Source organism: Aegilops tauschii, chromosome 6 (genome assembly GCF_002575655.3).
Source record: "Aegilops tauschii subsp. strangulata cultivar AL8/78 chromosome 6, Aet v6.0, whole genome shotgun sequence".
Lineage (NCBI taxonomy): Eukaryota > Viridiplantae > Streptophyta > Magnoliopsida > Poales > Poaceae > Aegilops > Aegilops tauschii.
The window spans coordinates 411,808,124-411,880,212 of NC_053040.3; the positions used below are offsets into that span (position 1 = coordinate 411,808,124).

General features: G+C 45.4%; 3 protein-coding genes across 3 annotated transcripts; 2 read left to right on the forward strand and 1 right to left on the reverse strand.

The window, feature by feature from the left end:
• The first annotated feature begins 12,795 nt into the window (after nt 1–12,795).
• Nucleotides 12,796–13,703, forward strand: LOC109755605 (uncharacterized). Its single transcript, XM_020314502.4, has one exon. The coding sequence runs from the start codon at nt 12,989–12,991 to the stop codon at nt 13,385–13,387; it is 399 nt and encodes a 132-aa protein (XP_020170091.1). The 5' UTR covers nt 12,796–12,988; the 3' UTR covers nt 13,388–13,703.
• Nucleotides 13,704–31,417: 17,714 nt separating this feature from the next.
• LOC109755614 (mitochondrial metalloendopeptidase OMA1-like) lies at nt 31,418–34,097 on the forward strand. Its single transcript, XM_020314511.1, has 3 exons — nt 31,418–32,149; nt 32,348–32,496; nt 33,797–34,097. Exons 1-3 carry the CDS (start codon nt 31,418–31,420, stop codon nt 34,095–34,097), a joined length of 1,182 nt encoding a protein of 393 aa, XP_020170100.1.
• A 5,264-nt stretch (nt 34,098–39,361) lies between these two features.
• On the reverse strand, nt 39,362–40,373 carry LOC109755628 (blue copper protein). The gene is made up of 2 exons (XM_020314525.4): nt 40,077–40,373; nt 39,362–39,943 (listed from the first exon to the last, which is right to left on the reverse strand). The coding sequence occupies exons 1-2, from the start codon at nt 40,237–40,239 to the stop codon at nt 39,615–39,617; spliced, it is 492 nt and encodes a 163-aa protein (XP_020170114.1). The 5' UTR covers nt 40,240–40,373; the 3' UTR covers nt 39,362–39,614.
• Nucleotides 40,374–72,089: the final 31,716 nt, after the last annotated feature.

Below are 72,089 nucleotides of genomic sequence, written 5' to 3' on the forward strand. Positions count from 1 at the left end.
TCTACGAGGGTACGTGGACAACACTCTCCCCTCTCGTTGCTATGCATCACCATGATCTTGCGTGTGCGTAGGAATTTTTTTGAAATTACTACGTTCCCCAACAGTGGCATCCGAGCCTGGTTTTATGCGTAGATGTCATATGCACGAGTAGAACACAAGTGAGTTGTGGGCGATATAAGTCATACTGCTTACCAGCATGTCATACTTTGGTTCAGCGGTATTGTTGGATGAAGCGGCCCGGACCAACATTACGCGTACGCTTACGCGAGACTGGTTCTTCCGACGTGCTTTGCACAGAGGTGGCTAGCGGGTGTCAGTTTCTCCAACTTTAGTTGAACCGAGTGTGGCTACGCCCGGTCCTTGCGAAGGTTAAAACAGCACCAACTTGACAAACTATCGTTGTGGTTTTGATGCGTAGGTAAGAACGGTTCTTGCTAAGCCCGTAGCAGCCACGTAAAACTTGCAACAACAAAGTAGAGGACGTCTAACTTGTTTTTGCAGGGCATGTTGTGATGTGATATGGTCAAGACATGATGCTAAATTTTATTGTATGAGATGATCATGTTTTGTAACCGAGTTATCGGCAACTGGCAGGAGCCATATGGTTGTCGCTTTATTGTATGCAATGCAATCGCCCTGTAATGCTTTACTTTATCACTAAGCGGTAGCGATAGTCGTAGAAGCATAAGATTGGCGAGACGACAATGATGCTACGATGGAGATCAAGGTGTCGCGCCGGTGGCGATGGGGATCATGACGGTGCTTCGGAGATGGAGATCACAAGCACAAGATGATGATGGCCATATCATATCACTTATATTGATTGCATGTGATGTTTATCTTTTATGCATCTTATCTTGCTTTGATTGACGGTAGCATTATAAGATGATCCCTCACTAAATTATCAAAGTATAAGTGTTCTCCCTGAGTATGCACTGTTGCGAAAGTTCTTCGTGCTGAGACACCACGTGATGATCGGGTGTGATAGGCTCTATGTTCAAATACAACGGGTGCAAAACAGTTGCACACGTGGAATACTCAGGTTAAACTTGACGAGCCTAGCATATAACAGATATGGCCTTGAAACACGGAGACCGAAAGGTCGAGCGTGAATCATATAGTAGATATGATCAACATAGTGACGTTCACCGTTGAAACTACTCCATCTCACGTGATGATCGGACATGGTTTAGTTGATATGGATCACGTGATCACTTAGAGGATTAGAGGGATGTCTATCTAAGTGGGAGTTCTTAAGTAATATGATTAATTGAACTTGAATTTATCATGAACTTAGTACCTGATAGTATCTTGCTTGTCTATGTTAATTGTAGATAGATGGCCCGTGCTGTTGTTCCTTTGAATTTTAATGCATTCCTTGAGAAAACAAAGTTGAAAGATGATGGTAGCAATTACACGGACTGGGTCCGTAACTTGAGGATTATCCTCATTGCTGCACAGAAGAATTACGTCCTGGAAGCACCGCTGGGTGCCAGGCCTGCTGTAGGAGCAACACCAGATGTTATGAACGTCTGGCAGAGCAAAGCTGATGACTACTCGATAGTTCAGTGCGCCATGCTTTACGGCTTAGAACCGGGTCTTCAACGACGTTTTGAACGTCATGGATCATATGAGATGTTCCAGGAGTTGAAGTTAATATTTCAAGCAAATGCCCGGATTGAGAGATATGAAGTCTCCAATAAGTTCTACAGCTGCAAGATGGAAGAGAATAGTTCTGTCAGTGAGCATATACTCGAAATGTCTGGGTATAACAATCACTTGATTCAACTGGGAGTTAATTTTCCGGATGATAGCGTCATTGACAGAATTCTTCAATCACTGCCACCAAGCTACAAGAGCTTCGTGATGAACTATAACATGCAAGGGATGGATAAGACGATTCCCGAGCTCTTCGCAATGCTAAAGGCTGCGGAGGTAGAAATCAAAAAGGAGCATAAAGTGTTGATGGTTAATAAGACCACTAGTTTCAAGAAAAAGGGCAAAGGAAAGAAGAAGGGGAACTTCAAGAAGAACAGCAAGCAAGTTGTTGTTCAGGAGAAGAAACCCAAGTCTGGACCTAAGCCTGAAACTGAGTGCTTCTACTACAAGCAGACTGGTCACTGGAAGCGGAACTGCCCCAAGTATTTGGCGGATAAGAAGGATGGCAAGGTGAACAAAGGTATATGTGATATACATGTTATTGATGTGTACCTTACTAATGCTCGCAGTAGCACCTGGGTATTTGATACTGGTTCTGTTGCTAATATTTGCAACTCGAAACAGGGGCTACGGATTAAGCGAAGATTGGCTAAGGACGAGGTGACCATGCGCGTGGGAAATGGTTCCAAAGTCGATGTGATCGCGGTCGGCACGCTACCTCTACATCTACCTTCGGGATTAGTTTTAGACCTAAATAATTGTTATTTGGTGCCAGCGTTAAGCATGAACATTATATCTGGATCTTGTTTGATGCGAGACGGTTATTCATTTAAATCAGAGAATAATGGTTGTTCTATTTATATGAGTAATATCTTTTATGGTCATGCACCTTTGAAGAGTGGTCTATTTTTGTTGAATCTCGATAGTAGTGATACACATATTCATAATATTGAAGCCAAAAGATGCAGAGTTGATAATGATAGTGCAACTTATTTGTGGCACTGCTGTTTAGGTCATATCGGTGTAAAGCGCATGAAGAAACTCCATACAGATGGACTTTTGGAACCACTTGATTATGAATCACTTGGTACTTGCGAACCGTGCCTCATGGGCAAGATGACTAAAACACCGTTCTCCGAAACTATGGAGAGAGCAACAGATTTGTTGGAAATCATACATACAGATGTATGTGGTCCGATGAATATTGAGGCTCGTGGCGGATATCGTTATTTTCTCACCTTCACAGATGATTTGAGCAGATATGGGTATATCTACTTAATGAAACATAAGTCTGAAACATTTGAAAAGTTCAAAGAATTTCAGAGTGAAGTTGAAAATCATCGTAACAAGAAAATAAAATTTCTACGATCTGATCGTGGAGGAGAATATTTGAGTTATGAGTTTGGTCTTCATTTGAAACAATGCGGAATAGTTTCGCAACTCACGCCACCCGGAACACCACAGCGTAATGGTGTGTCCGAACGTCGTAATCGTACTTTACTAGATATGGTGCGATCTATGATGTCTCTTACTGATTTACCGTTATCGTTTTGGGGTTATGCTTTAGAGACGGCTGCATTCACGTTAAATAGGGCACCATCAAAATCCGTTGAGACGACGCCTTATGAACTGTGGTTTGGCAAGAAACCAAAGTTGTCGTTTCTTAAAGTTTGGGGCTGCGATGCTTATGTGAAGAAACTTCAACCTGATAAGCTTGAACCCAAATCGGAGAAATGTGTCTTCATAGGATACCCAAAGGAGACTGTTGGGTACACTTTCTATCACAGATCCGAAGGCAAAACTTTTGTTGCTAAATTCGGAAATTTTCTAGAGAAGGAGTTTCTCTCGAAAGAAGTGAGTGGGAGGAAAGTAGAACTTGATGAGGTAACTGTACCTGCTCCCTTATTGGAAACTAGTTCATCACAGAAACCAGTTTCTGCGACACCTACACCAATTAGTGAGGAAGTTAATGATGATGATCATGAAACTTCAGATCAAGTTATTACTGAACCTCGTAGGTCAACCAGAGTAAGATCCGCACCAGAGTGGTACGGTAATCCTGTTCTGGAGGTTATGTTACTAGACCATGACGAACCTACGAACTATGAAGAAGCGATGGTGAGCCGAGATTCCGCAAAATGGCTTGAGGCCATGAAATCCGACATGGGATCCATGTATGAGAACAAAGTATGGACTTTGGTTGACTTGCCCGATGATCGGCAAGCCATTGAAAATAAATGGATCTTCAAGAAGAAGACTGACGCTGACGGTAATGTTACTGTCTATAAAGCTCGACTTGTTGCGAAAGGTTTTCGACAAGTTCAAGGGATTGACTACGATGAGACCATCTCACCCGTAGCGGTGCTTAAGTCTGTCCGAATCATGTTAGCAATTGCCGCATTTTATGATTATGAAATTTGGCAAATGGATGTCAAAACTGCATTCCTGGATGGATTTCTGGAAGAAGAATTGTATATGATGCAACCGGAAGGTTTTGTCGATCCAAAGGGAGCTAACAAAGTGTGCAAGCTCCAGCGATCCATTTATGGACTGGTGCAAGCCTCTCGGAGTTGGAATAAACGATTTGATAGTGTGATCAAAGCATTTGGTTTTGTATAGACTTTTGGAGAAGCCTGTATTTACAAGAAAGTGAGTGGGAGCTCTGTAGCATTTCTGATATTATATGTGGATGACATATTGCTGATTGGAAATGATATAGAATTTCTGGATAGCATAAAGGGATACTTGAATAAGAGTTTTTCAATGAAAGACCTCGGTGAAGCTGCGTATATATTGGGCATCAAGATCTATAGAGATAGATCAAGACGCTTAATTGGACTTTCACAAAGCACATACCTTGACAAAGTTTTGAAGAAGTTCAAAATGGATCAAGCAAAGAAAGGGTTCTTGCCTGTGTTACAAGGTGTGAAGTTGAGTAAGACTCAATGCCCGACCACTGCAGAAGATAGAGAGAAGATGAAAGATGTTCCATATGCTTCAGCCATAGGTTCTATCATGTATGCAATGCTGTGTACCAGACCTGATGTATGCCTTGCTATAAGTCTAGCAGGAAGGTACCAACGTAATCCAGGAATGGATCACTGGACAGCGGTCAAGAACATCCTGAAATACCTGAAAAGGACTAAGGATATGTTTCTCGTTTATGGAGGTGACAAAGAGCTCATCGTAAATGGTTACGTCGATGCAAGCTTTGACACTGATCCGGACGATTCTAAATCGCAAACCGGATACGTGTTTACATTGAACGGTGGAGCTGTCAGTTGGTGCAGTTCTAAACAAAGCGTCGTGGCAGGATCTACGTGTGAAGCGGAGTACATAGCTGCTTCGGAAGCAGCAAATGAAGGAGTCTGGATGAAGGAGTTCATATCCGATCTAGGTGTCATACCTAGTGCATCGGGTCCAATGAAAATCTTTTGTGACAATACTGGTGCAATTGCCTTAGCAAAGGAATCCAGATTTCACAAGAGAACCAAGCACATCAAGAGACGCTTCAATTCCATCCGGGATTTAGTCCAGGTGGGAGGCATAGAAATTTGCAATATACATACGGATCTGAATGTTGCAGACCCGTTGACTAAGCCTCTTCCACGAGCAAAACATGATCAGCACCAAGGCTCCATGGGTGTAAGAATCATTACTGTGTAATCTAGATTATTGACTCTAGTGCAAGTGGGAGACTGAAGGAAATATGCCCTAGAGTCAATAATAAAGTTATTATTTATTTCCTTATATCATGATAAATGTTTATTATTCATGCTAGAATTGTATTAACTGGAAACATAATACTTGTGTGAATACATAGACAAACAAAGTGTCACTAGTATGCCTCTACTTGACTAGCTCGTTGATCAAAGATGGTTATGTTTCCTAGCCATTGACATGAGTTGTCATTTGATTAACGGGATCACATCATTAGGAGAATGATGTGATTGACTTGACCCATTCCGTTTGCTTAGCACTCGATCGTTTAGTATGTTGCTATTGCTTTCTTCATGACTTATACATGTTCCTATGACTATGAGATTATGCAACTCCCGTTTACCGGAGGAACACTTTGTGTGCTACCAAACGTCACAACGTAACTGGGTGATTATAAAGGTGCTCTATAGGTGTCTCCGAAGGTACTTGTTGGGTTGGCGTATTTCGAGATTAGGATTTGTCACTCCGATTGTCGGAGAGGTATCTTTGGGCCCTCTCGGTAATACACATCACTTAAGCCTTGCAAGCATTGCAACTAATGAGTTGTTGCGAGATGATGTATTACAGAACGAGTAAATAGACTTGCCAGTAACGAGATTGAACTAGGTATTGAGATACCGACGATCGAACCTCGGGCAAGTAACATACCGATGACAAAGCGAACAACGTATGTTGTTATGCGGTCTGACCGATAAAGATCTTCGTAGAATATGTGGGAGCCAATATGAGCATCCAGGTTCCGCTATTGGTTATTGACCGGAGACGTGTCTCGGTCATGTCTACATAGTTCTCGAACCCGTAGGGTCCGCACGCTTAACGTTTCGATGACAGTTATATTATGAGTTTATATGTTTTGATGTACCGAAGGTTGTTCGGAGTCCCAGATGTGATCACGGACATGATGAGGAGTCTCGAAATGGTCGAGACATAAAGATTGATATATTGGAAGCCTATGTTTGGATATCGGAAGTGTTCCGGGTGAAATCGAGATTTTACCGGAGTACCGGGAGGTTACCGGAACCCCCCGGCAACATAATGGGCCTTAGTGGGCCTAGGTGGAAGAGAGGAGAGGCGGCTAGGGCAGGGCCACGCGCCCCTCCCCCCTAGTCCGAATAGGACAAGGAGAAAGGGGCGGCGCCCCCCTTCCTTCTTCTCCCTCTTCTCTTTCCCCCCTCCCAAGTCCTAATCCAACTAGGAAAAGGGGGGAGTCCTACTCCCGGTGGGAGTAGGACTCCTCCTGGCGCGCCCAAGGCTGGCCGCACCTCCCCCCCCCTTTGATCCTTTATATACGGGGGCAGGGGGTACCCCATAGACATAACAATTGATCATTGATCTCTTAGCCGTGTGCGGTGCCCCCTCCACCATATTACACCTCGATAATATCGTAGCGGTGCTTAGGCGAAGCCCTGCGTCGGTAGAACATCATCATCGTCACCACGCCGTCGTGCTGACGAAACTCTCCCTCAACACTCGGCTGGATCGGAGTTCGAGGGACGTCATCGAGCTGAACGTGTGCTGAACTCGGAGGTGTCGTACGTTCGGTACTTGATCAGTCGGATCATGAAGACGTACGACTACATCAACCGTGTTGTGTTAACGCTTCCGCTTTCGGTCTACGAGGGTACGTGGACAACACTCTCCCCTCCCGTTGCTATGCATCACCATGATCTTGCGTGTGCGTAGGAAATTTTTTGAAATTACTACGTTCCCCAACAGTGGCATCCGAGCCTGGTTTTATGCGTAGATGTCATATGCACGAGTAGAACACAAGTGAGTTGTGGGCGATATAACTCATACTGCTTACCAGCATGTCATACTTTGGTTCAGCGGTATTGTTGGATGAAGCGGCCCGGACTGACATTACGCGTACGCTTACGCGAGACTGGTTCTTCCGACGTGCTTTGCACAGAGGTGGCTAGCGGGTGTCAGTTTCTCCAACTTTAGTTGAACCGAGGGTACGTGGACAACACTCTCCCCTCTCGTTGCTATGCATCACCATGATCTTGCGGTGGCTTCGCGGTTCCACAACGGCGGCTCCGCGGTTCGTGGAATTTTTTTGAAATTACTACGTTCACCAACACATATCTCCACAACGGCGGCTCCGCGGTTCGCCACCTGTCCGGAATGATCGGTCAACACCTGGTCAAAGAGCCTGTACGCATCACATACATGCAACAGTGACCGTATATTTACATCCCATCATATATAATGACCGTAACGAGTGTATTTCAAAATTGAGTGACTATATACTTCAGTGCCTAAGAGCATCTCCAACAGCCGCGCCAAACTAGGGCCGCGCCGCAAAATTGCCCGTTTTAGCGCGCGCGCAACCAATATAGTTGCTCCAGCGGGCGCGCAAAAACAGCGTGCGCGGCATATGTAGTTCAGCGCGCGGGCCGAAACTCAATCGCGCGCCGCTTATTTGCTGCGCCCGCTCCCGCGCACTGGACTCTCGCGCGCTCGCTCGCAACTCCCACCCCCATCCAGCCACGCCGCTGCCGCCGACCGCGCCACCCGGCGACCGTTCCCCGGCCTATCCCCGCCCCGCGGCGACTTCTCCGCCCCCACCCCCCCTCTAGTCCCGCCCCCCCCCCCCCTCGCGCGCGTCCGTCCTCCGACGAACAGCGCCCGCGCGCTCGCTGCCGCTCGCCGCCCGCAAGGTGTTCGACAAAACGCCTAGAAGGTATGTATTGCTCAAAAGCCATGAATTTCGTGCATGTTGATTGTAGTTTTTATAGCATAGTATTGAACATTGTAGATGAGTTCGTCGTATGATTCTTCCGAAGAAGAATTTGATATGGAAGAGGAGGAGGATCTTGCAATGATCCTAGCTATGCATATCAATAAAAAACCGAAGCACGATGGTTCGGTTATGGGTCGGCAGAAAATTTGGAGGGATAGGATCGATGCCCACAACAGATTGATCAGACATTATTTTGCGGAGAATCCCACATACCCCGAGTCGTATTTTCGTCGCCGGTTTAGGATGAGCACCGAGTTGTTCAGGCGCATTGCAGAGAAACTAGCGAGCCATGACCGCTTTTTTCAGCAAAGGAGGAATGCCGCCGGAGAGCTCGGGCATAGCACCTTTCAGAAGGTGACAGCCGCTTTGCGTATGTTGGCATACGGTATACCGGCTGATCTAGTTGATGATCACTTGGCTATGGGTGAGAGCCAAGCCATCATGTGTGTCAAGCGCTTCGCAGTCGGAATTGTGCAAGTGTTTGGCGAGGAGTATTTGAGATCTCCCAATGCTGAAGATGCCGCAAGGCTATTGGCGATGAACAAAGCTCGCGGCTTTCCTCGCATGCTTGGCTCAATAGATTGCATGCATTGGAGTTGGAAGAATTGTCCAAAGGCATGTCATGGGCAATTCCACGGCCAAAAAAAGGGTTCCACTATAATCCTTGAAGCGGTGGCCGATCAAGAGACTTGGATTTGGCATGCATTCTTTGGAATGCTTGGATCTTTGAATGACATCAATGTTGTCAACCGGTCACCACTAATGAATAAGATTGCAAATGGTGAGTTGCCACTGGTGAGTTTGTAGCAAATGGCCGTACATACAACTATGGCTATTATCTAGCGGATGGCATCTATCCAAAGTGGCAAACCTTTGTCAAGCCGTTGAAAAAGCCAGAAGGTAAGAAAAATCTTGATTTCCACAATGCTCAGGCGGCGGCTAGAAAAGATGTGGAGAGAGCTTTTGGGATTTTGCAAGCCCAATTTGCTATTGTGAGAGGACCGACTAGATTTTGGGATCAGAAAATGCTTTGGTACATCATGCACGCCTGTGTGATCATGCATAACATGATCATCGAGAATGAGCGTGGCCAAGATGTAGACTACTCTCAGTATGAGCTCTTGGGTGTTAGAATAAATCCGAGATACGCGGTCGATCCACCGAGGAACAAGCAATCACATCACATGACGACACCGAGATTTGTTAACGAGGTTCGGCGAACTCGCCTACTCCCCGAGGCAATGACTACGGGGCGCTCCTCCCCGAGATACTGCAACACCGGCCACCCGGGCGTCGGCACAAGCCGCCATTACCCCCTTGCGAACCTGTCGCTATCTAGTCGTCATGAGTTACAAGGTGGGGTGCCTCCTCATATATAAGAGGCCAAGGGTACAACGTGTCCGACTCCGACACTACAAGTATCCTACCCACACTACAACACCAAGTCCAAGCGTAAACCAACTAGTACAAAATATTCGACACAAACACAACAAACTCCACCTTGGCGAATATTCTCCACCACCTTGAATTTGTCCATGCGTCAAACTTCCATGTACTCCGGACTTGTGTTGTCTTCTTCATAGCTTACTGTGAGCTACTCGACGAGTCTGCCCCAGACCCGCCGCCGCCGTGAGACCCCGCTGCTACTCCTGCAACTCCAGTCTCCGTGACTCCACCTGCAATAGTGCTCCCTTGCAACTTGTAAAGATGCGAAGCCGTCCTCTCTCCAATCATCACGGTCACCTTATCTTCCATGATTCTCATGGTCTTCCTATCCCGATCGCAACGGAATACTATACCACCATCATGAAGAACACCAAGCGAAATTAGATTCCTCCTTAGCCCTGGCACATGCCTGACTCCCCGCTCAACTCCGTCAAACATCTTGATTTTGATGTCACCTACTCCAGCAACACGATAACCTGTGTCATCGCCCACATAGGCTAAACCAAACTCACCAGACTTGTACGAAGAGAACCACTCCCTGTTGGGTGTCGCATGAAAAGAGCAAGCTGAATCCAACATCCACGCTTCACCTTCGGTTGACCGCCCGTCTGATACTATGAGAACATCACTACTGCTGTCTGAGTCATCACCATGAGTTGCCTTGTTAGCACTTGCCCCACTATTGAGTTCTGGACAGTCCTTTCTCATATGTCCCCACTGCTTACACTTGTGACACTGTATATTCTTTTTCTTTTTCTTGTTCTTCCCAGCCTCATATCCCTTCCGCCACTGCTCACCCTTGACTAGCAAACCTTCACCATGAGAGACTTCCACCGCGTTCTTCTTTCTCATATCATAAGATAGCAATGCCGCAGTAATATCCTCATTCTTGACGGTCTCCTTGCCGTGCGTCAAAGTAGTGATCAAATGGTCATAGGATGATGGCAACGAACAAAGAAGCAGAATTGCCCTATCCTCGTCGTCAACCGTTGCACCCAAGCGTGCTAGATCCGTCACGACTTGATTAAAGGCGTTCATATACTCCACAAGATCTGACCCCTCCTGCATCCTCATCCCATACAACTTTTGCTTCAGATACACCTTGGTCGTTGCAGTCTTGGACATAAACTGACTTTCCAGCTTCTCCCAGATCTTCTTCGGCGAATTCTCATCCATCACATGATAAATAACCTGGTCCGACAGACACAACCGTATAGTCCCGGCTGCTTTCAACTGTAACTCCTCCCAGTCATCCGCCTCCATCTTAGCTGGCTTGGCTTCCTGCAACAACGCCTTCAAGCATCCATGTTGTGCCAACAAATCTTTCACCCTTGTCTGCCATAACCCAAAGCTTCCAGTTCCGTTGAACTTCTCCACCTCAAACCTGGTACCCGGTGGTGCCATGGTTCTTTGTACGGCTGACCCTGCGAAAAATTATCTGAGCTTTGCACACGATGCCCAAAGTACGCAAACTGAACCTCCGGTCCTCCACGTACTACTAGCACTTCCAACCAAAAACCTCCTTTTGTCTTCACATGTATAGCTACTTTGATCTTGGCTCAACTTTCCGATGCTAGCGAAACTTGCTTTGCCTCAGCCCTTGCCTTCCGATGTGTTGCTACGTATCAATGCACTTGTTTCTGGCCGATCTGATCTCTTGCCTCTATCTGGTGTGCGTCCCTGCGGCTGCCTTTTAATGTGCGCTTGCACGGCTAGCAATCCGGCCTGGACACGAGAGCGAACTCTCCAGGGACTTGGTCCCTCTTTTGTTTCCAAAACAAACTCGGTCATATGATGGCAATCAGCCTGGCTCTTCCTCTGCACGTACGTGCCACGCACGGCTACAGTCCACACGGTGCACGCTAGCGGGCCATATGGGCCGCATCGACAGCGTTGCCGCCGCAACTTCCGTGACTAGCGTGTGCAGCCACCACGTGCAGTACAAACTCGTCGAGATCTCCAACTCGAGTCTGACCACCAGGCGGCGATTCCGATCAACTAGCCAGCTGCTTCCAGTCGCTTCTTAATCCTTTCGATCAACAAAACATGCCTCGAGATAACCTAGCTCTGATACCACTTGTTAGAATAAATCAGATACGCGGTCGATCCACCGAGGAACAAGCAATCACATCACATGACGACACCGAGATTCGTTAACGAGGTTCGGCGAACTCGCCTACTCCCCGGGGCAATGACTACGGGCGCTCCTCCCCGAGATACTGCAACACCGGCCACCCGGGCGCCGGCACAAGCCGCCAGCACCCCCTTGCGAACCTGTCGCTATCTAGTCGTCATGAGTTACAACGTGGGGTGCCTCCTCATATATAAGAGGCCAAGGGTACAACGTGTCCGACTCCGACACTACAAGTATCCTACCCATACTACAACACCAAGTTCAAGCGTAACCCAACTAGTACAAAATATTCGACACAAACACAACATTGGGACATCCCGTGCGAGTGCGACGGAGGGCTGAAAGGGTGGCCCGTTTTGTTGCCTCCTATCATGCCATTCGACGTCCCGCAGCGCATAATGATCTTCAGAAGGATCTCATTGAGGAGTGGTGGGCATGGAATGGACGACAAAGAGCGTCATGATTTGTGCGTTTGATATTGTATTGCTGAACTGTTTGTTGTGTTTATTGCACTATTTGTTGTATTGAACGATAAACTGTTTGTTTGAGTTGTAATAACGAAATTGAACTATTTATTTTGATTTATTTTTATTTGTGTTTGATCTTTTTGCTTCTGTTTTGGAATGCATATGTTGTTTGTGCGAGAGTCGCGCGCGCTGCATTTTAGCGCGGCTGCTGGAGCCAGCGCTGCGCGCCGTGCCAAATCAGACGATGGGCGCACGTCAAAACAGTTTTTAGCGCGCGTTTGGCGCCTATTGGAGATGCTCTAAGAAAACCAGCGATGAAACTCGCTCCGCGATCCCAACCATTTTATATTTCTCTGACATGCTGAGACCCAACCTTAACAGCGAAGCAAATCTCGTAGTACTTTGCTTCGTGTCGTCCGTGTACGAATCTCCCTTTCGTCGCTTGACCGCAGTTCGATCAGAGCCGTCCACGACGATTTCCGTGGTCGGCACGAAGGTTCTCGTCTCCGCCCGCCCCGTACTGACTCAGCCATCGAGCCCCTCGAACGTGTCGTCCGTCTAAATCTGGCGCGCCTGCCTGCACCGCGTCTACAAGAACCGCTCCAACCCAACCTCCTCCTCGCCTCGCCACGCCATAGACCCATTCCACCCAAAAGCCCCCCCAGATCGATCCCCTCCCCGCTCCCCTTGCTAAAGCCGAAATCCCCCGGCGCACACGCACGCACGCACCCCAGAGTTTTCCCCATCCCCAATCTCCCAAATCCCATCTCCCAAGCAAAGCGATCTCCGGCGAATCGGAAGGCGAGAGATCCGGCCGCGATGGCGCTGGAGTGGGTGGTGCTGGGGTACGCGGCGGGCGCGGAGGCCATCATGCTGCTGCTGCTGACCCTGCCGGGCCTCGACGCGCTCCGGCGCGGGATGATCTCCGTGGTGCGGAGCGCGCTCAAGCCCATGATGTCGGTGGTGCCCTTCTGCCTCTTCCTGCTCATGGACATCTACTGGAAGTACGAGATGCGGCCCACCTGCGACGACGAGCACGCCTGCACCCCCTCCGAGCACCTCCGCCACCAGAAGTCCATCATGAAGTCCCAGCGCAACGCCCTCCTCATCGCCGCCGCGCTGCTCCTCTACTGGATCCTCTTCTCCGTCACCTCCCTCGTCGTCAAGCTCGACCACCTCCAGCAGCGCGTCGACAAGCTCAAGAAGCGCGACGACTGATCCCCCTCCCCATCGCGTCACGGCCCCGGCCGACGGTGTCGTTGTTCCGTCTTCACCCGCGTTTATGTTCCTCCTAGATACACCCTGTGATGCATGTGTTCCGTGTTCTTGTTCCTTTGTAGTGTGGATGTTTGAGATCGTGATCCGGATTTCGCTAGCGTTCTGTTATCACTTACCTGCTTCAGATCTAGTTCGAGTAAAATAGGTCTTTATGCGATAAAGATCATCATGAACACTGTTCCTGCAAAACGTTCTTGCGAATGTGTCTCAGAACCATAAATTTGGATAGCCATGCTGGAATCATACTTTTCATTAACTTGTTGCTCATGGATGTTTGTTGATTTCTCTTGCCACATGCTTGAGAAATTTAGTTCAGGCCCCATGGGAACCGGAATAGTGCGTGTTTAGTTGCCCTGGTTGTGAAAGGTATCGAGTCTCTGGCTTTGCTGCGGGAGCCCCAGATGCTTGCCTTGGTGGGAGATGATAGTTTCAAGATTTCTTTGGCTAATGTTTGTTATTACGGTGGTTTGAATGGAAATTGGTTTGGGTCTGGAATGTGAGTTGATTTATGTCACAAGATGGAAGAATGCCGGCTTTTTATTGGGTGATTCTAGTTCTATAGTGGGAGAGACTTGTAATTTATAGTACCATTTTGTGAAGGGAAACAAAAAAGAAGGTATAATACTCTGGTTCTGGTCATGAAGAACATATGATGCTAGCTTTTATTCATAACCTGGGTCAGCCTTTAGTAATAGTATAGGATTTGAGTGTTGAAGCAGCTTCAGAAAACTTGATCCATCTTCTGTTCTTCTATGTTTTCTGTAACTTCCATTTTAGCTATTGATTTGTGTGGGCTGATTGTTTTGGAATGCATGCCTTCTTTGGATTCGTTCGTTGTTGCTTGATGTTTGCAGTGCTTTATTATTTCTATGTTTGCAACTTTCCATCTGAATTTGGTAAAGCAAACGGCTATTGACAAGTTTGGATCAGTAAATGATGAATTGCTGATGCTTTAAGTTTGAGTAACAGCAATTCTGCTGACGAAATTTGATCAAAGTGTTCGTGATATCTCATCTGTTCTCATGTTGTTGCTGTCCGCTTCAAACAATTTGCCGCTGCCCCCTCAAGTATCTAGATCCTGCAGTTAAAAAAGGGAAGTATCTAAATCCTGGGCCTCACGAGCATCTTTTGATCATTGATGTGTTCTCTGTTCTGTAACCTGAAATCTCTTGCCCTTCTCGTTGAAAAGTGAAGTCAAAATTTATGCCCACTTGTCTTTGATCTTTTGGAGAACCATCTTTGATTTATAATATGCCTACAGTCTATCATATCGAATTAATGTTTTGGGCTTGAGGTGGCAACATCCTGATGAAAAGTAAGTTAAGCATTTTTTTAATGCCTGCTTCTCTAATCTTTTGGAGAATTTGATCGCATCTGAAACTTGGTTGGATGCTACAAATAAATATGGGAAAGACTGTGCCTGTTATGCTTCAGAAGATCGTCGGTAATTGCTTCGTATAGACTGTTCAGTGGACGAGTTTTGAGCCAATATCCCTATCCATCACGCAGAAGCATGTGCTTGCGATTGTTCAAAGTTTAAAGGTTGGCTGAAATCTGGTGAAGCTGGATGTTTATTGGATGGGAGCTTGATTCGCCAACAAGTGTACATTATGTGTTCTGCTGTCATAATGTGCCCGGTGTTCAGATATTTGGTGTGCTCTTCTGTCTCTCCCAACGTCTCTGAACTGCTAATGTCCGGTGGTATTGCGTCCGCAAGGTTTTAGACACATCTTTCTCTTTGTTCTTGTTCCTGTGCAGAGCTCAAGCAACGAGGTCTGAAGTAAACGAAAGTTTGTGTCATTCTATAATAAAAGAAAAATTCAGTATGAATTCCGCACAAATTAAAAGCATATGAATCTGCTATGTGTTTGGTTGTTGTTTGGGTGTATGCGTTTCTATTAGAGGCAGCAAGACAGAACTTCCTGTGTTTGTGTCAGTTATAAAGGTAGAGGATCCCAAAGGCGAAATCACTGTTCTGACCTTAAGCGCCAAGTTTAGCACAGTTTGAACCCGTTTGAATTTCTTTTTTGGATCTGACCTTTTTTCTACCGTTGTCATAGCTGGAGGTAGGGCACCATGACGCGCGGTTGGGGTCACTGAAGGTAGGAACCAGGTCAACGTGTCTGCGCTGTCACGACCCTCATTGACGTGGCTAAGTGGCTACCACTAGGGTTGCAACGGCAACCCATTATAGCCTAACGCCAGGCTCAATGGCGGTAGGCCCTGGAGGGGTGAGTGAGTGGGAGGCTTGGGCTGCTGCCCTTCCCCTCTCTCCCCCATTCAAATCCCTCTCAAATCTCTCCATTGGGTGCCATTTGTCCATGAAGCATGGCCATTTTAATCACTTGATGTAGCCTTTCTCACCCCCCCCCCCCCCCTCCCCTACAATTTGGCTGGTGTGAATTATCTCAGTTGATGGCATTATTTACTTGGGAGCAAACCCTAGCTGTACCCATTTGTGTTAATCAGTGGATATGATGGATGATAGTTTTTTTTATGCTTTATGATGTGTAGTAGGTATATTCTTATGGTTAGCAAGAAGTAAGATTATGGCTAGTGCTAACAGTGGATATGATGGATGGTACTTTTTTTGTGCTTTTTGATGTGTAGTAGGTATATTCTTATGGTTGGTAGCAAGAAGTAAGGTTATGGCTCGTGCTAACTGCTAAGCAATTTCACATTTATGTGTTAATTTAGCCATTGACTAGTGTAGTTGTTTTGTTCTTTGGATATAATGCATAGTAATGAATTATCCATACAATACATTAGACTTATCATTAATGCCTTAATTTTATTTATACTATATTTAGATGAGGAGATACAAGATTAATGTTCATTATTTGTACAAGGATGCATTCTTGAGTAGCAATGCGGGCAATGGTGTGGAAGCCATTGTTTTCGATACACACCCTAGTTATGAGGAGGTTTGTGAGAAAGTGAGATATGTGTTGAAGTTGATGGACCCCAATGACGAAGTTAAAGTAATAGGAAGGTATGATGTTGGACTGGGATCAATATCTCGATTGAAGGGTATGCATATCACCTCGGATTTGCATTGAAAGGTATACAAGGACAAACTTGCGAAATCAAAAGAAAAGCCACTTGAATTGTTTTCCACCAAGGTTGAAGGTCCTCGGCTTGAAATCGACTTGAACCAGCATGCCTCCTACCCAATTCATGATATGAGCAAGAGTAGAAGTGTGCCGCGTGTTGTGGATAGGGTCGAGCTGTGTGCCCCAATGCTTCTAGCCAACCACCAACTAGCCTAGCAAATGAAGTTGGGGTGTGCTACCTCTTAAGCACTGTGTTGGTTTTTCCTTGAAGAGGAAAGGGTGATGCAGTAAAGCAGCGTAAGTATTTCCCTCAGTTTTTGAGAACCAAGGTATCAATCCAGTAGGAGGCCACGCACGAGTCCCTTGCACCTACACAAACAAATAAAATCCTCGCAACCAACGCAATAAAGGGGTTGTCAATCCCTTCACGGTCACTTACGAAAGTGAGATCTGATAGATATGATAAGATAATATTTTTGGTATGTTTATGATAAAGATGCAAAGTAAAATAAAAGGCAATAAAAATAGCTAAGTGTTGGAAGATTAATATGATGGAAAATAGACCCGGCGGTCATAGGTTTCACTAGTGGCTTCTCTCGAGAGCATAAGTATTACGGTGGGTAAACAAATTACTGTTGAGCAATTGACTGAATTGAGCATAGTTATGAGAATATCTAGGTATGATCATGTATATATGCATCACGTCCGAGACAAGTAGACCGACTCCTGCCTGCATCTATTATTATTACTCCACACATCGACCGCTATCCAGCATGCATCTAGAGTATTAAGTGCAAAAGAACAGAGTAACGCTTTAAGTAAGATGCCATGATGTAGAGGGATAAACTCATGCAATATGATATAAACCCCATCTTGTTATCCTCGATGGCAACAATACAATACGTGCCTTGCTGCCCCTACTGTCACTGGGAAAGGACACCGCAAGATTGAACCCAAAGCTAAGTACTTCTCCCATTGCAAGAAAGATAAATCTAGTAGGCCAGACCAAACTGATAATTCGAAGAGACTTGCAAAGATAACCAATCATACATAAAAGAATTCAGAGAAGATTCAAATATTGTTCGTAGATAAACTTAATCATAAACCCACTATTCATCGATCTCAACAAACACACCGCAAAAGAAGATTACATCGAATAGATCTCCACAAGAGAGGGGGAGAACATTGTATTGAGATCCAAAGAGAGAGAAGAAACCATCTAGCTAATAACTATGGACCCGAAGGTCTGAGGTAAACTACTCACACATCATAGAAGAGGCTATGGTGTTGATGTAGAAGCCCTCCGTGATCGATACCCCCTCCGGCGGAGCTCCGGAAAAGGCCCTAAGATGGGATCTCACGGGTACAGAAGGTTGCGGCTGTGGAATTAGGTTTTTGGCTCCGTATCTGATAGTTTGGGGGTACGTAGGTATATATAGGAGGAAGAAGTACGTCGGTGGAGCAACGTGGGCCCCACGAGGGTGGAGGGCGCGCCTGGGGGGGGGGGTAGGCGCGCCCCCCTACCTCGTGCCTTCCTAGTTGCTTTTTTGACGTAGGATCCAAGTCCTCTGGATCACGTTCGTTCCAAAAATCACGTTCCCGAAGGTTTCATTCCGTTTGGACTCCGTTTCATATTCTTTTTCTGCGAAACTCTGAAATAAGCAAAAAACAACAATTCTGGGATGGGCCTCCGGTTAATAGGTTAGTCCAAAAAATAATATAAAAGTGTATAATAAAGCCCAATAATGTCCAAAACAGAATATAATATAGCATGGAACAATCAAAAATTATAGATACATTGGAGACGTATCAAGCATCCCCAAGATTAATTCCTGCTCATCCTCGAGTAGGTAAATGATAAAAACAGAATTTTTGATGTGGAATGCTACTTAGCATAATTTCAATGTAATTCTTCTTATTGTGGCACGAATGTTCAGATTTAATATGATTCAAGATAAAAGTTTAATGTTGACATAAAAACAATAATACTTCAAGCATGCTAACCAAGCAATTATGTCTTATCAAAATAACATAGCCAAAGCAAGTTATCCCTACAAAATCATATAGTCTGGCTATGCTCCATCTTCCCCACACAAAATATTCATATCATGTACAACCCCGATTTTAGCCAAGCAATTGGTTCATACTTTTAACGCGCTTCAGCCTTTTCAACTTTTACGCAATACATGAGCGCAAGCCATGGATATAGCACTATGGTGGAATAAGGTATAATGGTAGGGGTTATGTGGGAAGACAAAAAAGGAAAAAGTCTCACATCAACGAGGCTAATCAACAGGCTATGGAGATCCCCATCAATTGATGTCAATGCAAGGAGTAGGGATTGCCATGCAACGGATGCACTAGAGCTATAAGTGTATGAAAGCTCAAACAAAAGAAACTAAGTGGGTGTGCATCCAACTTGCTTGCTCACGAAGACCTCGGGCATTTGAGGAAGCCCATCATTGGAATATACAAGCCAAGTTCTATAATGAAATTTCCCACTAGTATATGAAAGCGACAAAATGAGAGACTCTCTATCATAAAGATCACGGTGCTACTTTGAAGCACAAGTGTGGTAAAAGGATAGTAACATTGTCCCTTCACTACAGGAATCAGCTATTTCCGCCGTCACGGCGGACGGCAAAGGCATGAACGGCGGACGACAAAGACCTTTGCCGTCAGCCGCGGACGGCAAAAGGCTCCGGCAAAGTAGGCTACGGTAAACAGCTACTTTGCCGTCTGCTTCCTGGCGGCTGACGGCAAAGGCCCTTTGCCGTCTGCCGCGGACGGCAAAGAGAGCGGACGGCAATAATTGTGCTCTCAGTCCGTTAAGTGGCTAACGGCAGGCCTTTGCCGTCCGCCGCGGACGGCAAACTTTCTAGTTCCTTTGCCGTCTGCCAGCGGACGGCAAACTTTCTAGTGTCTTTGTCGTCCGCCGTATGATGTCATCTACACGTCACTACATGGCAGGCCTTTGCCGTCCGCCGCTGACGGCAAACTCGTTTACTCTTTGCCGTCTGCCACTGTAGGCAAACTGACCAAATGGGTCAGCTCCCAGGAAGCACAACTGGCTGCCACGTGGCTTGTTTGCCGTCTGCGGCATCCGGCAAAGAGCCCGTTGCCGTCGGTGGCAGACGGCAAAGAGCCTGCATATTGGCTCTTTTTTCTGTTTTTTATTAAATCCAACAATTTTCATCACAAATATATATGACATATATAGATATATTTCAAAAGGCCATTACAGAGCAAACATATAAGATATCCAACACATAACTTCATCATCCAACCATATATATTACATGCATAGTTCCATCATACATAACAAGTTCAACATAGAGGCATCCAACCATATATATTACAATAGTTTCATCCAACGATACATGCATAGTTCAACGATACAAAAGAAACAGAGAAAGGGATAAGGAGCACTCCATCTATGCAAGCTTTCGTCAAGTGAATGAAATCTGCAAAATGAAAAATAAGAAAGTTAGAACAAGAAGAGTAGAACAAGAAGAAGAGTAGAACAAGAAGAAGACTAGAACAAGAAGAGTATGTCATTTATGAGCTAACTTACGTGAAATGGATCATATATGAGCTAACTAAGTTGAAATGGGTCGTTTATGAGCTAGCTAAGGTGAAATGGATCATTTATGAGCTAACTTAGTTCAAATGGGTCGTTTATGAGCTAACTAAGGTCAAATGGATCGTTTTTGAGGTAACTAAGGTGAAATGGATCATTTATGAGCTAACTTAGTTCAAATGGATCGTTTTTGAGCTAACTTAGGTGAAATGGATCATTTATGAGCTAATTTAGTTGAAATGGATCTTTTTGAGCTAACTTAGGTGAAATGGATCATTTAAGAGCTAATTTAGGTGAAATGGATCATTTAAGAGCTAACAGGGGAGGCACTGACGAAATTTATGCGTCGGATCCGGAGCAAAGCATATGGGAAAACGAACCCAATCTAAACATACTCGGGATGTCCATGGATAGCGTTGGACAATTCGAAAGAATCAAGGTTATAAATATGCAAATGCATGCATATTTATAACTATGACGCTTTCGAACGGGAGACACATATTGGTTACGCATACTGATGATTCAAGACACATATATAGCTAGCTATCATGTTTCATCGGAATAGATCAAATAATTAATGGGGGGAGGACATGTCATTTGTGCTCACCCACGAACGAAGGGGCAGAGCTCGTCAAACGCACGGCGAGGTCGTCGAACACCAAACCTCGCAGCGATGAAACAACTGCACATTTTCATAACAAAATCGAAAAATATATGACCTAACTAATAATTCACAAATATATGACCCCGTCGGCCTCTGGAAGGCCAAAGAACACCTTTTCGGGAGGTGTCGGGGGTCGGGGTGTCGTGTCGGGGTCGGGGTCTCGGGGTCGGGGTGTCGGGTCGGGGTGCCGGGTCGGGGTCGGGGTGCCGTGTCGGTGTCGGGGTCGGGGTGTCGGGTCAGGCTCGGGGTCAGGGTGTCGGGGCCGGGGTCGGGGTCGGGGTTGGGGTGTCGGGGGTGTCTTGTCGGGGTGTCGTGTCGGTGTCGGGGTGCCGTGTCGGGGTCGGGATGCTGTTTCGGGGTCGGGGGGTCGGGGTGTCGTGTCGGGGTCAGGGGGTTAGGGGGTCGGGTGTCGGGGTGGAGTCGGGGTCGGGTGTCGGGGTGTGGTGTCGGGGTTGGGGGGTCAGGGGGTCTTCTCATTCTTCTACTACTTCTACTTCTTCTCATTCTTCTACTTCTTCTCATCCCCCGTCTTCTACTTCTTTTCTTCTTCTACTACTTCTACTTCTTCTCATTCTTCTACTTCTTCTCATCCCCCGTCTTCTACTTCTTTTCTTCTTCTTCTTCTTCTTCTTCTTCTTCTTCTTCTTCTTCTTCTTTCTCCTCCTCCTCTTCTTCTTCTTCCTCTTCTTCTTCTCCTTTTTCCTCTTCTTCTTCTTTTCTTCTTTCTTCTTCTCCCTCCTCCTGTTCCTCCCTCCTCCTTCTACTTCTTCTTCTAAACTAAAACTAAAACTAATCTAAAATAAACTTAAACTAAAACTAATCTAAAATAAACTAAACTAAAACTAAAACTAAACTAAAACTATAACTAAAACAGAAACTAAACTAAAATAAACAAAAAGAAACTAATTAAACAAAAAAAGGGGGAGAGGAGCTCACCTGGTGGAGGGGGAGGCCGGACGGCTGCGGCGGCCGCTGGAGGAGGCGGCGACCCGGTGGTGGCGGAGGCCAAACGGCTGCGGCGGCCGCTGGAGGAGGCGGCGACCCGGTGGAGGGGGAGGCCGGACGGCCGCGGCGGGACGGGGCGGGGACAGCCGCGGCGCGGCTTCCCGACGTGAAAGAGGCGGCGGGGCCGCGGTGGAGGTCGTGGAGGGATGCAGGGCGGCGGGGCGGCCGGCTACGCCGGACGGGGTCGACGGCGGCGGCGCGGGCCGGTGTGGGTGGGGGATGGTGACGGAGGGGAGGGGCGGTGTGGGCGGGGTGACGTGGAAGGGGCGGCGGGGGTGCGGTGGAGGTCGGGGGTCGCAGGGGAGGGGTGTGGGGCGGCGGGGCAGCCGGCTACGGGGTCGGCGGCGGCGCGGGTGTGGGTGGGGACGAATGAGAGAGTGGGGAGAAGAGACGGGGCGGGACGGCCGTTAACGTACCCGCCTCTTTGCCGTCCGCTTGCGGACGGCAAAGAGGTGGGGCCGGTGGGTTAAACAATAACTGGACCCACCCACCTCTTTGCCGTCTGCCAGCGGACGGCAAAGATTCTTTGCCGTTTGCTAGCAGACGGCAAAGAGCTGGCAGATGGCAAAGAGCTTCTTTGCCATTTGCCATTTCTTTGCCGTCTGCTTTTGGGTAGCTGATGGCAAAGAGCTTCTTTGCCGTCAGCTAGCAGACGGCAAAGAGCTGGCAGATGGTAAATTAGCTTATTCCAGTAGTGCTTCTCTCTTTTTCTCTCTTTTTTGGGCCTTTTCTCTTTTAAATGGCCTCTTTTTTTATTTATTTAGTCCGGAGTCTCATCCCGACTTGTGGGGGAATCATAATCTCCATCATCCTTTCCTCACTTGGGACAATGCTCTAATAATGATGATCATCACACTTTTATTTACTTACAACTCATGAATTACAACTCAATACTTAGAACAAAATATGACTCTATGTGAATGCCTCCGGCGGTGTACCGGGATATGCAATGAATCAAGAGCGACATGTATGAAAGAATTATGAATGCGGCTTTGCCAAAAATACAATGTCAACTACATGATCATGCAAGGCAATATGACAATAATGGAGCGTGTCATGATAAACGAAACGATGGAAAGTTGCATGACAATATATCTCGGAATGGCTATGGAAATGCCATAATAGGTAGGTATGGTGGCTGCTTTGAGGAAGATATAAGGAGGTTTATGTGTGATAGACCGTATCATATCACGGGGTTTGGATGCACCGGCGAAGTTTGCACCAACTCTCAAGGTGAGAAAGGGCAATGCACGGTACCGAAGAGGCTAGAAAATTGCGGAAAGGTAAGTGTGCGTACAATCCATGGACTCACATTAGTCATAAAGAACTCATATACTTATTGCAAAAATTTATTAGCCCTCGAAGCAAAGTACTATTACGCATGCTCCTAGGGGAAGGGTTGGTAGGAGTTAACCATCGCGCGATCCCGACCGCCACACAAAGGATGGCAATCAATAAATACCTCATGCTCCGACTTCGTTACATAACGGTTCATTATACGTGCATGCTACGGGAATCACAAACTCCAACACAAGTATTTTTCAATTCCACAATTACTCAACTAGCACAACTATGATATTACCACCTTTATATCTCAAAATAATTATCAAGCATCAAATTTCTCATGACATTATAATTAAAGCAATTGCCATACTATTTTAAGACTCTCAAAATAATATAAGTGAAGCATGAGAGATCAATAGTGTCTATAAAACAAATCCACTGTCGTGCTCTAAAAGATATAAGTGAAGCACTAGAGCAAAACTATATAGCTCAAAAGATATAAGTGAAGCACATAGAGTATTCTAACAATTTCCGAATCATGTGTGTCTTTCTCAAAAGGTGTGTACAGCAAGGATGATTGTGGTAAACTAAAAAATAAAGACTCAACTAATACAAGACGTTCCAAGCAAAACACATATCATGTGGTGAATAAAATATAGCTCCAAGTAAAGTTACCGATGGAAGTAGACGAAAGAGGGGATGCCTTCCGGGGCATCCCCAAGCTTTGGCTTTTAGGTGTCCTTAGATTATGTTGGGGTGCCATGGGCATCCCCAAGCTTAGGCTCTTGCCACTTCTTGTTCCATAATCCATCAAATCTTTCACCCAAAACTTGAAAACTTCACAACACAAAACTTAACAGAAAATCTCGTGAGCTCCGTTAGCGAAAGAAAACAAAACACCACTTCAAGGTACTGTAATGAACTCATTCTTTATTTATATTAGTGTTAAACCTACTGTATTCCAACTTCTCTATGTTTTATAAACTATTTTATTAGCCATACATTCATCAAAGTAAGCAAACAACACACGAAAAACAGAATCTGTCAAAAACAGAACAGTCTGTAGTAATCTGTAACTAACGCAAATTTCTGGAACTCCAAAAATTCAGCCAAAATAGGAAGACATAGAAAATTTGTTTATTGATCAGCAGAAATTGGAATAAATATTTTATCACGTTCTGGTGATTTTTAACAATTATTTTCGTGAACAGAAAGTTTCTGGAATTTTCAGCAAGATCAAATAACTATCATCCAAGACGATCCTAGGTTAAACTTGGCACAAACACTAATTAAAACATAAAAACAAATCTAACCAGAGTCTAGAGCAAATATTTATTCGTAGACAGAAGCAAATATCAAAAAACTAAAAAATAAAATTGGGTTGCCTCCCAACAAGCGCTATCATTTAACGCCCCTAGCTAGGCATAAAAGTAAGGATAGATCTAGGTATTGCCATCTTCGGTAGGCAATCCATAAGTGGCTCTCATAATAGATTCATAAGGTAATTTTATTTTTTTCTAGGGAAGTGTTCCATGCCTTTTCTTAACGGAAATTGGAATCTAATATTCCCTTCCTTCATATCAATAATTGCACCAATCGTTCTAAGGAAAGGTCTACCAAGAATAATAGGACATGAAGGATTGCAATCTATATCAAGAACAATAAAATCCACGGGTACATAATTCCTATTTGCAACAATAAGAACATCATTAATTCTTCCCATAGGTTTCTTAATGGTGGAATCCGCAAGGTGCAAGTTTAAAGAGCAATCATCAAAATCACGGAAACCTAGCAAATCACACAAAGTCTTTGGGATCGTGGAAACACTAGCACCCAAATCACACAAAGCATAGCATTCATGATCTTTAATTTTAATTTTAATAGTTGGTTCCCACTCATCATAAAGTTTTCTAGGGGTAGAAACTTCCAACTCAAGTTTTTCTTCATAAGATTGCATCAAAGCATCAACAATATGTTTAGTATAAGCTTTATTTTGACTATAAGCATGTGGAGAATTTAGCACGGATTGCAACAAGGAAATACAATCTATCAAAGAGCAATTATCATAGTTAAATTCCTTGAAATCCAAAATAGTGGGTTCATTAATATCTAAAGTTTTGACCTCTTCAATCCCACTTTTACCAATTTTTGCATCAAGATCTAAAAACTCCGAATTTTTGGAACGCCTTCTAGGTAAAGGTGGATCATATTCAGTGCCATCATTATCAAGATTCATATTGCAAAACAAAGATTTAATAGGGGACACATCAATAACTTTTGGATCTTCATCTTTATTTTCCAAAATCAATTCCGGCTTATTAACTAAGGTGGCCTGCTTATCCGAAACTTCAGCTATTAACTTCTCAAGATGAGCAATCTGAGATTTCAAACAATCAAATTCTTTAGACATATCATCGAGCTCTTTATTCATACAACCCATAAAGCTTTTTTGTTCCTTAAGCTCGTTTCTAAAGAAATTATTATGCTCAAATTGTAAGACCACAAAACTCCTAACGTTGCTTTCGATTTCTTCTAACCTTTTAAGGTGAAGATCACCAAATCTAGGTAGAGCCATCGTGACAAGCAAGCAATCCAACACACGAGCAAACAAGAAGCACGCGAAAAAGAGGCGAACAGAAAAGAGAGGGCGAATGAAACGGCAAGGGTGAAGTGGGGGAGAGGAAAACGAGAGGCAAATGGCAAATAATGTAATGCGGGAGATAAGGGTTTGTGATGGGTACTTGGTATGTTGACTTTTGCGTAGACTCCCCGGCAACGGCGCCAGAAATCCTTCTTGCTACCTCTTGAGCACTGCGTTGGTTTCCCTTGAAGAGGAAAGGGTGATGCAGTAAAGCAGCGTAAGTATTTCCCTCGGTTTTTGAGAACCAAGGTATCAATCTGGTAGGAGGCCACGCACGAGTCCCTCGCACCTACACAAACAAATAAAATCCTCGTAACCAACACAATAAAGGGGTTGTCAATCCCTTCACGGTCACTTACGAAAGTGAGATCTGATAGATATGATAAGATAATATTTTTGGTATTTTTATGATAAAGATGCAAAGTAAAATAAAAGGCAATAAAAATAGCTAAGTGTTGGAAGATTAATATGATGGAAAATAGACCCGGGGGCCATAGGTTTCACTAGTGCCTTCTCTCGAGAGCATAAGTATTACGGTGGGTAAACAAATTACTGTTGAGCAATTGACAGAATTGAGCATAGTTATGAGAATATCTAGGTATGATCACGTATATAGGCATCACGTCCGAGACAAGTAGACCGACTCCTGCCTGCATCTACTACTATTACTCCACACATCGACCGCTATCCAGCATGCATCTTGAGTATTAAGTTCAAAAGAACAGAGTAACACTTTAAGTAAGATGACATGATGTAGAGGGATAAACTCATGCAATATGATATAAACCCCATCTTGTTATCCTCGATGGCAACAATACAATACGTGCCTTGCTGCCCCTACTATCACTGGGAAAGGACACCGCAAGATTGAACCCAAAGCTAAGCACTTCTCCCATTGCAAGAAAGATCAATCTAGTAGGCCAAACCAAACTGATAATTCGAAGAGACTTGCAAAGATAACCAATCATACATAAAAGAATTCAGAGAAGATTCAAATATTGTTCGTAGATAAACTTGATCATAGACCCACAATTCATCGATCTCAACAAACACACCGCAAAAGAAGATTACATCGAATAGATCTCCACAAGAGAGGGGGAGAACATTGTATTGAGATCCAAAGAGAGAGAAGAAGCCATCTAGCTAATAACTATGGACCCGAAGGTCTGAGGTAAACTACTCACACATCATCGGAGAGGCTATGGTGTTGATGTAGAAGCCCTCCGTGATCGATGCCCCCTCCGGCGGAGCTTCGGAAAAGGCCCTAAGATGGGATCTCACGGGTACAGAAGGTTGCGGCGGTGGAATTAGGTTTTTGGCTCCGTATCTGATAGTTTGGGGGTACGTAGGTATATATAGGAGGAAGAAGTACGTCGGTGGAGCAACGTGGGCCCCACGAGGGTGGAGGGCGCGCCTGGGGGGGGAGGGTAGGCGCGCCCCCCTACCTCGTGCCTTCCTGGTTGCTTTCTTGACGTAGGGTCCAAGTCCTCTGGGTCACGTTCGTTCCAAAAATCACGTTCCCGAAGGTTTCATTCCGTTTGGACTCCGTTTGATATTCTTTTTCTGCGAAACTCTGAAATAGGCAAAAAACAACAATTCTGGGCTGGGCCTCCGGTTAATAGATTAGTCCCAAAAATAATATAAAAGTGTATAATAAAGCCCAATAATGTCCAAAACAGAATATAATATAGCATGGAACAATAAAAAATTATGGATACGTTGGAGACGTATCAGGGTGTATGCCCCTAATGCTTCTAGCCAACCACAAAGTAGCCAATCAAATGAAGTTGAGGTGAATCTATTGCCATAGTAATTCAAGATGATGGTGATGTCGTTAGTGATGATTTTGTGCAAGAGGAAGAGATTCATTATAATGATATCGGTGATTTCAATGTCCTTGTCGCGCAGCAGGACATGGATTTTGAGCTCCCTTTAGGTATATGTATGGGTATCACTCGGGTGACGAGGGTTGGAGGAAGAATTGGACGATGATGGATTCACATAGAAAGAAAACCAAATCTTATTCGAGTTGACGGGTAAGGAAAAATAAACTTCCTTGTTTCGTGATCTTAGCCTTGCCCATAAGGCCATAGTTGATGGTGGCATGAGAATGGCGGCGATTGAGCCGACACCCTGCTCGGAACTAGGCGACCCAAGGCCGAAGAACGAGGACGAGAATGCTTATTTGAAGAAATGCGTGAAGTTTGTGTGCTTGGAGGAGTTCAAGGTGCGGCTGAGTGACTGCCATTAGGAACCATAGGTCATATATTGGTGGCCACTCCAACCAAAAAGTGTATTAAACCGTGAATGTAACAAAGAAGGAAGCCCATAGAAGGTCCGCGAAGCATAATTTACGAAACTGGGCAAAGGGTGTTACAAAGTTGTGTAGTCACTCACAACTGCCCACCGCCATCGGAATTAGGCCGCTGTAAGGGACACCGTCGACTCATGTTTGAGTATCTCGAGTACAAATTGATGAAAGAAATAGCATGTGATCCAGCCGTCAAGGTGGAGTTTCTCATGCGTACGGGGAAAAGACATTATGGATATGAAGTCAAGTATGGAAAGACCTGGAAGGCCAATGCAAATGCTATTTTTATGGTGATTATGAAGAAGAATACAATCGCCTCTCGAGGTTGTCCGGAGCGATTACACATAGGAACTCGGACATGTACCATGTGGTTCAGGGCGATATTGGAGTGTTCCACAGTGCCTTTTGGAGTTATGGGCAATGCATTGGGCCATTTAAGTATTGTCGGTCATTTTTTATAGATGACACTTCCTAGACCGACAAATACAATGGCACAATAATGATAGCAATGACGCACTCATCCAATAACAACAAATTTGTTGGTAGTGGCATTTTCTTTGGTGCCTTCGGAGCACCAAGACAACTGAGAGTGGTTCATGAGGCATGTGAGGAACAAGGTGAATGTAGATAAGGAGGTATACATCAGATCAGACCGGCTCCATGGCATACTCAAGGCAATGGACATTGTTATTCCACGTCTTTCAAAGCTTCACCACCGACGGCGCATGAGGCATTTCGTGGCAAACTTTTACTAGGCATGTAAGAGCAAGGAGTTCAGCCAAGATCTAATCCATGTTTGCATGACCTTCACCACCGATGCATTCCAATCTCGCTACGAAAAACTATACCTAGCACTGAACAAAGGGGGAAAAGAATTCTTAAAAAGGAATATGGACGAGAAACACAAGTGGGCACGCGGGCATGATTAAGGAGGTTAGAAATACGACGACATGATGAGCAACATGATTGAATGTGTCAACAATGTGCTCAAGGGTGACCATTGATTGTCAGTGAGTGCAGTAGTGGAGTGTACTTTCTTCAAGCTTAACAGATATTTCCGGAAGCATTCCCAAAAGATAGTCAAATGGATAGGTGATAAATTTTTAAAATTGTGAACATATTTTGAAACCGTGACCTTTTTTTTGGAACACGTTTTCTTAATTGTGAGCAAAATAATGGAAACAGAAACAATCTTTATAATTCTGAAAACGTGAACATTCTTGAAATTTTCAAACTTTTTTTGAAAACACAAACAATTTTAGTTTTGAACACTTTTTGGAAACGTGAACTGTTAATAAAACATGAACATTATTGTGATTTCTAAACAATTTTTTAAAACAGGAACATATTTGAATATTTGGAACATTTATTTGAATTTGTTAACAAGTTTTTTTAAAACTGGAATATCTTTTGAAAACCCAAACATTTTTAGAAACATGAGAATTTTTTAAAACATGAATATTTTCATAAAATCATCAACGTTTCTGAAATTTGTAAAAAAATTAAACAAAGTTAAAAGAGAAGGAAAACCAGTAAAGAAACAACTGAGAAAGAAAACGGTTCAGACATGAACCATCTAGATCTTTTATTTTTTAGACAAAGGAACCTTCTGAATGGTTCCAAAACTGAAACCTTGTGTACACTGCTACCGCTAAAACGGGCCGGCCCATTATGACATCGCTAGCTTGCTGCCTACGCGATTCAGCAGCACTCTGCCGCAATTAGCGTCGTATAGGATTTTCCCTTCGACTGATCGGAGTGAAAACATGAGTCATTAACCGAAATCACTTAGTTAACGAGTATTCGTTGCCAAGATCACTCTAACTTTCCCAGGTTGCAACAAATGGCGCGCTGCATGTGCGCCACTTGTCGCAACCTGAGAGTTTTTTCTTCGTTCGTAGATCCGTTTATTCAAAATATTTTATCTTTTAAAATGTGCATTTAAATCTTGAACAGCTTACACTGTTGGATTCCTTGCGTCGGGATTTTCAAAATTAGATTACATGTTGATAGATTTTAGCGAACTTTTTTTCAGAAAAAAACGAACGAAAAACCTAACCGGAAGCACGGGTTTTTTTCCTTTCCAAAAGAGGCAAGCCCGTGCCTCTCGCGGAAGCAAAACCGTGCCTCTCACGAAAGAAAAGAAGAAAAAGAGAAAACGCTTTTATTTTTGTTTCCAAGGAGGCACGGCCATCACTCTCGCGAAAACACAACCGTGCCTCTTGCGAAAGCAAAACCGTGACCCTCGCGAAAAAACAGAAAACACGTTTTTTTTGTTTTAGAGAGGCACGGCCGTGACTCTCGCGAAAGCACAACCGTGCCTCTCGCGGAAGCAAAACCGTCACTCTCGCAAAAAAAAAGAAGCATTTTTTCGGTTTCCGAGAGGCACGGCCGTGACTCTCGCGAAAGCACAACTGTGCCTCTCGCGAAAGCAAAACCGTGACTCTCGCGAAACAAAAAAAACAAAAAACACGTTTTTCCCTTTCCGAGAGGCACGGCCGTGACTCTCGCGAAAGCACAACCGTGCCTCTCGCGGAAGCAAAACCGTGACTCTCGCGAAAGAAAAAACAGAAAACACGTTTTTTTTGTTTTAGAGAGGCACGGCCTCTCGCGAAAGCACAACCGTGCCTCTCGCGGAAGCAAAACCGTCACTCTCGCGAAAAAAAAACAGAAAACGCATTTTTTTCCTGTTTCCGAGAGGCACGGCCGTGACTCCCGCGGAAGCAAAACCGTCACTCTCGTGAAAAAAACAGAAAACACATTTTTTTCCGTTCCGAGAGGCAGAGCCGTGACTCTCGCGAAAACACAACTGTGCCTCTCGCGAAAGCAAAACCGTGACTCTCGTGAAAGGAAAAAACAGAAAGCGCGTTTTTCCCTTTCTGAGAGGCACGGCCGTGACTCTCACGAAAGCACAACCGTGCCTCTCGCGAAAGCAAAACCGTGACTCTTATGAAAGAAAAAAAGTGTTTTTTTACGCAAAAAAACTTTTTTTTATCGAAAAGCTAGGGAAGACTGGTGAAAACCAAAACGTCAAAAAAACTAAAAAAAACTGTTAAAAAAGTCGAAAACGCATGCGGAAAAATAAAAGAAAAAACAAAATCCGGAGATAGCGCTCAAAGCGCGACACGTAGTGAATGGCTGAGAGCGCCAAGTGGCACTGATTATTGTGAGGCTTCCGAAGGAGCGCTTGTTAATTAGTTGCTCCCGTTATTAACGGGAAACTCGCAGGCTTGATTGACAAGGCTATAAGGCCAAATCGTACGTAACCCATGGCAAAGGGCTTTACGAACTGCGTAAGCCCGCTAAAGAAACACGTAAGCGCCCGGCGACGGCGAGCGGCAGATGCGCCCCCTATTGCGCACCGGCGCCGCTAGCTAGCTACTACCTCCCTTCTCCGATCAATCCGGCGTCTACGAGGGAAATAAAGCGAACATGAACCAAATTTTGAAGAAATCGGGCTCCGCCATCTTCCGGCTCATCGTGCGCTGCAAGCCGGGGGTCCAAGTCCGACCACCACAGCCGCCGCTGCGCACGGCCACTAGGTCCTACCGCGCCTACCGGCGGCGCTTGCCTGCGGTCTCGCGCTCGGCCACTACCCCAAGCCAATGTCCGCAGCGCCCGGAGCTCATCCACTTCACCCGAGGCCGCGGCGGGGAGCCCTGGTACCACGACTGGCGGAAGTTGGCCGCGCGGGTTCTCGCCCCTGGCGCCGCGGCGATCGCCGCCTACTACCACAACCTCGAGACCGTGCCGTACACCAACCGCACCCACCTCGTGTTCCTCTCTCCCCGGATCGAGCGGTGGCTCGGCGGGCGCGCGTTCGACGATCTCAAGAAGGAGAAAGCCGGCATGATCCTACCCGCGGAACACTACGAGAGCGTGCGCGTCAGGCGCATTACCTCGGAGATCGTCCGCGCCGCCCGACGCACCCTTGGAGTTGCGCCCGTCGATCCAGCCGGGGAGCTGCTGAATGACAGGTTCATGGCCAGGAACTACGGGAAGCAGGCGATGACGAGGCATCTCGACGGGCTCGATTGGGAGGTGATCGTCGTGGAAGATAGGCAGGTCAACGCGATGTGCGTCCCAGGCAAGATCGTGGTCTACACTGGATTGCTCGACTACTTCAAAACCGATGCCGAGATCGCCTCTGTGCTAGGGCATGAGGTGGTAACAAGATCTTATTTATTTATTTATTTTTCGACAAAGGATTTTTTTAATATTAATCCAATTCAATCATCCCATCAAGGCTATACAGCCGTACTTAGGGCAAACCAGACACGGCCTCTGCATACTATGCAATCTTGGGAGGGTTTACAATTTACAGTGAACCCATCAAACTGAAACCGGTGATTTTTTGCGCAGGTCGGACACATTATTGCGAGGCACTCGGCCGAGGCGATCACCAAGAGCTTGTGTTCTTATGCTGTGCAACGACTTGTCATGGGGCGGGACAGTCCAGACTTCATGAGGGGTGTATCGAAATTACTATTCACGCTGCCCTTCTCACGAAAGTAAGACATGTATTCATCACTTCTGCATTTTACATTGTTCACGGTGATCTACATTCTGCATGTGTGATAATTAAGTTGCAAATGTTATTGAAATGGTAGAAATTGCTTTGACCCTTGATGCATTAATTTCTCAATGAGAGTGTGATAAATCTAGTGTTAAGTAATTGGCCTAGGACTAGTGATTTTCTGTTCTTTTAGTGCTAATTGCTCAAAAGATAGGGTATCTGGGTATGTCTAGCTCTCATCTACTCCCTCCGTTCACAAATATAAGATATTATAGTTTTTTTTGTGTGAATCGAATGTATATAGACACATTTTAATGTGTTTGTTCACTTATTTCAGTTCGTATATAGTCCACATTGAAATATTCAAAATATCTTATATTTGGGAATGGAGGGAGTATATGAGAATTAACTATGTCTCATCTAAATGACATTAGTATGAAAAAGAAGAAAGAAAACAAAATCGGCATGGATCTTTGCGTAAAGTCAAATGGCACAACAGTTAGATGAGACTTTGTTAATTCCCATCTGGATTAGAATTAGCTAATCCGCAAAAGATATTGTTGTTATTTCACTCCATACTATGCGATTGTCTAAAAAAACAGAGAATTATTTCTATGTAATGGACAGGTAAGAATTGCTATTCTTAAATCATGACCATGTTTGATAGAGTCCATCAGGTAGTCTAAATTCCAGATTTCCTTGTTATAGCCGTGCATCACAAACAATTCTGTGTAATGAAATTTGTATAGATGTAGATTCTTAGACATAACCGACGATAGGTTTATTACCAGTAGAATTCTAAGGATGGGCAATAAAATCGTGAACATTAGAAAGAAAGAAACATATTTTTGTTTCCACATGGTCATGTTAGTGCCGTTTATGTTGATGTCAATTTTTATTCAACAAAATTTTTTGTGCCCCTGTGTAAAAAAACTTGTTTCTTTATTAATACATGACACAACACTTGTGCTTCCCTCATGAAAATTTGTAGACACCCAAAGAAATTGCGTGAGCAAGTCCTTGCACTTAGCATCTTCACAGGAATTGAGACCATTACTTTCCCTTCTATGACCGTGGTTCTAATATGGCAGAGTTAGCCCAACACAATACTGTTGCTTATATGGTAGAGTACTAGATTCAATGTATCATCCATGGGAGGCGTTACCTTACTCTTCAAAAAATAAAACTATGAGAGCTGCGTGTTGTACAGTTCTCACCTTGTCAATGTAGTATCAAATATGTGCAACTATGCCTCATGTTAGGAGTTCTCATGGTGTTACATGTTACCTTTGTAGGATGGAGATAGAGGCAGATCACATTGGAATGCTGCTACTTGCTGCAGCTGGTTTCGATCCACACATAGCCATTGCGGTCGAAGAGAAGCTAGGAAAGCTCTCAAGAAATTCAGAATTGGAAAACTACCTCTCTACTCACCCTTCAGGTAAGAAAAGAGTGCAGTCCTTGTCGCAGGACAAAGTCTTGAAGGAGGCGATGGAATTATACAGGGAAGCTAGTCCCGTCAAAGAAGCTGAACGTTTCTCCATTCCTGACCCCTTCGATATTAGGGGCAGGCGAAGCCAAGGTTGGAAATGGTAGATGCGCAATTTTGCATTGTTGTGCTCCTTGTGTATGATCAGGTCGTGTACTTGTCTATGTATTGCACTTGACTGGGTTGCATTTGCACTCCTTGTCTCCATGCACACTCTTTACGGCCTACGTGGGCTGGTATCACTACATGAGCATGTCATACTAGAGAGGACATCAAGGGAGGTAGTAGGCACTAGGAAATAGGCAGATCAGAAATCCGTAATCTCCTCGCTGGGACCATGGCGGGAAGATGCTTCTCCACGCCAGTTGCATTCGTCTCCATCAGTATTAATCTCTTGAGTCCAGAATGTGTGAAGGGATGCAAATGGAGATATTTAGGCAACAAACTAACTAAACTCAATCATATATGTAATTGTTTTCCGTAAGTGTAGCATTTTCCTAGAGAGAAGGCTCGAAAGGAGCCCTACTTTGAATAAACAAAGCCAAAAATCTGCCAGGAGATTACAACTCACATCTTACACAAATAAGACCAGAAAATAGTGAAAATATACAAAGTGTTCTGGAAACATCTAACATGCTCCAGAAACTACAAACAAAGATATGTAAAGGAACAAGCAGCTCGGAGTCGATGAAGCTCTGCAATGTGAACAAACTACGACACAGCAGGGCCTTGACGGAAGGAACAATCGGCAGGTGAATAGACACTCTCGTCATCTTCATGGCTCTGTCTCACATAGTGACACCCTCCTCCATCTTCGAAGGGGCTCCATGCCCCTCGCCCTGGCATGAAGGGTGTCGATCCATCGGAAGGTGGAGACACTCACCCAAGAGCTAAGAAGTGAACTGCGCCATTTCATCTGGAAGATGAAACTAGATCACCAATTAATGAGGAGGTATATGTAGCACAACCACCGGTTTTTGAGGATCAGCGTAACCCCGAAAATGTCTAAACTTCACAAGGCATTATATAGTTTAAAGCAAGCCCCTGGAGAGCTTGGTATGATTGCGTTAGTTCATTTCTAGTCTTTCACGAAATCGAAAGATTTTGGTGTGATTGTTGGATATTCGGGATGCCTCCTTTGATTTCGTAAGGAGGCAGTCTTGGTGTGATTTTGAATTCCCGGCTTTCATTTCATACGCCAAACTTTGGGCTTTGGTACCCTAAGGATGCCTCCTTTGATTTCGTTGGACATTTGGATTCAGATCATGGATGTTAGAAGGGAGAGAGAGGGATTGTTACGGAATATGATGGATGTATTATTGAGCCTCGAGGGCGAGTATATATTGAGTACAAGGCTTGGAGGGCAAGACGCCTCTCCTATAGATAAGGTAGGAGATGGATTACAAATCCTAGACTACCAAACATATGTAACCCAAATATATCTCTAACATCCCCCCGCAGTCGCGTTGCGAACAACAGGAGCGACGCGGACGGTCAGACTGGAGAGAATAGCAGCCGACGGACTGACATCGCCCCGCAGTCCTATCGGGAGCATCGTGGACGGTGTCGCGTCGCGGACGCGTTGACTCGAGAGGAAGCCGACGAGTTGCTCAAGCGGATGATAGCCCTTTGTGCCGATGTCGAGGTAGCCGAGAGTGTAGGGTGGTGTAGCCGTGGTCGAGGTAGTCGTGCGAAGAATGCGGTGGTCGATGTCGAGTCGGGGTGGCCGGTGTCGAGGAAGTCGCCGTGGAGCCGCGGGCGCAAGGAGGCGCTGAGTTAGTCATGGGCGCAGTAGTGTCGAAGGAGTGGTGCGCCGGAAAGAAGACGGTGTTGATGAGGCGTCGCATCGGGTGTGCCAAACCCAGGGAAACATCGTAGACGAAGGCACGCGCCGGTGTTGCCAACACCAGACATGCGAAGACGGACGAAGACGAAGTTGACGAAGCACCGCACCAGGCTTGCCAGGACCGGGGACACGTCGTAGACGAAGGCACGCATCGGTGTTGCCAGCACCGGGCATGCATAGACTGGGACCTGCAAGAGCTGTACGCCATGTCAGAGAAGTCGGAGAGGCCAGCAGAGAAGAACTCGACGACGGTTGCGACGCCAATCGGCGCGGGGCCGATGTTGCTTGCGGTTGTCGGAGTAGACGAAGTGGTCGGGGTAGATGACGGCAACGCTGGCGACGGGCTGGTGCTGGACGAAGACGAAGGAGGTGGACGAGCGGCGGCGGCTACGGGGGTAGCGGCGGCGGCGGTCGAAGAAGAGCGGCGGCGGCGCCGGCTAGGTTAGTAGCGCGGCGGCGGTGCTCGAAGTGGGCGAGGAACCCAACAGCGTGACGAAGACCGGCGCGGACGGTGGCGTTCTTGCGCCAAGGGAGGCGGCGCGGCGCATACCACGGGAAGTCGACGCGCGGGGACGGCGGTGGACCGCGGGCCGCAGCGCTACGGCCCGATGGGGCGATGCAGCGGCGGCAGGCAGGTCGGGGCGACGGCGAGAAGACCTCGGGGTGGCGGCGGGGACCGCGGCGCTACGGCCCGAAGGGGCGGCGCAGCGGCGGAACCGGGTCGGTGCAATCGCGGGAACGGTCTCGGGACCGCGGCGTGTACCACGTGCCACGCTCGCTACGCCCGACGGGGCGACGCAGGGGCGGCGCGAGGGTCGATGCAGCCACAGGGACGACCTGGAGCGGATGGCCTCGGGACGGCGATAGACCGCGGGCCGCGGCACTACGGCCCGAAGGAGCGACACAGCGGTGACGCAGGTCAATGCAGCCGACAGAAGAACCACAGGGCGGCGACCCTGCAACCCGACGGGGCGGTGCAGCGGTAGTCCGATGCTCGATCGGTGAAAGGACGCGTTGTACTCGGAACAATCTTTATAGGACCTGCAGAGGCCCATGCAGACGGTTGATCAGACCGCAAGCGCGACGGGCGATATCGAGAAGAGCAGACCAGACGTGGCAGGAGCGGGACACGAGCTGTGCACGAGAGCTGAATCAGACATCATGCATGTGTGCTAGTATAAACTCGCATGGGATGCATTGACATGCGATCAAGACATGCACGTGATGCTCAAGTGCCCTGGATGTGACGTGGACCGATGGGTCAATTCAGGCGCCCGAGCAACCCACGCAGAGTGGCCACGCCGCGCCGATGGACACGCCTGCGGACGATGCAAACAGTGGCCGCACCTGATGCGCTCCTAGCTTCGGTCGTGGTGATGCAGGCGAAGGAGGCCGCATGCCGCGATAAAGCCATGGGGAGAACAGGCCGGTGTAGTGGCTATCAGGTCGGAGTAGAGGCGCACTGTAGACGAGGACGGCGATGGGCGACGCAATCCAATCTTAGATCGGCAAATCAAAGAGAAATAACACCGATCAATCAATCAGCGACCAATCGATCGACGAGAGAGAAAAATCCCGATCAACGGATCAGGAAAAAGACTCTTTAGGGCAGCCGGTCAACACGACCGGCGGACGAACCCTAGGTACGGGCGGCGCGGCCCCCGGCGGCGATCATGGAGGTCGACCGTCCCGGGGGCGACGCGCGGGTGCGGAAGCGACGGCGGCTAGGGTTTAGAATCCGAAAACTGATACCATGTTAGAAGGGAGAGAGAGGATTGGTGGAATAGTTCGTTTTATTGCTTAAGCGTCGTGGACATATATATAGTGAGTACATGATTTGCTTAAAGTTAAGGCAAGGTAGAATAATATCCTACGCTATCCTAACTTTTTTAATAACCACGATACTCAACAATGGAGATAGGAAGTCAACCTCCGGAACATGTCAATTCCTTGAAAGATCATTTGTTAGTTGGGCCACGAAGAACAAAACTTCGTATCAACCTCCGCCGTCGAAGTCGGATATATTGCTGCAGTAGCTGTTGCACTCAATTGTTATGGATAAGGCAGACTTTGAGAGATTTTGGTGTGATTGCTGATCATGTGAGTCCGTGGCTGGTTGCTATGAGCGATAGTGGCAGGGTGCAACGATCAGCGAGCGAAGTCGGTGCCAAGTGCTGCGAGGTGTGAGTCAAGTGAGAGCAGTGCTCCAGGGAAGTGATCGACGAGGGCGGCTCAGGGAGCGCAGCGCAAGCATTGCGGAAGATGAGGTTGGGAGGAGGCGGTTGCGTGCGTGTGTGACTTCCGTGTAGAGGAACGATAGTAAGTCTACCGTTTGATGATCAAACGGCTCAGAAGGGAACCGATCCGGGGCTAGGATCGGTCGACTGCCGTGTAGCAGCGTCCTTCAACAGTTCTTAAGAAAAAATCGTCGCCCTTTGACAAAAACTACTTGCCTCTTTTTTCAAGAGAGTTCACCTCATCAGTTCTTCTCAAGAAAAAGAATTTAGGCCAACCTAGCTACGTAGTATTCGCACGGATTATACTAACCGCAGGATTCGCACGGCCGGCCGGAGCAGGTGTTGACTCTGGAAACTTTTGTCCTGCAGAATTCTGAACGGAAACACCGAAAAGGACTTGCTACTCTCGCCGTTGAATCTCTAACGATCGTATATAGTTAGTGCCAACCACTCCACTCCTATCGCAAAAAAGTAACTCATCAACAATTTGTGCACTCCAAACTATCGTCCATCTCTCCTTTTCGGCCTTGTTTTCTCGGAAGATGTTGCAAAATATGTCCACACGTTGGAACTTGTGATGACACGTAGCCATCCTAACCAAACCGATCCCGCCGTCCGATCTTGTTGTCTTCTCATAATTCCATTCTTTAGTTCCGTCAATCTAGTCACAGTCTTACGACCATAGCCTGCCTAACCGCCCACATGCATCACTCTCACCCATGACCAAAACTAGGTATAAGAAGGAAATGCAAGAACAATTGCACATTGAGCGTTGCTCAGACGATTAGGTTTCTTGTGGTAGAATCAACTCAATGGGTTTAAGTCATATACTTGACATGAGTGTTCTTTTTAAAATTAATCGGCCTGGTCTTTTAAAGGTGCTCATAGAAATAAGCGTGCGTGTGTATAAATGAGGCGTCGGTCGCCGGTCAAGGGATGAAGGTAGAGACGGCTTCAACGATGAGTTTGCACAATCGGCTATGCCGACACATGCATGGTTGTGTCCTTGTTAAAGATGGTGGATCAAAACTCGTCATCATCGACGCACGTGCGGCATTTTTTCTTGAAGGCTTAGTCTAGGAGCTGTGTATTTTTTGTTTGTTTCTGTCTTTTATTAGAGTCAATGGTTAATTGGTGGAGCTATCATCGCGATTGTTCGGTTGCTGGATATTTTAATAATATATGGTTGTGTGCATCATTCGATTTGATGCCGAATCTAGGGTTATCCTCATTTGCAAAGAAAAAAATCTGCATTTTTCTTGAAAGTGAGAACGATTAAACCTCAGCATTGACAGAATCCAAACTTATTTAACCACACTCATATGGAGGAGCCCTATTACTACGAGTACTACTGTACTAGATAGATACATCGAGATAATAATCCATACAAGTCACTCACGCCAACTACTACGAAACCAACCAATCATATCACATCAGGAAGCACAGGCAACCACTCTCCGGTACAAACTAGCGTGTGCGTGGCCGTCAGAATCAAACATAGAACGATCGACGAAACTTTCCAACATCGAATCATCGGCGGATCAGAAGAGGGCGAGCTTGAGGAGGACGCCAGCGGTGGCCGCGAGAACGGGGCCGACCTCCATGCGGTGGCCGCCGGACCCGGACGGGGTGGTAGGTGGCGTCCCCGCCGCGGGGGTACCGGAACCGGAACTGGAGTCGCCGGCGGTGACGGCGAGCTTCATGCCGGCGGCGCAGTGGGTGCCGATGGTGCAGATGTAGTAGTTCGCGCCGGCTTTGAGGGTCATGGTGGTGGCGCCGCTGTTGTCACCGTTGGCGTTGCTGGAGCAGGCGTCGTACTCGCTCTTGGTGACTTCGGTCACTGTGTGGGCCTGGCTGGCGTAGTTGAACACTGAGAAAACAGAGAGACGAAAATATTAGGCCACGATCAGTGTAGTTACTGAGGGTGCACCACCTAGCCATCATCAGCTAGCTGCTCTATCATCTAAAATCATTGTGTAGAAATACGAGTGCTGAGGACTCACCGAGCTTGTCTCCAACCGCGAAGGTCTTGCCACTGGCCCAGGTGGCGTAATTGGCGCCGGTCGTCCAGCCTTGCCCATCTCCGACGGTGAACGTGGCCGCGGAGGCCGCCGCAGCGCAGCCAAGGACCACAAGGAGCGCTATCAGCGCGGAGGACGAGGCCATGGTCGAAGTGAAGGCTCGGACCTAGCTCGAGGGAGGGAATGGAACGTATGGAGTAGACCAAGGAGCTTATCTATCGATGAATATCTCTCGCTAGTAACTGGTTGCGCGATTGACAGGGAAGGTTGGAGGGTCGTTTATAGAGCCATACGGGTCACGTGCTTGTCACGGGATCAAGAGGCCACCCGGCCGACTACGTTGGTCAGCGTTTGTGCTACTTTTCTTACTATTTTCCACATAACTTTTCTCTTGAAAAAGGACTCGGAGCATCTACAGTCGGGCGCTACAAACCGCCCTCAAACGTCCAGACAGACGCTCGGTCATTGATCGGTAAAAAAAAATCAAGACAGGCTCCTTGTACCAGTCCTAAACGCCCGGGCTGACCTGCACCCTCCCATATGGCCATATCCAACCCAAATACAGGGCGAATATGGGAAGGCCGGGGCGCGTCCATAACGTCAGACCAGACAGTCGGACCCCATTACAAATTGCATCAAATCCTCCATGTAGACCAAACCCACCGCCCTCCTCCGCCTTCGTCAATCATTTCCCGCGTCTGAGCCGTTGCTATCATCCATCCTTGCTCCTCCATCCTCGCCGCCGACAAACATGGCTACAGAGCAAGAGGCAAGGTTGGCTCCGGAGCAGGCGGTCTGGATGGTGCCCGGCGAGTGATCCGGCCAGCTAGTGATCTGTCATGCTCGGATTTGAATTTTATTTTGGCATGTCAGGATTGTTGAACTATGATTTATTTTGCTTTCTCGTATTGTTGAACTGTCGAAAAATGGTCATTTTGTGCTATATGATCCACATGCATGGATTTGAGGATTCACATTTGAGGTGTGTGGCTGTCCAGCAGGTCGGACGCATCCGCGGCGTTTGGGGGTGTTTGGGGGGGGGGGGGGGGGGGGGTTGCCAAGTCCGACTGTAGATGCTCTCAGATATGTTGATCAAACCAACATGTTAAATACTCTGTAAAATAAGAAAAAAGTTGACGTGTTTTGGTTCACTATATAAAACCAATGATTTTTTGTGTGTGTACCTCGCAAATCAATATATTTTCGTATGAAATTTTACACGCATGTAGGTACATATGAATTTTTTTAGAATTTTTTGAAACTTTGGATCATGATTTTTGAATGTTTCAGAGAAATGACCTTTTTTTGCGTGAACAGAACAAAGACTTCATGAGCCCGAGCATCAAAATGATGCACCTCCGAGACACCACCTTTTCACTAAGGATGTGGCTATGTCTCATTCAAAAAACATGGCATATAAAAAGAAAAGAATGGCATGAATCTCAATGCAAAATCTCATGAATGCACTAACTTAGAGCATCTCTAGCAGACCCCGCATAAGTGGTCAAACCCGTAAAAAATTTGCGTTTTACAGTTTTGGGCGAAAAAAGTGTCCAGAACAGAAACCGTAAAACTAGTCCAACTCGTAAAATTTTTAAGGGCCACCGCAAATGCACACCCGAAACCCTTATCTTTGGAGGTTGGAAATCCGAATATAGGAGGCACCGTATTTCGGTCAAACCTCGTCGGAGCAAACACGCCGCCACGGAGTTTGCCGGAATCCGCCCTAAACTCGCCGGAATTCATCACCGCACATCGGAAAAGGCCGCTACACGCCGCAATCGATCGCCGCCGGTTCGAATTGGACGAGCTCGACATCATCGTGGCCTCCCATGACCTCAGCCTGGCCGCCGGAATCCTCCCGACGCGGCAGGCAAAGGGGCACGGCTCGCCTGGCAATAGAGCAAGGCGCGGACGACGGAGGCGACGGGGCGTGGCCGGCATGGCTGGGCGCGGACGATGGAGGCGACGGGGCGTGGCCGGCGAGGCTGGGCGCGACCGGCGCGGTGATGGGGCGCGACCAACGGGCGACGGGGCATGGCCTGCGGGCGACGGGGCGCGGTCGGCTGGAGGAAGGGCGGCAACGGCCGGACTAGAGAAAGGAGCTCTTTATTCCAGTTTTACAGTTTGTTTTAAGTATCTGTTCCGCCGCGCTAGTTTTCGACCCGCAAACGCGATCTTCGTGAAACTGCAAACGTGTTTTGTGGGTCAAGTTTTTGCAGGGTCTGCTAGAGTTGCTCTTAGATGCACTCCTTCCATCCCAAAATAAGTGCCTTAACCTTCGTGGGATGAGAGAGAAGAGAAGGGAGAAGGGAAGCGGGCTGTAAATTAACAGCCGATTACAACACGGGCTCCAAGAAACATTGTAAGGATATACGGTGGATCATGCATTAATAAAGTAGTACTACTTAGCAACTATAGCTACTATACATTTTGGCTATTGGATTCACTATATGTAACATGAAATCGGATTGTTGACTATACTATTAGCGAGACACTTATTTTGAGACAGAGAGCATGTAGCCTGTTCCGCTAATTGTCCGAGCAAGTACGGGGTACGGGGAACTTGGTCCAATCGCGTTGCGATTTTTCCTTTCAATTTCTTATTCAATATGGATTCATGCATGCATGGCGCGATGGTAGGTGCGGGTCGTGGTCAATGATCGTAATCCAGCCGCCGCACCCATGCATTTCGGGACACGAAGATAGGTTCGCCTGAATTCTTTATTCGCGACGGCTATTCTGTTAAGATAACGAACGATACGCACCGGCTATGTTTATCTTCTTGTAACCATTTCGTGGTCCGATCCTTCTCCTAGTAGACGGCATGCCTGCTGCCTGTTGTCGCACAACGCACCACGCGCATGCACGGAGCGAAAGGCGAGTAATAATACTGCACGCCGATGGAGTGGTTAACGAGCTTACCGATGCCACTCGCCAAAGTTCAATGGAAAGCATGTGAGTTGTTTAGCCAGCCCAGTAGTGGCAGAGCACGTACGTACCACCCCTTGCAACCTATGGTGGGTGCCGGGGCTGCACGGGGAAGAATTGGAGTGGGCAATATCCGTCCGTCGGCTTGTGATGTGGCATAAGCCGGTACAACGTACAAGTAACTAGACGTCTACACGTCACATAATGCATGCTCTAAGGAGTAGTAGTACGCTACCTTATTCCTTTGTATTTTGTTGAAGAGTCAAACTATCTCAAAGTTTGACCGAGTTTGTGCAAAAATATATCGATGTTTATATGATGAAAATATATTTTATCATGAATCTAATGCTACAAATTTGATGTCATAAATATTGATGTATTCGGTCAAACATAAAAAAAATTGACTCTTCAACAAAGTTGGAAGTACACTCTTTCAAAGACGGAGGGAGTATGTACAGCCCCCCCCCCCCCCCACACACACACACACCACATGGAACCAACTTTTGTGCCTCCCTCCTAAACACTTGTATTTTACGTCCCCCCCCCCCCCCCCCCCCAGCAGATGATGTCTAGTTTCGTCACTGATGTGAAACTTCGTGAAGTTTAAAGAACTCGTCACAAGGAACCGAATATGCATCATTAACCACTGAGATTGCAGAGCAGGCACTAGTGTCATGGATTGATGCACTTCAGTTAAAGACCCGACATGGCAATGCCTTGCCCTAAAATAGTAATTGGCGTAGTTATTGTGCTTCAATCATTTTTAGAGTTTTGTATTTTGAAAATGGTATGAAGAATTTACAGAGCCCATGAAAGAAAAGATCAATGACTGAACTTCTAGTTCAAAAGATATAATAGATTTAGATTTCGAAGTCCAAAGAAATAGCACGAGCCATGGGGTGTGTGTGCCCACACCTCATGCCACCGGACGACAACCCTTTCAAGGGTTCCTTACGAACCGATTCACTCTGTGTAGATTGACTAGACGCAGAAAGTCTTCCACTAGCAGGTGATCGTGTTTTTCATAGGAGTTCGATGAACTCTTAGCAGACCTAAGCCTACTATCTAAGTGTGTGCTAAGGAAAGAAAGCAAGTGAAGCAGTTCTCACACTGTTTGATGACCAAGAAAGCACAAAGAATACCGTAAAATGTGTTAAGCTTTATGCACAAGCCAACACAACAAAAATTTGAACTCATGAAAAGGGCCAGGCAATCCATACATACACTTCAACACCCCCTCTCATGTGTAACACGAAAGTCAACACGTGAATAGATTCAGAGTATGGCTCAAGTCTCAAGAGGCCTATCTATGGACACAGAGGGGGCAAAAACAATTTTTAGATACATTTTGAAAGTCAGAACTTGAACTCAAGACCCCAGCCCTGGATATTAATACGTCTCCAACGTATCTATAATTTTTGATTGTTTCATGTTGTTATATTACCATTCTTGGATGTTTTGCAATCATTTTATAGTCATTTTATATCATTTTTTGGTACTAACTGTTGGGGAACGCAGTATTTCAAAAAAAATCCTGCGATCACGCAAGATCTATCTAGGAGATGCATAACAACGAGAGGGGAGAGTGTGTCTACGTACCCTCGTAGACCGAAAGCGGAAGCGTTTATCAACGCGGTTGATGTAGTCGTACACCTTCACGATCCGTCCCGATCAAGTACCGAACGTACGGCACCTCCGCATTCAGCACACGTTCAGCTCGATGACGTCCTCGCCTTCTTGATCCAGCAAGAGGGGCGAAGTAGTAGATGAGTTCCGACGGCATGACGGCGTGGTTACGGTGTTGGTGAAGAACAATCTTCGCAGGCCTTCACCTAAGCACTACGATAACTTATGACGGAGGATAAACTAGAGGGGACGGGGTTGCCGGCACACGGCTTGGTGTTTCTTGATGTGTCTTTGGTGCTAGCCCTGCCCCTCTATTTATATGTTGAGCCCTGGGGTCGAAACTTGGAGTAAAAGCCTCCTCAAAGTCGGTTTTTCCCGAAAGGCAAGAGTCCTACTCGGACTCCAGGGCTAGACGCCAGGGTTCCCGGCGTCTACCCCCTAGACGCCAGGGTTCCTGGCGTCTAGCCTCTGGTCTCCGCAAAACTTCCTTTTGCACTTTCCAAATGCCTCGTGGGCCTTCCCCTTTGGCCCAAATAATGTGTTCTCGTACCCAAACATTTCGGGAGACATCCGGAACCCCTTCCGGTGAATTCCGGAACCCTTCCGGAGACCAAACACTATTATCCCATATATCAATCTTTATATCCGGACCATTCCGGAGCTCCTCGTCATGTCCATGATCTCATCAGGGACTCCGAATAACATTCGGTCACCAACATACATAACTCATATAATACTATATCGTCAACGAACGTTAAGCGTGCGGACCCTACGGGTTCAAGAACTATGTAGACATGACCGAGATACTTCTCTGGTCAATAACCAATAGCGGAACCTGGATGCCCATATTGGCTCCCACATATTCTACGAAGATCTTTATCGGTCGAACCGCATAACAACATACGTTGTTCCCTTTGTCATCGGTATGTTACTTGGCCGAGATTCGATCGTCGGTATCTTCATACCTAGTTTAATCTCGTTACCGGCAAGTCTCTTTACTCGTTTCATAATGCGTCATCCCGCAACTAACTCATTAGTCACATTGCTTGCAAGTCTTATATTGATGATCATTACCGAGAGGGCCCAGAGATACCTCTTCGATACACGGAGTGACAAATCCTAATCTCGATCTATGCCAACTCAACAAACACCATTGGAGACACGTGTAGAGCATCTTTATAATCACCCAGTTACGTTGTGACGTTTGATAGCACACAAAGTGTTCCTCCGGTATTCAGGAGTTGCATAATCTCATAGTCTGAGGAACATGTATAAGTCATGAAGAAAGCAATAGCAATAAAACTAAACGATCGTTATGCTAAGCTAATGGATGGGTCTTGTCCATCACATCATTCTCTAATGATGTGACCCCGTTCATCAAATGACAACACATGTCTATGGCTAGGAAACTTAACCATCTTTGATTAACGAGCTAGTCAAGTAGAGGCATACTAGGGACACTCTGTTTGTCTATGTATTCACACATGTACTAAGTTTCCGGTTAATACAATTCTAGCATGAATAATAAACATTTATCATGATATAAGGAAATATAAATAACAACTTTATTATTGCCTCTAGGGCATATTTCCTTCAGTCTCCCACTTGCACTACAGTCAATAATCTAGTTCACATCGTCATGTGATTTCACACCAATAGTTCACATCTTTATGTGATTAGTTCACTTCTCCATGTGACTAATACCCAAGGGGTTTACTAGAGTTAATAATCTAGTTCACATCGCTATGTGATTAACACCCAAAGAGTAATCATGTTTTGCTTGTGAGAGAAGTTTAGTCAACGGGTCTGCCACATTCAGAGCCGTATGTATTTTGCAAATTTTCTATGTCTACAATGCTCTCCACGGAGCTACTCTAGCTAATCGCTCCCACTTTCAATATGTATCTAGATAGAGACTTAGAGTCATCCATATCGGTGTCAAAGCTTGAATCGATGTAACTCTTTACGACGAACTCTTTATCACCTCCATAACTGAGAAATATCTCCTTAGTCATCTAAGGATAATTTTGACCGCTATCAAGTGATCCACTCCTGGATCAATATCGCACCCCCTTGCTAAACTCATGGCAAGGTACACAATAGGTCTGGTACACAGCATGGCATACTTTATAGAACCTATGGCTGAGGCATAGGGAATGACTTTTCATTCTCTTTCTATTTTCTGTCGTGGTCGGGTTTTGAGTCTTTACTCAACTTCACACCTTGCAACATAGGCAAGAACTCATTCTTTGACTGTTCCATTTTGAACTACTTCAAAATCTTGTCAAGGTATGTACTCATTGAAAATATATCAAGTGTCTTGATCTATCTCTATAGATCTTGATGCTTAATATGTAAGCAGCTTCATCAAGGTCTTTCTTTGAAAAACCCCTTTCAAACACTCCTTTATGCTTTCCAGAAAATTCTACATTATTTCTGATCAACAATATGTCATTCACATATACTTATCAGAAATGTTGTAGTGCTCCCACTCACTTTCTTGTAAATACAGGCTTCACCACAAGTCTGTATAAAACCATATGCTTTGATCACTTTATCAAAGCATATATTCCAGCTCCGAGATGCTTGCACCAGTCCTGGTGGGTTGTGCCCACCTCGGTGGCCTCCCGAACCGCCTCTTTGCTCGAAAAATACCCCAATATTCCAGAAACCGTAGGGGAGTCGACGAAAATCAATTCCAGCCGCCGCAAGTTCCAGAACCACCAGATCCAATCTAGACACCATCACGGAGGGGTTCATCATGTCCATTGGTGCCTCTTCGATGATGCGTGAGTAGTTCTTTGTAGACCTACGGGTCCGTAGTTGGTATCTAGATGGCTTCCTCTCTCTCTTTTGCTTCTCAATTCAATGGTCTCTTGGAGATCCATATGATGTAACTCTTTTTGCGGTGTGTTTGTTGGGATCCGATGAACTTTGAGTTTATGATCAGATCTATCTTTTTATCCATGAAAGTTATTTGAGTCTTCTTTGATCTCTTATATGCATGATTGCTTATAGCCTCATATTTCTTCTCCGATATTTGGGTTTTGTTCGGCCAACTTGATCTATTTATCTTGCAATGGGAAGAGGTGCTTTGTGATGGGTTCGATCTTACGGTGCTTGATCCCAGTGACAGAAGGGGAACCGACACGTATGTATCGTTGCTATTAAGGATAACAAGATGGGATCTATTTCTACATAAATAGATCTTGTCTACACCATGTCATCGTTCTTATTGCATTACTCCGTTTTTTCATGAACTTAATACACTAGATGCATGCTGGACAACGGTCGATGTGTGAAGTAATAGTAGTAGATGCAGGCAGGAGTCGGTCTACTAATCTTAGACGTGATGCCTATATAATGATCATTGCCTGGATATCATCATGATTGTTTGAAGTTCTATCAATTGCCCAACAGTAATTTGTTTACCCACGGTTTCCTATTCTACTCGAGAGAAGCCACTAGTGAAACCTATGGCCCCGGGGTCTCTTCCTTATTATATTTTCCTTTGAGATCTATTTTCATTTGTGTTTATTTTCAGATCTAAATTTCCAAAAACCCAAAAATACCTTGCTGCAATTTATTCTTATTTATTTTATCTCGCGTTCCCGCGAGATCTATTTATCCAATCTATCATATTTCTATCTCATCTCCTTGCCAATTTCTGGCACCGTTGCCCGAAAGGGATTGACAACCCCTTTAATATGTCGGGTTGCGAGTATTTGTTATTTGTGTGCAGGTGTCGTTCACGTAGTGTTGCGTGGTTCTCCTACTGGTTCGATAACCTTGATCTCATCACTGAGGGAAATACCTACCGTTGTTGTGCTGCATCATCCCTTCCTCTTTGGGAAAATACCGACGTAGTTATAGCAGACATCAAAAGGAATTTCTGGCGCCGTTGCCGGGGAGGATCGCATCAAGATAGTCTCCGGGCCACGTGCCAATTTCTGGCACCGTTGCCAGGGAGACATCTTCAACATCTACCAGGTTCCTAATCACAAATCTCATCTCCTTACAATTTACATTATTTGCCATTTGCCTCTTGTTTTCCTCTCCCCTACTTCACAAAAATTTGCCGTTTATCCACCCTCTTTTTTGTTCGTTGTTTTCTTGCTGGATCTGTTTTTGTGTGCAATCTTGTTTGCCACTTTTGTCCTTATGGATAGTTCTTTCTCTATTGCGTGCACTCCCGAGAACGAGGTTCTTAACTTTAAACAAAGGGGAGGGGAGAATTTAAAAGATGCTTGGTATAGGATTTGCAACGCTCATAATAGATCTATCCGTAAGCAATCTACCATTGTTCTTCTTCACTGATTTTATGTGGGCATCACCACTTGGTATAGATTTGTCCTTGATACGATTACCGGTGGAAATTTCTTGATGTGTCCTACTCTTGATGCTTTTAATGCTATGGGAAATTTAGTAGGCTCGCCACCTCTTACGATTAATGAAACAACTTTGACTCTTGAGCATGTTATGGAAAGATTAGATGCTATTGAAAAGAAAATGCTTACCGAAGAACATATGGAAAACTTGGATAAAAAGATGCATAATTTTGCTACTAAAATTGGGTCAAAAGCGGGAGAAGTTTTTAAGTTGTTAAAAGAAAAGGGCACCGTAATTCATGAAAGAATTGAAGAAAGTCCGTCTCGGATTGATAAACTGGAAGAAATCCTTAGTAATTTAAGCACGGTTTTTGCTTCCGCTAAAACTATTGAAAAACTCCCGTAAAAATTAGCAAAATTACTCAAGTTACTAAGAACAAGGGTGCAACTTCCAATAGCAACAAAGAAGATCTTAAGATGATTAGTTTTTACCCGGATTTCGTTGAAATAATAAGAGATCCTATCGGCAAAAATGAATTCCTCAACCTTGTTCCTAGAAGTATTGTTGTTGAAAATGTATATGCTAAATCTTTGAAGAATTCTAAGTGTGTGATTAAAGAGTTGGACAACAAGGATGACAACACTTAGATTCGTGCTTTATGACTAGCTAGGGGCGTAAAACAATAGCGCTTGTTGGGAGGCAACCCAATAAATAAAATTTATTTTTGTCTTTTGCTTTCTGTTCTTGAGTGTTTGCACAATTATGCTACTACTATGATTGTGTTTTTTGTGTTTTAATTAGTGTTTCGCCAAGCAAAGCCTTTAGGATCTTCTTGGGTGATAGTTGATTTGATCTTGCTAAAAATAGAAACTTTTGCGCTCATGAAAATAATTTTCATTTTTAACAGAAGCGTGATAAAATACCAATTCTTTTTGCAAAAGATTTATATACAAATTTCTTAGGTTGTCCTAATTTTTCAGAAGTTTTGGAGTTTCAGAAATATTCTAAGGGCCTGTTCGGCAGCTCGCCAGCTCCCAGATTCAGCGAATCCGCGAGCGGAGCTGGCCCGAATGGTGTGGCTCCAGGAAGCTGGCTTCTCGGATCTACCCGTCGTCCATGCACAAAAACGTGGAGCCGCAGCTTTGCCGATCCCAGGAATTGAGAAAACTGGAGTTCGGGGTATTTACACAAACTTGCCACCGCGAAGTTGCTTACCTCTTCAATAGAAAGCCTATTAGCCTGATCCCCAATCTCCTCCGTCCTCACCCGCTCGTCAACCCTAGCCGCCAGCGACGGACGAGGCCATCCCGCCGCCGCCAGCCAACTTGTCCGGCGACCCGGCCGCCGCCGGCCAACTCGTCCGGCCGCCCCTTCCCCGACACCGCGAGTCCTTCCTCTGTCTCGCCACCCCAACCTGTCAGCAGCCGGCACCGCCTAAGATCATCGGCCTTGCTCCTCTGCCCCGTCGGCGCCGCTCTAGAAGCTCAAGGTGAGCTTGTGCGTATGCACAACCCCTCCCCATCTCCATTCAGTTCATGTTACATGCAGTCAAACCATTTGGTTCATAGTTTAGGATGTGCAGATGAGGCCATTTGGTTCAGATTTTAGGATGGCCAGATGGGTCCCTTTGGTTCATATTTTTGGATGTCCCATGTACCGATTTCTATATGACATAGTTGAGGTAGTCCTTCTACCGTTTTAAATATGTTCAGATGACATAGTTTTGGTAGTCTCCCACACTGTTTTTTCATGTTCATAAATTCAGATGACATGGATGAGGTTTAGATTTATATGAGAGCATACAATCTTTTTAGAGGAAGTAGTCGCTGTACAGATTTATAAATGAGTGCATACAATCTTTTTTAGCACACACAGTGACATGAACTTCTATATAGAATTGTCCAACATGGTTGTTGAATGGAACATTGAGAATACAAGGATTATCACCGAGTTGTTTGTCAAACAAGTGAGAGCTGGAAATAGGCCAAATACTCACTTGACCTCCAATGCATATGATGAGGTGGGGAGGGAATTCAAACTAATAACAGGGCTGGAGTACATCAATGACCAATTGAAGAATAAATGGGACAAACTGAGAAGTGAATACAGCATATTCAAGAAACTTAAGTTGAAGGAGACAGGAGCGGGATGGGACATAGAGCGTAAAACTGTCAAACAAGATGCGGAGTGGTGGAAGAAGGCAAAGATAGTGTGTTTTCATCCTCATGTTGTGCATACCATATCTTTCTTCTCATTAGTTGTTGTTAACAAATGCTATCTTCGTTGTATATTTATAGGACATTCCAGGTTGTTACGAGTTCAGGAAGCATGGACTTCGCAATGAAGAGAACTTGCGCATCATGTTTGAAGACATCACAAGTGACAGTTCCGATCACTGGAATCCGACTTCTGGCATCCCCCCTACTTCCACCGCACTAATATCAAGTGGCATACATCTTGAGCAAATAGAAGATGTTGATCTGTTGGAGGATACCCAAGAGACACCATCTCCTGTTACGCCAAAGGTTAATAAAAGGCTTGGAAAGATCATTTGTGACACAAACAAGAAACCGAAGACCGCACAAGTCATGCAGGAGCAGATTACAGTGATTGGGGACATTTGTAAGGAATCACACTCGACATTCAGTCGTTCTTTAAGCACGATGACACCACCTCTGTTGCATCTGTTATGAAAGAAGCAATTACTTGTGGTGCAATAGAAGGTAGTGATGAGCACTTCATTGCCTCTGAGCTTTTCATCAAAAGAGAGCAAAGGGAGATGTTTCTAAGCATGAGTGTTGAAACTCGTTTGGGTCGGCTCAAGAGGAAGTTCAGCGTCAAGTACGGGAACTAGTTGTTTCCAATTTATGTCATATGTGTGACGGTTGCTTATGTCCTATGGTACTGAACCATTTTGTATCCTATGTGTGAGGTTGAACAATATTAAGTACTCGGTGTTGAACAATTGTTTCCTATAAGGCTTGTAATAACTGATTGGATAATATTTATGTATGAAGTGGAGTTTCATCTTCATATTTCTTACTCACCATGCTAACCTTTGTTAGTTAACTCATTGGTTGTGTATGTGCAGATGTCATCTGACAGTGTCAGTGATGATGAAAACTATTATGAAAAGAAGAAAAGAATGGTTCGTGCCCATGCACAAGAAATGAACATCATGTATCTGAGTGCATCAACCATATTTGAGAAGTATTGTGACAGTTGGATGATGAAGGCCGATCCTAGGACATCTATCTTGAGTGGATTTGGATGGTTGCAGGAGACTATCGGTACACTGGGAGAGACCTTCACCATGCTTAGAATGAAGGCAACGGAATTCTTTGAACTTCATGACTTGTTGAAGGATAAGTATGGGTTGAGCCATTCCCCTTTTGTTAGCAGTTATGAGTCTCTTGCTATGTTCTTGTGGACCTTGGGGGTGTGAATCAAATAGAAGAACCAAAACCGTTTCAAGCATTCCGCCGATACAATCCATCGTAAATTCCATGAAGTACTACTTTGTGTGGTGAAGATGTCAGCTGACTACATCAAGCCTAAGGACCCAAATTTTAGGACCGTGCATCCAAGGATTCGGAATGACAAAAGGGCTTATCCACACTTGAAAGGCTGCATTGGTGCAATAGATGGGACTCACATTAGGGCTTCTATTCCCGAGGCCGCACAAGTGAGGTACATCGGAAGAACAGGAGCAATAACTCAAAATGTGATGGCAATATGTGACTTCGATATGCATTTCACGTATGCTTCTATTGGTCAACCTGGTTCTATGCATGACACAACTGTGCTATATACCGCAATGCATATGGATAAGGCCACCTTTCCCCATCCTCCAAAGGGTAAGCATTTTTGCTTGTTGCAACTTAGGTCTTATGTCCAAGAACTTACATGCACCATTCTCTCTATTTTGTAGGCAAGTACTATCTTGTAGATGCTGGCTACCCTAACAGAATTGGATATCTCGCGCCCTACAAAGGAGAAAGGTATCATGTCCCTGACTTTCAAAGAGGTGCACCACCGAATACTCCTAAGGAGAAGTTCAACAGGATCCACTCGTCCAAACGCAATTGCATAGAGAGGGCCTTTGGAGTTTGGAGGATGAAATGGCAAATTCTTTTGAAGATGCCAAGCTACTCAATTAAAACCCAGAAGATGATAGTGGTTGCTACCATGGCATTGCACAATTATGTTCGCTTCCATGACAAGTCAGATCTCCACTTTGTTTGATGTGATAGGGATCCGAATTATGTGCCAACAATTCCAGAACGGTATAAGAAGTTTGTTGTTCCTACAAATGCATCGGATACGTCAACTTCGGAGGAAAATGGTGTTGACATGGATCTGGTTAGGAACCAACTTGCTACTGACATTGCTCTAGGTTGGTGAAGATTACTTTAGGAATATGTACCACTTTGGTGAAGATTACTTTAGGAATATGTACCACTTTTGATTTGCAGAACTTATGCAAATATTATGCTTTTGTTGAATGAAATATGCGTGCACTGTGTTGATCCTTAAAATATGAGTTGCCAACATTTTGTTTTCAGTCAAAATAAACATTCGAAGATGCATTAGTCATAATTTGCACTCTTGAAAGCATAGCAAACTAGACTAAAATTGCTCTTTGTTAGTGAAGCAACGTACAGAAAAGGGAGAAAACGATGTCTCCCAGCAATCTGGGCTGAAAAATGCCCTCCACTCGGTCCAAATTAGGCCTTTTAGCCAACTTTTCAGCCCCTAAGAGCCGGGCCTCACGTGACTTTCCCCCCAGCCTCGTTCTTGGGCTCACTTGGGCCTCTCCTCAATACCCAACATGGCCGAATTCCAGTGAATATGGCTGGCAGCCCATGTGTGGCGACCGAAACCTGGAGCTGAGACACCGAACGAATTTCTCAGCGCTGGCGCTCGCGTCGGAAGCTGGCGGTCCAAATAGAAGCTGGATTTCAGGATTTACGGGAGTTGGGGAGCTACCGAACAGGCCCTAAATATCCAGATTGCTACGGACTGTTCTGTTTTTGACAGATTCTGTTTTCTTTGCGTTGCGTGCTTGTTTTGATGATTCTATGGTTTTCTTTGAAGAGTTTTCGCCATAGAAAAGTGGGAATACAGTAGATATAATGCAAGAATAAAATATGAATGGGTTTGCAACATTACTTATAGTAGTGATTTGTTTTCTTATACTAACGGATCTCACGAAGGTTTTGTTGAGTTTTGCGTGGTTGAAGTTTTCAAGTTTTGGGTGATGTTACGATGGATGAAGGAATAAGGAGTAATAAGAGCCTAAGCTTGGGGATGCCCATGGCATCCCAAGCTATTATCCAAAGAGAAGCAAGCAACTAAGCTTGGGGATGCCCGAGTGGCATCCCCTCTTTCTTCTAATGACCATCGGTATTTTACTCGAAGCTATATTTTTATTCGTCACATACTATGAGTTTTGCTTGGAGCGTCTTGTATAATATGATTCTTTTCTTATTTTTCTTTTTATTTTAAGTCTTGAATCCTTGCTGGACACACCTATTTGATAGAGCCAAAATTATGCCATGACTTGTTAGAATTGCTCTCTATGCTTCACTTAAATCTTTATGAGCTATGGAATTTCTCTAGTGCTTCACTTATATCTTTTTTAGAACGGTGTGCTTTAGTATTTTTGAAGAAATTCTCTCTTTCTTCACTTAAAGTAATTTGAGAGAAAGAAATATTATGCTCATGATCTTCACTTATATTTGTTCGAGCTTATCAAAAGCAACACATGAAAATTAATCTCAAAGTGATAAATACCCAAGAAGGATATAATATAAACTTTCATGAAGATCATTGGACAAAATAAACTTGATTCCTTGTAATGGTTTCGAGATATGATGATGTGATATGTGAGTCATGTTGATGAGTAATTATGCTTTAGTAAGAATATTGGTGTTAAGGTTTGTGATTCCCTAGGCAAGCACGAAAGTCAATAGTTATGCAATGAAATTACATCCTACTTGTGATGCATTCTTCGGTGTTAATTATGCTCAATGCTCACTTATGAGATTTTTTGCTTCTTGGTTGGTCGCTTCTCAATCTTTTGCTAGCCTTCATTTTGCAGTAAGTATGATCACTACTTGTGCATCCAAAATTCTTTAAACCAGTTTTGCCACATGAGTCCACCATACCTACCTATATGTGGTATTCTTTTGCCGTTCTAAGCAAATTTGTATGTGCCATCTCTTTTCAAAATAAATTTCTCTTTTGTGTGCTCGTACCGCTCATGAAACGGTAGGGGTGGCTAATATATTTCCATGCTAGATATGTTATTCTCACGATGAGTGTTTATTCACTTGTCATTGCACGAGAGTAAGGCAAAGGTATTAGGGATGCCCAGTCTCGAAATGAAAAATGAATTTACTTTATGTTATCAAATAATAAATTCCTTGGAAAGTGTTGGTATGGAAGGCACCTGTGGATACGACTAGCCATGGAAAGTGAAAGTATGGTTGAAAAAGGAATAAACTTTAATTTCTGTTTGGGAACCGCCTATGATATATCTAGCATGGAAAGTATTGGGAACTACTCAATCGTTCTCGTTGACAGGAAAAGCATGCCTCCCAAAATGTTTTTATCTCTATCTTTTTCGCTTTGAGCTCTGGCACCTCTACAAATCCCTACTTCCCTCCGCGAAGGGCCTTTCTTTCACTTTATGCAATTTTTATTTTTATTTGAGTCTACATCTTCTCTTATAAAGCACCAACTAAGGGGCACTATGATCGTACTTGAGCATTGGGTGTAACTAATATGCGAGTGTGTTTCATGAATGGATCAATGATTGAGCATAATGGGCTAGGGATAACTTATTTTAGCTTTGATATTTTGAAAGACATGATTGCTTGTTGATATGCTTGAGTATTAAAGTCCTCATGTCAAAACTAGACTATTGCTTTGAACCATATAAAAGTCCAAATGTCCATGCTACAAAGAAAACAATATGAGATGAGCATGCTAGGCAGCATTCCACATCAAAAATTCTGTTTTTATCATTTACCTACTCAAGGACGAGCAGGAATTAAGCTTGGGGATGTTGATACGTCTCCAACGTATCTATATTTTTTTATTGTTTCATGTTGTTATATTATCATTCTTGGATGTTTTACAATCATTTTATAGTCATTTTATATCACTTTTTCGTACTAACCTATTGACATAGTGCCAAGTGCTAGCTGTTGTTTTCTGCATGTTTTTTACATCACAGGAAATCAATACCAAACGGAGTCTAAACGCAGCGAAACTTTTTGTGGATTTTTTTGGACCAGAAGACATCCAGTGGGCCAAAGAAGTACCAAAGAGGGAGCCCGAGGTGAGCACAAGACACCAGGGCGCGCCTGGAGGCCCAGGCGCGCCCTGGTGCATTGTGCCCACCTCGATGGCCTCCCGAACAGCCTCTTTACTCTATAAATACCCCAATATTTAGAAACCCTAGGGGAGTCGTCGAAAATCAATTCCTGCCGCCGCAAGTTCCAGAACCACCAGATCCAATCTAGACACCATCACGGAGGGGTTCATCATGTCCATTGGTGCCTCTCCGTTGATGCGTGAGTAGTTATTTTAGACCTACGGGTCCGTAGTTAGTAGCTAGATGGCTTCCTCTCTCTCTTTGGATTCTCAATTCAATGGTCGCTTGGAGATCCATATGATGTAACTCTTTTTGCGGTGGTTTGTTGGGATCCGATGAACTTTGAGTTTATGATTAGATCTATCTTTTTATCCACGAAAGTTATTTGAGTCTTCTTTGATCTCTTATATGCATGATTGCTTATAGCCTCGTATTTCTTCTCCGATATTTGGGTTTTGTTTCGCCAACTTGATCTATTTATCTTGCAATGGGAAGAGGTGCTTTGTGATGGGTTCGATCTTACGGTGCTTGATCCCAGTGACAGAAGGGGAACCGACACGTATGTATCGTTGCTATTAAGGATAACGAGATGGGGTCTATTTCTACATAAATAGATCTTATCTACATCATGTTATCGTTCTTGTTGCATCACTCCATTTTTCCATGAACTTAATACACTAGATGCATGCAGGATAGCGGTCGATGTGTGGAGTAATAGTAGTAGATGCAGGCAGGAGTCGGTCTACTAATCTTGGACGTCATGCCAATATAATGGTCATTGCCTGGATATCGTCATGATTATTTGAAGTTCTATCAATTTCCCAACAGTAATTTGTTTACCCACCATTTGCTATTTTTCTCGAGAGAAGCCACTAGTGAAACCTACGGCCCCCGGGTCTCTTTCTTATTATATTTGCCTTTGCAGTCTATTTTCATTTGCTTTTATTTTCAGATCTAAATTTTCAAAAACCCAAAAATACCTTGCTGCAATTTATTCTTATTTATTTTATCTCGCATTCCCGCAAGATCTATTTATCCAATCTATCATATTTTTGTTGGAAATATGACCTAGAGGCAATAATAAAATGGTTATTATTATATTTCCTTGTTCATGATAATTGTCTATTGTTCATGCTATAATTGTGTTATCCGGAAATCGTAATACATGTGTGAATACATAGACCACAACGTGTCCCTAGTAAGCCTCTAGTTGAATAGCTCGTTGATCAACAGATAGTCATGGTTTCCTGACTATGGACATTGGATGTCATTGATAACGGGATCACATCATTAGGAGAATGATGTGATGGACAAGACCCAATCCTAAGCATAGCACAAAGATCGTGTAGTTCGTTTGCTAGAGCTTTTCCAATTGTCAAGTATCATTTCCTTAGACCATGAGATTGTGCAACTCTCGGATAACGTAGGAGTGCTTTGGGTGTGCCAAACGTCACAACGTAACTAGGTGGCTATAAAGGTGCACTACGGGTATCTCCGAAAGTGTTTGTTGGGTTGGCACGAATCGAGACTGGGATTTGTCACTCCGTTTGACGGAGAGGTATCTCTGGGCCCACTCGGTAATGCATCATCATAATGAGCTCAATGTGACCAAGTGTTTGGTCACGGGATCATGCATTACGGTACGAGTAAAGTGACTTGCCGGTAACGAGATTGAACGAGGTATTGGGATACCGACGATCGAATCTCGGGCAAGTAACGTACTGATTGACAAAGGGAATTGTATACGGGATTGATTGAATCCTCGACATCGTGGTTCATCCGATGAGATCATCGTGGAACATGTGGGAGCCAACATGGGTATCCAGATCCCGCTGTTGGTTATTGACCGGAGAGTCGTCTCGGTCATGTCTGCATGTCTCCCGAACCCGTAGGGTCTACACACTTAAGGTTCGGTGACGCTAGGGTTGTAGAGATATTAGTATGCGGAAACCCGAAAGTTGTTCGGAGTCCCAGATGAGATCCCGGACGTCACGAGGAGTTCCGGAATGGTCCGGAGGTGAAGAATTATATATAGGAAGTCCAGTTTCGGCCACCGGGAAAGTTTCGGGGGTTATCGGTATTGTACCGGGACCACCGGAAGGGTCCCGGGGGTCCACCGGGTGGGGCCACCTATCCCGGAGGGCCCCATTGGCTGAAGTGGGGAGGGGAACCAGCCACTGGTGGGCTGGTGCGCCCCCCTTGGGCCTCCCCTGCGCCTAGGGTTGGAAACCCTGGGGGTGGGGGGGCGCCCCACTTGGCTTGGGGGGCAAGCCACCCCCTTGGCCGCCGCCCCCCTGGAGATGGGATCTCCCAGGGCCGGCGCCCTCCCAGGAACCCTATATATAGTGGGGGGAGGGAGGGCAGCAGTACCCTAGCCCCTGGCGCCTCCCTCTCCCTCCCGTGACACCTCTCCTTCCCGCTTGCGCTTGGCGAAGCCCTGCCGGGATCCCCGCTACTTCCACCACCACGCCGTCGTGCTGCTGGATCTCCATCAACCTCTCCTTCCCCCTTGCTGGATCAAGAAGGCGGATACGTCGCTGCTCCATATGTGTGTTGAACGCGGAGGTGCCGTCCGTTCGGCGCTCGGTCATCGGTGATTTGGATCACAACGAGTACGACTCCATCAACCCTGTTCACTTGAACGCTTCCGCTCGCGATCTACAAGGGTATGTAGATGCACTCCTTCTTTCTCGTTGCTAGTAAACTCCATAGATGGATCTTGGTGATGCGTAGAAAATTTTTGATTTCTGCTACGATCCCCAACAGTGGCATCATGAGCCAGGCCTATGCGTAGTTTCTATGCACGAGTAGAACACAAACTTGTTGTGGGCGTAGATGTTGTCAATTTTCTTGCCACTACTAGTATTATCTTGTTTCGGCGGCATTGTGGGATGAAGCGGCCCGGACCGACCTTACACGTACGCTTACGTGAGACAGGTTCCACCGACTGACATGCACTAGTTGCATAAGGTGGCTAGCGGGTGTCTGTCTCTCCCACTTTAGTCGGAACGGATTCGATGAAAAGGGTCCTTATGAAGGGTAAATAGAAATTGGCATATCACGTCGTGGTTTTACGTAGGTAAGAAACGTTCTTGCTAGAAACCTATAGAAGCCACGTAAAAACATGCAACAACAATTAGAGGACGTCTAACTTGTTTTGCAGCATATGCCTTGTGATGTGATATGGCCAAAAGGATGTGATGAATGAGATATATGTGATTTATGAGATTGATCATGTTCTTGTAATAGGAATCACGACTTGCATGTCGATGAGTATGACAACCGACAGGAGCCATAGGAGTTGTCTTTATTTTTTGTATGACCTGCGTGTCATTGAATAACGCCATGTAAATTACTTTACTTTATTACTAAACACGTTAGCCATAGAAGTAGAAGTAATCGTTGGCGTGACAACTTCATGAAGACACGATGATGGAGATCATGGTGTCATGCCGGTGACGAAGATGATCATGGCGCCCCGAAGATGGAGATCAAAGGAGCAAAATGATATTGGCCATATCATGTCACTATTTGATTGCATGTGATGTTTATCATGTTTTACATCTTATTTGCTTAGAACGACGGTAGTAAGTAAGATGATCCCTTATAATAATTTCAAGAAAGTGTTCCCCCCTAACTGTGCACCGTTGCGAAGGTTCGTTGTTTCGAAGCACCACGTGATGATCGGGTGTGATAGATTCTAACGTTTGCATACAACGGGTGTTGACGAGCCTAGCATGTACAGACATGGCCTCGGAACACACGCAATACACTTAGGTTGACTTGACGAGCCTAGCATGTACAGACATGGCCTCGGAACACGGAAGACCGAAAGGTCGAGCATGAGTCGTATAGAAGATACGATCAACATGAAGATGTTCACCGATGTTGACTAGTCCGTCTCACGTGATGATCGGACACGGCCTAGTTGACTCGGATCATGTTTCACTTAGATGACTGGAGGGATGTCTATCTGAGTGGGAGTTCATTGAATAATTTGATTAGATGAACTTAATTATCATGAACTTAGTCTAAAATCTTTACAATATGTCTTGTAGATCAAATGGCCCACGTTGCCCTCAACTTCAACGCGTTCCTAGAGAAAACCAGGCTGAAAGATGATGGCAGCAACTATACGGACTGGGTCCGGAACCTGAGGATCATCCTCATAGCTGCCAAGAAAGATTATGTCCTAGAAGCACCGCAAGGTGATGCACCCATCCCAGAGAACCAAGACGTTATGAACGCTTGGCAGTCACGTGCTGATGATTACTCCCTCGTTCAGTGCGGCATGCTTTACAGCTTAGCACCGGGGCTCCAAAAGCGTTTTGAGCAACACGGAGCATATGAGATGTTCGAAGAGTTGAAAATGGTTTTCCAAGCTCATGCCCGGGTCGAGAGATATGAAGTCTCCGACAAGTTCTTTAGTTGTAAGATGGAGGAAAACAGTTCTGTCAGTGAGCACATACTCAGAATGTCTGGGTTACACAACCGCTTGACTCAGCTGGGAGTTAATCTCCCGGATGACGCGGTCATTAACAGAATCCTTCAGTCGCTTCCACCAAGCTACAAGAGCTTTGTGATGAACTTCAATATGCAGGGGATGGAAAAGACCATTCCTGAGGTATATTCAATGCTGAAATCAGCAGAGGTGGAGATCAGAAAGGAACATCAAGTGTTGATGGTGAATAAAACCACTAAGTTCAAGAAAGGCAAGGGTAAGAAGAACTTCAAGAAGGACGGCAAGGGAGTTGCCGCGCCCGGTAAGCCAGTTGCCGGAAAGAAGCCAAAGAATGGACCCAAGCCTGAGACTGAGTGCTTTTATTGCAAGGGAAGTGGTCACTGGAAGCGGAACTGCCCCAAATACTTAGCGGACAAGAAGGCCGGCAACACCAAAGGTATATGTGATATACATGTAATTGATGTGTACCTTACCAGTACTCGTAGTAGCTCCTGGGTATTTGATACCGGTGCGGTTGCTCATATTTGTAACTCAAAACAGGAGCTGCGGAATAAGCGGAGACTGACGAAGGACGAGGTGACGATGCGCGTCGGGAATGGTTCCAAGGTCGATGTGATCGCCCTCGGCACGCTACCTCTACATTTACCTGTGGGATTAGTTTTAAACCTCAATAATTGTTATTTAGTGCCAGCTTTGAGCATGAACATTGTATCAGGATCTCGTTTAATGCGAGATGGCTACTCATTTAAATCCGAGAATAATGGTTGTTCTATTTATATGAGAGATATGTTTTATGGTCATGCCCCGCTGGTCAATGGTTTATTCTTAATGAATCTCGAACGTGATGTTACACATATTCATAGTGTGAATACCAAAAGATGTAAAGTTGATAACGATAGTCCCACATACTTGTGGCACTGCCGCCTTGGTCACATTGGTGTCAAGCGCATGAAGAAGCTCCATGCAGATGGACTTTTGGAGTCTCTTGATTACGAATCAATTGACACGTGCGAACCATGCCTCATGGGTAAGATGACCAAGACTCCGTTCTCCGGAACAATGGAGCGAGCAACCAACTTATTGGAAATCATACATACCGATGTGTGCGGTCCAATGAGTGTTGAGGCTCGCGGTGGCTATCGTTATGTTCTCACTCTCACTGATGACTTAAGTAGATATGGGTATGTCTACCTAATGAAACACAAGTCTGAAACCTTTGAAAAGTTCAAGGAATTTCAGAGTGAGGTTGAGAATCAATGTGACAGGAAAATAAAGTTCTTACGATCAGATCGTGGAGGAGAATATTTGAGTCACGAATTTGGCACACACTTAAGGACATGTGGAATAGTTTCACAACTCACGCCGCCTGGAACACCTCAGCGAAATGGTGTGTCCGAACGTCGTAATCGCACTCTATTGGATATGGTGCGATCTATGATGTCTCTTACAGATCTACCGCTCTCATTTTGGGGCTATGCTTTAGAGACTGCCGCATTCACTTTAAATAGGGCTCCGTCAAAATCCGTTGAAACGACACCGTATGAATTATGGTTTGGGAAGAAACCTAAGCTGTCGTTTCTAAAAGTTTGGGGATGCGATGCTTATGTCAAGAAACTTCAACCTGAAAAGCTCGAACCCAAGTCGGAAAAATGCATCTTCATAGGATACCCTAAGGAAACCATTGGGTATACCTTCTACCTCAGATCCGAAGGCAAAATCTTTGTTGCCAAGAACGGGTCCTTTCTGGAGAAAGAGTTTCTCTCAAAAGAAGTGAGTGGGAGGAAAGTGGAACTTGATGAGGTGATAGTCACCCCTTCCGAACCGGAAAGTAGCGCAGCGCGGGAAGATGTTCCTGTGGTGCCTACACCGACTGGGGAGGAAGTTAACGATGATGATCATGAAGCTTCGGATCAAATTACTGCTGAACTTCGTAGGTCCACAAGGACACGTTCCGCACCAGAGTGGTACGGCAACCCTGTCCTGGAAATCATGTTGTTAGACAACGGTGAACCTTCGAACTATGAAGAAGCAATGGCGGGCCCAGATTCCGACAAATGGCTAGAAGCCATGAAATCCGAGATAGGATCCATGTATGAAAATGAAGTATGGACTTTGACTGACTTGCCCGATGATCGGCGAGCCATAGAAAATAAATGGATCTTTAAGAAGAAGACAGACGCGGATGGTAACGTGACCATCTATAAGGCTCGACTTGTCGCTAAGGGTTATCGACAAGTTCAAGGGGTTGACTACGATGAGACTTTCTCACCCATAGCGAAGCTGAAGTCCGTCCGAATCATGTTAGCAATTGCCGCATTCTATGATTATGAGATATGGCAAATGGACGTCGAAACGGCATTCCTTAACGGCTTTCTTAAGGAAGAATTGTATATGATGCAGCCGGAAGGTTTTGTCGATCCTAAGAATGCTAACAAGGTATGCAAGCTCCGGCGCTCCATCTATGGGCTGGTGCAAGCATCTCGGAGTTGGAACATTCGATTTGATGAGATGATCAAAGCGTTTGGGTTTACACAGACTTATGGAGAAGCCTGTGTTTACAAGAAAGTGAGTGGGAGCTCTGTAGCATTTCTCTTATTAAGTGTGGATGACATACTATTGATGGGAAATGATATAGAATTCCTGGAAAGTATAAAGGCCTATTTGAATAAGTGTTTTTCAATGAAGGACCTTGGAGAAGCTGCTTATATATTAGGCATCAAGATCTATAGAGATAGATCAAGACACCTCATTGGTCTTTTACAGAGTACGTACCTTGACAATATATTGAAGAAGTTCAATATGGATCAGTCCAAGAAGGGGTTCTTGCCTGTATTGCAAGGTGTGCAATTGAGCACGGCTCAATGCCCGACCACGGCAGAAGATAGAGAAAAGATGAGTGTCATCCCCTATGCCTCGGCCATAGGGTCTATTATGTATGCCATGCTGTGTACCAGACCTGATGTAAACCTTGCCGTAAGTTTGGTAGGAAGGTACCAAAGTAATCCCGGCATGGAACACTGGACAGCGGTCAAGAATTACATGAAGTACCTGAAGAGGACTAAGGATATGTTTCTCGTTTATGGAGGTGACGAAGAGCTCGTCGTAAAGGGTTACGTCGATGCTAGCTTCGACACAGATCTGGATGACTCTAAGTCACAAACCGGATACGTGTATATTTTGAATGGAGGGGCAGTAAGCTGGTGCAGTTGCAAGCAAAGCGTCGTGGCGGGATCTACATGTGAAGCGGAGTACATGGCGGCCTCAGAGGCAGCTCAAGAAGCAATCTGGATGAAGGAGTTCATTACCGACCTAGGGGTGATTCCCAATGCGTCGGGCCCGATGACTCTCTTCTGTGACAACACTGGAGCTATTGCCCTTACCAAGGAGCCCAGGTTTCACAGGAAGACCAGGCATATCAAGCGTCGCTTCAACTCCATTCGTGAAAGTGTACAAAATGGAGACATAGATATTTGTAAAGTACATACGGACCTGAATGTAGCAGATCCGTTGACTAAACCTCTCCCTAGAGCAAAACATGATCAACACCAGAACTCTATGGGTGTTCGATTCATCACAATGTAACTAGATTATTGACTCTAGTGCAAGTGGGAGACTGTTGGAAATATGCCCTAGAGGCAATAATAAAATGGTTATTATTATATTTCCTTGTTCATGATAATTGTCTATTGTTCATGCTATAATTGTGTTATCCGGAAATCGTAATACATGTGTGAATACATAGACCACAACGTGTCCCTAGTAAGCCTCTAGTTGACTAGCTCGTTGATCAACAGATAGTCATGGTTTCCTGACTATGGACATTGGATGTCATTGATAACGGGATCACATCATTAGGAGAATGATGTGATGGACAAGACCCAATCCTAAGCATAGCACAAAGATCGTGTAGTTCGTTTGCTAGAGCTTTTCCAATTGTCAAGTATCATTTCCTTAGACCATGAGATTGTGCAACTCCCGGATAACGTAGGAGTGCTTTGGGTGTGCCAAACGTCACAACGTAACTGGGTGGCTATAAAGGTGCACTACGGGTATCTCCGAAAGTGTCTGTTGGGTTGGCACGAATCGAGACTGGGATTTGTCACTCCGTTTGACGGAGAGGTATCTCTGGGCCCACTCGGTAATGCATCATCATAATGAGCTCAATGTGACCAAGTGTTTGGTCACGGGATCATGCATTACGGTACGAGTAAAGTGACTTGCCGGTAACGAGATTGAACGAGGTATTGGGATACCGACGATCGAATCTCGGGCAAGTAACGTACCGATTGACAAAGGGAATTGTATACGGGATTGATTGAATCCTCGACATCGTGGTTCATCCGATGAGATCATCGTGGAACATGTGGGAGCCAACATGGGTATCCAGATCCCGCTGTTGGTTATTGACCGGAGAGTCGCCTCGGTCATGTCTGCATGTCTCCCGAACCCGTAGGGTCTACACACTTAAGGTTCGGTGACGCTAGGGTTGTAGAGATATTAGTATGCGAAAACCCGAAAGTTGTTCGGAGTCCCGGATGAGATCCCGGACGTCACGAGGAGTTCCGGAATGGTCCGGAGGTGAAGAATTATATATAGGAAGTCCAGTTTCGGCCACCGGGAAAGTTTCGGGGGTTATCGGTATTGTACCGGGACCACCGGAAGGGTCCCGGGGGTCCACCGGGTGGGGCCACCTATCCCGGAGGGCCCCATGGGCTGAAGTGGGGAGGGGAACCAGCCACTGGTGGGCTGGTGCGCCCCCCTTGGGCCTCCCCTGCGCCTAGGGTTGGAAACCCTGGGGGTGGGGGGGCCCACTTGGCTTGGGGGGCAAGCCACCCCCTTGGCCGCCGCCCCCTGGAGATGGGATCTCCCAGGGCCGGCGCCCCCCAGGGACCCTATATATAGTGGGGGGAGGGAGGGCAGCAGTACCCTAGCCCCTGGCGCCTCCCTCTCCCTCCCGTGACACCTCTCCTTCCCGCTTGCGCTTGGCGAAGCCCTGCCGGGATCCCCGCTAGTTCCACCACCATGCCGTCGTGCTGCTGGATCTCCATCAACCTCTCCTTCCCCCTTGCTGGATCAAGAAGGAGGAGACGTCGCTGCTCCATACGTGTGTTGAACGCGTAGGTGCCATCCGTTCGGCGCTCGGTCATCGGTGATTTGGATCACAACGAGTACGACTCCATCAACCCCGTTCACTTGAACGCTTCCGCTCGCGATCTACAAGGGTATGTAGATGCACTCCTTCTTTCTCGTTGCTAGTAAACTCCATAGATGGATCTTGGTGATGCGTAGAAATTTTTTGATTTCTGCTACGATCCCCAACAATTTTTATCTCGTCTACTTGCCAATTTCTGGCGCCGTTGCCCGAAAGGGATTGACAACCCCTTTAATACGTTGGGTTGCGAGTATTTGTTATTTGTGTGTAGGTGTCGTTCACGTAGTGTTGTGTGGTTCTCCTACTGGTTTGATAACCTTGATCTCGTCACTGAGGGAAATACCTATGGTTGTTGTGCTGCGTCATCCCTTCCTCTTTGGGGAAATACCGACGTAGTTCTAGTAGACATAAGATATCATGTTAAGATTCATGAGGGAAGTCAACATGTAGATAGACTTGGAGGCATGGCTAAAGAGGCCTATACGTGAACACATAGGGGGCAACAATAATTTTTGTATAAATTTTGAAACCCAGGACTTGAACTCAAGACCTCAGTACCTGATACCATATTAAGCTTCATGAACTAGCCAACGTGACCAAAATTCCAAACTAATGAAAAGGACTAGGCAATCCACATATACACTTCAACAAAGTGATCGCTAGAACCTCATACTGATTCGCCTGTGGCAACTGCTCTGCCTAGCGTTCTGTGATGTTTATGTCCGTGGGGCTTTTTCTCTGCAACCTAATGCATCAACCGAAGGAAGAAGCCGCCCCTGCCAATTGGCTGCATCATGGATGGTAGGTTGCCAGGCTAACGAACCTGCTCTGACACGAAGAAGCCGGAATTGTGAGCCAATAAGAGTGAAGGGTTTTAGGAAACTGAGCTAGAGGCTTTGGTTTACTATTACTTTAGTCGAAGAGGAGGACAGTTTCTTATTGCTTCTTTACTCTTTTAGATCCTTGTATGTTGTTATAACTTGAGAGGTGTTAAGCTTGTTTATTTGCCTTTTTTTGGTCTTTAAAAGTTCCTCCCGAAATACAATTTTTCATGTGGTTGCTATCTCAGAACAAGATATTGGTCACGGATAGTTTGATAAAAAGAGGGATACCCAAATCTTTAGAATGTGAGCATTGCAAATAAATAGAATCGGTGTTTCACTTATATTTTGGATGCATCCTAGCAAAACAACAGTGGGCCAAGGTCCAAGTGATGACCCACAAGTATAGGGTATCAATCGTAGTCCTTTCTATAATTAAGAGTGTGGAACCCAACGAGGAGCAGAAGGAAATGACAAGCGGTTTTAGTAAGGTGTTCTCTGCAAGCACTGAAATTGTCAGTAACAGATAGTTTGATAGCAAGATAATTTGTAACGAGCAATAAGTAGTAACGGTAACAAAAGTGCAGCAAGGTATCCCGATCCTTTTTGTAGCAAAGGACAGGCCAAAACGGTCTCTTATAATAAGCAAAGCGTTCTTGATGACACATGTGAATTTCATCTAGTCACTTTCATCATGTTTGTTTGGTTCACGTTTGCTACTTTGATAATTTGTTATGTGGGTGGACTGGTGCTTGGGTGTTGTTCTTACTTAAATAAGCCTCCCACTTATGATTACCCTCTCTCGCAAGCATCCGCAACTATGAAAGAAGAATTAAGATAAATCTAACCATAACATGAAACATATGGATCCAAATCAACCCCTTACGGAATATCGCATAAACTAGGGTTTAAGCTTCTGTCACTCTAGCAACCCATCATCTAATAATTACTCCACAATGCATTTCCTTAGGGCCAAAGATGGTGAAGTGTCATGTAGTCGACGTTCAGATAACCACTAAGGGAAACAACAACATACATATCATCAAAATATCGAACGAATACAAATTTCACATGATTACTTATGACAAGACTTCTCCCATGTCCTCACGAACAAAAGTAACTACTCACAAATCATGTTCATGTTCATGATTAGAGGGGTATTGAATAGCATAATGGATCTGAGCATTTGATCTTCCACTAAATAAACTAACTAGCATCAACTACAAGATGTAATCAACACTACTAGCAACCTAGAGGTACCAATATGAGGTTTTGATACAAAGATTGAATACAAGAGATGAACTAGGGTTTGAGATGAGATGGTGATGGTGAAGATGTTGATGAAGATTGGTCTTCTCACGATGAGAGGGTTGTTGGTAATGACGATGGCTTCGATTCCCCCCTCCCGGAGGGAAGTATCCCCGACGGAATCGCTCCGCCGAAGAGCAAACGTGCTCCTGCCCAAGTTCCGCCTATGAGATGGCGGCGCTCCGGCCCGAAAGTCATCTTCTTCTTTTTTCTAGGGCAAGGCCAGGGGCCCCATAAGCCATTAGGGCGCGCCCTAGTGCCTCGTGGGCGCCTGGGTGGCCCCCTCTGGTATTTCTTTCTTCCAATATTTTTTATTTATTCCAAAATAATTCTCCAAACATTTTTAGCTCATTTGGAGATGTACAGAATAGGTATCTCTGACATAGCTTTTCAGGTCCAGAATTCCAGCTCTTCATATAAATCTTGCAAATTAAGAGGGAAAAGGCATTAGAATTGCTTCACAAAGTGTTATATTGATTAATAACATTATAAATAACAGTAGGAAAACATGATGCAAAATGGACGTATCACCAAGTTAATTTTTAGGTGCATATTCATGATTTCATTTTGTTAGTGTCGAAATGGATATTTAACAAAAAGTATAAAACTGAACATAGTATCATATACAATCCTGTGGGGGTTGTGGTTGTTGAGAAATGACCTAATGCTTAAGCGAGTTGCTGGTTGAACATGAAACAAGTCTGGCTCGTGGTTTGGAAAAACCTTAAATCTTGGAGGATGATCTTCAAGGGAGAAGAATGTGTGATGGTGGACAGGTTCATCTAGCGTATGTTATGCAAGCTAAGGGCTCCTTTGCCTTTGGACACCGGATGAGAATTTGATAGGAGATGGATGATGCTCCTGCTTGGTCTAGAGTAGTGGATGATGGAGGACACGACGGTTACCTTCCCTAGAGTATACTTACACAAGAACCCTTTGGAAGATGATGCACTCCATGTGGTGAGGGGATGAGCTTCTACCTCCCTCCAAAGTTTCATCAGCTGCTGGAATAAAGAGTTGTTAGGTCATGTGTTGTAATATCTTGTTTTGACGACTCCTCCATATTTTTACCTTTCTTCTATGTTACATGTTTAGCTAATCTTCGAGTGGTCTGAATGGGTTAGTGGGATGAAACTAGACCTGTAGCTTTTTTTGTTATCTTTTCTGATCCTTGTTGTTGTTTGTTTGTAATCTAGGGCCAATCTAGACATGGTTGTGTTTTGTAATGAACTGGAACTAGGGAATTGCTCTGTGGTGATCTAAAAATGAACTTTAGAAAACTAGACACCAAAAAATGACACATTGTCTGTGCCTAAGCCTCATCAGACACATCATATTGCCTCTTATAAGTAGGACATCGTATTATAGACCCGTGACACATGTACATATGGCAACGATTGTTCAGCCCAAATGGGCATGGATCACTGCTCTGCGGCACAAGAAAAGGAATGTTTTGCCTAATGATATCCTTATCGGGGTTTTCTCATACCTGTCGGCCAAGTCTCGATCCACCACTTTTGTAGCCTACCGCGCTCGTGGCATGTCACACTCTCGTCGGCGCCCTCCATCGAGCTCTACTGTCGGGCCAGTTGAAGCTTTTATATGGTTTTTTATATTCTTTGCAACCTAGTGGTACTATCGAGAAACTCATGCCCAACAATTTTCACTTTTAGGCTCCTCTCACCAGGTCTCTCTATACCTTCGCGCTTCTCCATGACTATTACTTATACAACCCTTCTACTGGTGGAGTCTTCTGTATCCCTAACAGCTTCCTGCGGTACCCGCATGTAGCGTATGGCTTTGGTTATTGCTCGGCGACCGACAAGTATAGGGTAATGTTTCTATTCAGCACATCCACATAGAACCATTGATGTGTGCTTGTGAGGTCGCGTGCACCATGGTGGAGGTGAACCCTAGCGCGTTCTTGAATGGCGTCTCCACTTCCTCTGTAAATACGGTGTCATCATTGAATTCGATGTTAGCAACGAGACCTTCAGCTCTATGCTACCACTGCCAAATGTGGATGATGCATGTGTACCTGCATTTTTCTGTTTCCTTAGAGGTTATCATTTTCTAGAGTACTAGCTTGTTTGATATTGCCTTGTAGTGTTTCAACTTCACTACCTCAATGCCATTAACCCGAGCTTTAAAACTGTTGAACTGGCTACCGTTCCAACGTGGTGTAGCTTTTAGAGTCATTGTTCTTTTCAAGAATGGAAAAGGTACCTACCTACATACTTTGTACATGCTTGCTTCGAAGGAAGATAGGGTATGGATTCGGTTATTGAGTACCAAATACCTTCATTCCAAGATTTTGTGACTAACTATGTCCCCCAAGTCATAGAACAGCTGTATAACTCTACCTTCTAAAAGGCTTGATGCGGACTAAAGTTGCAAGTTGTGTTCTTTAATAGGGATGCTTTTAAGGTGGGAGATGGTGGTACCATGTCGTTTTGGGATGATAGTTAGCTAGGGGATGCGTCACTAGCTTTATAGTATCTGTACCATGCAATGAAAAGAGGCATTCTTCAACACAATATTAGGGAGTGTTCACTTGAATATCCAATTCAGACGAACTCTGATCAGAGATAAATGGCATGCTTGGCTTCACCTTGTACATAGGTTGATGACAGTCAACTTAGCTAATGAGCCAAATGCTTTTCAGCATGGCATGCCACTCAATCTTATGTTTTAGAAAGTCCGGCAAATCAAAGAGGCCCTTAGGGCATCTCCAAAGCCGACCCTCAAACCTCCACTATATGTCTGGGCCACTTTTGTCATCCAACATGAACCTGTGTATGTCCGTTTAGCAGCTCGGACGTCCGAACTCCAGTATCCAAGAGACAAACGTGGGTTGCTTTGCTGGAGTTCGGACATGCACTTGACCGATCACATGCATGGTCCCCCTCTCATCTCCTCCTCCCAACCGGACATTAAACCACAAATGTCCCACAACATGCATGGTCTCCACCTTTTTTTCTCCTCCCAACCGGATACTTTGTGATTAGCATTGGATGGCTTCCTCCTGCATCATGTCTGCGGACCACATCCGGACATAAAAACGTACATATAAGGAGACAGTTGTAGGTCAGCTTTGGAGATGCCCTTACATGTCCCTTTGGCCTGAAGAAAATATTTGGACCTTTTATGGAAAATGGAACTTAAGAAAATCAAGTGACTCTTGTTAAACTCTTTGATATACATAAGGCTATGTTTGGTTGCTGGGGAGAGATTTTCCAGGATTAAAAGGCACAAGTGTAATTTTCCTTAAAACATTGGAATCCATGGGCATTCCAAGGGAGTTCCTCGACACCATTTGGCACTTCAAGGGCAGAATATAACCCAGGGTAGGCCCAAAGAAAGGGACGGAATCCATACCCTTTGTCAGTTCCAAAAGTTGTCGTAAGCTCTCTAGGGTCGATTCAGCTCGTGGCTTTGCCACCCAGGGAAAGGAGGGGGATCCTGGGAGGATCCCTTGCAACCAAACAAGCCAAAGGAGCATCTACGGCCAGAGTGGGCAAAATTGGCCTCTCAAACATCTGTGGACGCACACGGTCAGTGTCTGAATGTGTCCGTTTTGAATTCCTATTTGTCCGTGCACGCGGCCATTTCCCCCACTTTTTTCCTATACGTCCGGGCGCATGCATGTGATTGATAGAGACGGAGAGAGAGAAAGAAAGAATAAAGATGGGCCATGGTGGGTCAAATCCTATGTTGCTAAGAGCAACTCTAGCAGACCCCGCATCCCGCCCCGACCCGTAAAATAACCGCCAAAATGCGGGCCGGGGCGGAAAAACCCGCCCGATCAGACCCCGCATCCCGCCCCGGCCCGCAAAAAACTTTAGGGGGCGCGGCAAAATCGCGAGCCCAACCCGGGAAAACGCGGGTTTCCCCCTCGCGGCTGCGGTGCCCTGCATATAAGCGGGAGCGGTTGGTGGGGGGACATTTCATCCCGCGCTTTCTCCCACCAACCACCTCTCCT

Bases quoted from the DNA above. Each gene is read 5' to 3' on its own strand.
- LOC109755605 (XM_020314502.4), top strand. From the start codon at position 12,989: ATGGCGCTGGAGTGGGTGGTGCTGGGGTACGCGGCGGGCGCGGAGGCC.
- LOC109755614 (XM_020314511.1), top strand. From the start codon at position 31,418: ATGAACCAAATTTTGAAGAAATCGGGCTCCGCCATCTTCCGGCTCATC. The intron at 32,150-32,347 runs GTGGTAACAAGA...TTTTTTGCGCAG, and splicing joins CCTCTGTGCTAGGGCATGAG to GTCGGACACATTATTGCGAG. The intron at 32,497-33,796 runs GTAAGACATGTA...TTACCTTTGTAG, and splicing joins ACGCTGCCCTTCTCACGAAA to GATGGAGATAGAGGCAGATC.
- LOC109755628 (XM_020314525.4), bottom strand. From the start codon at position 40,239: ATGGCCTCGTCCTCCGCGCTGATAGCGCTCCTTGTGGTCCTTGGCTGC. The intron at 39,944-40,076 runs GTGAGTCCTCAG...CTGTTTTCTCAG, and splicing joins CGCGGTTGGAGACAAGCTCG to TGTTCAACTACGCCAGCCAG.